At 51.1% G+C, this 68,463-nt stretch overlaps 2 protein-coding genes and 1 long non-coding RNA gene across 3 annotated transcripts in view; 1 reads left to right on the top strand and 2 right to left on the bottom strand.

The window, feature by feature from the left end:
• Positions 1 to 4,542, bottom strand: part of LOC114070755 — a 6,354-nt gene extending 1,812 nt beyond the window's left edge. The window contains exon 1 of the long non-coding RNA XR_003573962.1: positions 91 to 4,542. This is a non-coding gene — a long non-coding RNA (uncharacterized LOC114070755). The remainder of the gene's footprint in view (positions 1 to 90) is intronic.
• Positions 1 to 4,929, bottom strand: part of LOC114070752 (out at first protein homolog) — a 9,462-nt gene extending 4,533 nt beyond the window's left edge. The window contains exon 1 of the mRNA XM_027908320.1: positions 4,677 to 4,929. Within this exon, the coding sequence (XP_027764121.1) occupies positions 4,677 to 4,904 (228 nt within the window). The 5' untranslated portion in view covers positions 4,905 to 4,929. The remainder of the gene's footprint in view (positions 1 to 4,676) is intronic.
• A 27,812-nt stretch (positions 4,930 to 32,741) lies between these two features.
• On the top strand, positions 32,742 to 52,210 carry TRIM29 (tripartite motif containing 29). Its single transcript, XM_027908322.1, has 9 exons — positions 32,742 to 33,596; positions 40,458 to 40,553; positions 41,747 to 41,980; positions 42,320 to 42,518; positions 44,717 to 44,800; positions 47,533 to 47,592; positions 48,705 to 48,806; positions 49,825 to 49,901; positions 51,039 to 52,210. The coding sequence occupies exons 1-9, from the start codon at positions 32,742 to 32,744 to the stop codon at positions 51,099 to 51,101; spliced, it is 1,770 nt and encodes a 589-aa protein (XP_027764123.1). The 3' UTR covers positions 51,102 to 52,210.
• The last annotated feature ends 16,253 nt before the right edge of the window (positions 52,211 to 68,463 follow it).

A 68,463-nucleotide genomic window follows, 5' to 3' on the forward strand; every position in this document is an offset into this window, starting at 1 on the left:
CTGGGAAAAGGCAGGAACGGGCCGTGCTGCCAGCACTGAAACAGCCAGTGAGCCAAGAACAGCTTTAATAAAGCTGTGTTGTTCAAGGACCTGGCTCCTGTGGCACGAGTCCTTCTGAGGAGACAAATCCCACCTTTCCCCGGCTCCAAGCAAACCCAAAGTGATCCTTGCTGGGGATGTCCATGTTCTGAGAGACATGTACCCTGCAGTGGCCACCCTGTGCTGAGCAAGAAGTCAAGCTCTTCTCTTCCCCCAGCCTGTCCCAAAGCCTTGCTTGGCTTTCCTCAACCTCCCAGCTCTCCCTGCCCTGGTTATGGCTCAGGTGGAGCAAGAACCAAAGCATGTCACTCAAAAAAACATCTCACCTGGAAAGAGCCACCGAAGTTTCTCCTCCTCAGCGAGCACCTTTCCCCCCTCAGCCACCTCCCCTCTTTCCCGGCAGCAGGAGCAGAGTGAATCAGTGCCAAGGTGGGTACCCAGCCAAGGCAACACAAACAGCACCCTTAACCTCTGGGTTTCTGCAAAATTTCCCAGCAGGGAACAAGTCCCAGCAGAGCGTTGTGGGGACTCTCCGGGTGAACTCACCGCGGGGGCGTCGGGAATCCTCAGCCCTGACCTGCAGGGACAATTCATCTCCTATTTGGATTTGAGTGGCAAACTCTTGGTGTAACAGGGGGCAGCCAGTTCAGTGGCACTGCAGGCAACCACAGCCTGGGCCCTCCTGGCAAGGGGGGAGCAGCTCCTCGTTCCTAAAGGGAGGAAAACAGCGCTCCGAGCTCCCAACATCCCTGTGCCTACCCAAGGGACCTGCAGCAAAGACTGGCCTGCAAGGAGGAGCGGGGAAACCATCCAGCTTCTCCCCTCCTCATGCTGTCCTCAGCCAGCTCCTCCAGGGACTGTCATCTGGGGGGTGAGAACAACCCAAAACCCGTCTTTGGGGTTCACCCAGCAGGGACTCACGAGCCTGTGTGGTCCAGATCCCTCCACTTGGAGTGGAGCAAACCAGTTCCCAGGGAAATTAATTATTTCAATGCCTTCCTCCCTGCAACCCATTCAGCTTTCCTGCCAAAATTTTTTCCCCCCTCTCAAGGCCTTCAGTGCTGCTGTGGGACCCACTTTTGCCTCTGCTGTCACGTGGCTGCTCCGGGAAGGGGGACAGGCAGAGGGGATGTGCTGCAGGGGACACAGGATGACACCAGCCCTCCTGGGCCCAAATTCTGTGCCCTGTCAGCAGCCTTTGCTGTGGTCAGGGCCCCAGGGAACAGCCACAGCTGGCCAGAATTCCACATGCTTGGACAGCACACTGCAGTGTGTTCCTGCATCCACACTGGGGGTCCAGCTGAGTGGGTGGGGATCATGTTTTTTAACTCCTCTCTTACTAGAATGAAGTCACTTTGGTGTGTTGCCTCATATTCAGGGGGAATCAAAGATGTGCTGGGAAAGAGGGGGAAAAGAAAAAAGAGCACCTTTTCACAGCCATAAGATTCTACAGGTCAGAGTAACAAACATCACCGTGTTTTAACGAGCCCACCCCATCCCTCCTGCCCTGAATGACCCTCCCTTTCTATTTTTGGCACCTCTCCAGAGAACAGTCTGCTTTCCCAATCACACAGATACAATCTTGGACAGATGCTTTCCTGTGTCACCTGGTCATTTGTCAACAAACACAATGGCCCCTGGTCAGAAGGAAATTCTGAAAACACCACACCAAAATATACCACACAACGTCAGCCTTGTCAGCAAGGACCCTCCTGGATGGACTGGCAGGGCAAGTGTTAAAAAAAAACATTACCCAGACTTGCTCCCTTGTGTTTCCAACTCAACTTTTCCAGCAGTCAAAGGGGAAAAGAAACTTTTCTGCGTCTCTGTGCTGACCTTGAAATAAAACCACCCACTTTGTTCTCAGGACGTTTTTAACGGCGGGCAAGATCATGCTCTTCAGATTAGACACAACATTTAGGGTTGCTGTCCCCCTTCACTGTTTTATTACTTTCCCCCCCCCCTGCTATGCAGGAAAATAAGTGTTTTCATCCCATTCTTGCAAATGTGATATAAATGATCACTGTTACACTGCCCAGTAAACAGCAAGTCCCAGGTTGGACTCTCACTGATCAATTTAGTGCTGCACTAAAGAACAAAAAACCTGGTGTGCTCTGAGGACACAGCTCCTCCAGGTTCAGCTCTGGAGGAGAGGCAGGGGTGGAAGAGAAATGAAAATCCCAGCTCTGTGGAAGCCTCAGGTGCTGCTCAAGTCCCACCAGTGTCAGAGGAAAGCAATGAACAGTGATCTCATTTAGCTCCTTTCTTCTCCAGCCCCTGGTCTGGCAACCACAAATTGCCAGCAGAGAGGAGGGGAAAAAAAAAAAAAAAAAAAAAAAAAACCTGCCTTTTGGACTAACCCCCTGCAGTTTGAGCCAGGGAAGTGGAAAAATCATTTGTGGAAAAACCCCAGCATCCTGGCCACAGCACAGCCACGCAATCTGGCTTGGGGCAGCAGGGCAACAACCCCAGCTGCTTCTGTGAACACTCAGAACCAACCCCACGACCTTCACTGGAGAGAAGTTGTGTAATTTTGGAGAGATGAGCAGAGAGGGAACTGCCTGGGTGCAGAGGGGGGAGCCTGGCCAGGCTGCTGCCTGCTCACCCCATTACTCACTGCACAGCCAGCTCCCCGCTCCTTTATGATTTCCTGGCTTTTCTCAGCTATTTTTTTTCCAGCAAAGCCACGAAGCAGAGAGAGCCAGTTCCCAACTGCTGTAAAACTGAAGAGGAGGAAGGCGCTCCTGCCAGTCCAAGGCTTGCAAAGCCTTCCAGGGACCATGTGAATGTCTCCAGCAGGAGCTGAGGGGATGCATGGAGCTGAGGATTTAACAGACTGCAGCCAGATACCTTCAGAGAACCTGAACCCAGAAGCAGCTCGACTATAATAAGGATGAGAGCCAGAGAGGAGATAACACACCCTCTGCTGGGTTTGTGGATGAGATCTGAGCTCTCCAGAAGAGCTGGAGCAAGTGAAAAATGCTGGAAAAAAATAAATAAATCAACACCTCAAGACACCAGCAGTCCCCAGGTCACACCCCAGGCTCTCCAAGGGCCTACCTAGAGGATCTGCAATGAGTTTGGATTTCCATTGCCTGGGAATACACTGGAGTGTACAAGTTTGTAATCTGCAGGCTTGAGAGTCCTCCCTCCCTCCCTTAAATTTCCCTGCTGGGCCATGACTTCTTGCAATGTTTTAATATTGTTTTTTTTTAAGAGGAGCCATGGGGCTGCTTCCCTGCACATGTGCTGGAGTACTTGGAGTGTGGCATTGCTTCCAAAATCTCCATGGCTTCTGCTGCCATCTCAGAGAGAGGTGGGCTTGCCCCTGCACCCCCCCCCCCCCCCAGATGGAAGAGGGGACCCCAGGAGCTTGCAAGGAGCACAGCTGAAAGGGGAAGAGGCACCAGAGCAACCCCTGGCAGAAGGCTCCAAGGTTCACAGCAGGTTGGGACACAACACCTTTCTATCTCATGGGCCCGAGCTTCCTCCTGCTGCAAAGCAAAGTCCACCTGAGCAAACAGACTGAAAGGGGGGGTTGGAACAAGATAACACAGCCCTGGCACCCACAAAGCCATGCCACCCACACAGCTGCAAGAGGCTCTTCTCTGAGCAATAGGAAGTTCTCTGTGTCCAGCCGGGCTTGGAATGCTCCACGCTGGCCAAGGAGCCACTGGGAAGTGTGGGATTTTGGGCTCCAGCTCAGCCAGCATCACCTCCCTGCAGAGAGGCCACCTCTGGCACTCTGGGCTGGTGGAGGGAGAGGGTGTTGTCAGTCCCACAGACAGCTGTCAGGCAAACACTTCCCACCCCACACATACACGCTCCCAGAGACAGCAGGAGCCCACCTAAGGAACTACCTGTACCCCACGGCATCGTGGAGAGAGACACCCCAGAGATACAGCAGAGCACAAACACCCCCATCCCGGAGTCAGGAACCCGAGATTTCCCTTTGCAGACTCTCCTGCCCTGACCCTGCTCCGTGCCCGGCTGTGCCGAGCCTGCCACGCAAAACTATGCAGAACCGTGCAAAGCTGTGCCGTGCACAGCGAGACACGGGGCTGCGGGGTTAGCAGCCGGCTGCAGGGGAACTGCCACCCATCCCACCGGGACCTTTCACCACCTACTTCCACCACGGAGGCAGCCCGGGTCACGGGTGTGACACCAGTGGGGACAGCGAGCCTGGTTCACCGGCTCGTGTGCTCTGCGGAGACCTCAAACAAAGACCCCAACCGGGCGTGAGGATGGACGGAGTTTCCCCTACACGTGCCTGTCCTGCCAGCTCCCCGCTCTTTGCCTGCCCGGATCCTTCCCCAGCACATCGCCCCATGGTCATCCTGGCTCCTTCTCAGTGTGGGAGCCTGCCCGATGAAACATTTCTGGCCCTTGGACCCTCAGGTTCCGAGTCCATCCCAGCCTGGAGGGAGAAAGGGGAAGGACCGCTCATCCCACAAAAAGCACTCGCAGAGCCGTGACCCGCGCGGTGCCAGGGGCCAGCGCTCCCATCCCTCTGCCTCTCATCTCCTCCGGGAATCCCCGAGGGAGCCCCGGACCGGCCGGCCGGCGGGCGGGCACGGGCGCTCCGCTGCATCCCTACCCCGCGGTACCCCGCGGGGATGCTCCCCTCGGCCCCGTACCTGTCTGAAATCAGCCGTGAGCGTGACGAGCGCCCCGTCCGCCGCCCGCAGCTCCAGGCTGACGCAGTCGGCCCCGCTGTCGGCCTGCAGGCTCTCCTCGGTCACCTGCCCGCCGGGCAGCCGCACCCGCACCCGCAGCTCTGCCCGCGCCGCGGGGCCGGGCAGCGGGGCCAGCGCCAGCCACAGCAGCGCGGGCAGCGCCGGGAGCCGGCGCCGCGGGCCCCGCATCCCCCCCGCGCCCACGGGCTCCGGGCAGGGCGGGCGTGGGGCGGGGGCGCGCAAGGCGGCGGGGGAAAGGCGGCCCCGCCGCGCCCCCGGCCCCGCGGGGGTGGCTCCGAGCGCCGCCCGCTCGCCCTTCTCATCCAGCGATCGCTCCCTCCCTCCGTCCGTCCGTCCGTCCCTCCCCCGGCCCTGCCCCCCCCCCCCCCCCCCCCCCCCCCCCCCCCCCCCCCCCCCCCCCCCCCCCCCCCCCCCCCCCCCCCCCCCCCCCCCCCCCCCCCCCCCCCCCCCCCCCCCCCCCCCCCCCCCCCCCCCTCCACCCGCCCGGACCCGGGACGGCCCCGCCGAGCAGCGCCCGCCCCGTCGTTAAAGGAACAGCGCCGGGACCGGCGGGGATGCAGCGAGAGAGCATCGTCCGGGCCCGGCCCCGGCCCCAGACACGCGGGGCCGTTCTGCGGAGTCCCGTCCTTGTACACGCGGGGCCGTTCTGCGGAGTCCCCTCCCCGCACACGCGGATCCATCGTGCGGGAATCCTGGCCCCGCACACACAGATCCATTGTCCAGCCCCATTCCCGCTCCCTCCGGTCCGTCGGGAGGATGGAGAGGGGGGGGTCTGGTCTGCTCCTGCCCCCTCCAGGGCTCTCCCACACGCCCGCTGTGTTTTTATTTTCCTCGGGTACCCAGCTGGCCACAAACTGCAGCTGGGAGGGAGGTGAGAGGGCAGCGTTTCCACAAAGCCCATCTCTCTCACCTGTGCACGTCACAGAACGGTTCGGGTTTAAAGGGACCTTAAAGATGATCATCTCCACCTTCCCTCAGAGCTCCATCCAGCCTGGCCCTGAACACCCCCAGCCGTGTTTTAGCCACAACCAAATACTCCCAGTGCCCTCTGAGCGGGTGGTTGTTGCAAATCAAACGCCACTGGCAGGATTGCTCAGGCTCTGACGGTGCCACAGGTCTGGTGTGAGCCACGCTGGATGCATCCCTGCGCCTGAGGATGCAACACAGCCCCCACTGGAGTTGCCCTCACAGGCCTGTGGGCCTGGATCATTTCAGACTCCACACTCAAAATGCTTCCAACCTGCCCTCCACCCCACCCCGTTCTGTGATCACTTCCAGATGGGCAGATGCTGCTGAAGGGCCCCTTTGATTTCAAAAGGTCTCTCTGCAAACACAAAGGTCACTGTGGCAGCAGGATCAGGGCCTCGGAGAAAGAGGTTTGCAGGAGAAGCACAGAAATAAATAGAAACAACCATTTAAAGCCACGCTTCCAGGCAGAGAGATCGCTCTTGTCCAAATAGTGCTTTTTTGTGTGACCTCGCACAAGTTTTAGCCCTAAATTTTCACAGCTTCCCTCCAGCAAATTGGCTCCTTGAAGTGCTTTTCAGGACAATAGCAGCGCTCAAAATAAGAGAAGAAAAAGTTAAGAGGTGCAAACGGGGGGGGGAGAAAAAGCAGTGGCTCAGCTGGGATACAAAAAGAGAGGGAGGGCCCACAAGGTAGGAACCCCCAGGAAGGCAGATCCTCATGACAAAGGCTGCGAAGGAGAAGGCCCCACTCACAGGGAATTTATTCAGAGGAGATTATGCAAAAAGACAGGAGGGGCTGGAAGGAAGAGTGCCACGAGGGCAGTGGGCACAAAGAACCCTGGGAGGACTTCCAGTCCAAAGGCCCAGATTTGGAATTTGGGAATTACTGAAGAGCAGGTACAGCTCAAAGACTTGGGGACAGCGACTGAAGCAATAAATACTTCACTGGTGTCAATCAGCCTCTTCTGTCTTCGCTGTTTGCTCTTAATGCTTGGAGCCTCTTTTCTGAACTACAGCAGAGGTGAAACACGCCTTACACTCAGTGCACCCGTGGCAGGATCAGTTGCCTTTAATTTTCCTGAATGTTAATGATCTGGGCCAAGATTTTCTGGTATGTGAGCACATTGCAGTCTTCTACTGGGAGGAAACTTCCATTAAAATACCTCAGCCACGACTGAGAACAAGGTTAAGGGAAAAAATATGCTGTTAAAAGAAAACACTCCTCGCTGTGCTTTGTTGTGAAGTTCCAGTGCGTGGGAGCAGGGAATTACAATCTGACACAGGGTTTGCCTTGGTGCCTCTGTCATCCCTGGGGAAAACCACTAATATTTGGCCAAGCTACAAATCTTCATTCCCTGTTCCTCACCTCAAAACTTCATTTACAGCAGCTCAGTGTCACACGGGTGCCTCGGAAAACCAGGAAGGGATTGATGTCCGCTAAAGCTGGACTCAAAGCCTTGCTGTAAGAGAAAAATAGAAGCAGAGGGTGTGAGAAGTGCTGTAGCATCCTCTCAAGGCTCTGTGGGTAAACTTTTTGCAAGAGCCCTGCCTCCCTTTCATGCAAATCTACCAGGCAAACAAAAATGTTTGTAGCCACCTCGTCCACCCACTTGTTGTTGCGTGCCTGCCTTCAGGGATGAGGAATAAACACCTGCAGCATCTTCCCCCTTCCCCCATTCCAGGAATACGTCTGACCTGTGTTGTGTCAGCCCTCCCACCCCCAAAAATAAAATAATAATAAAATCCTTTCCCCTCTTAACCCAAAACCTGCTGCAACTCTCCCTTACACATCTCTCTACGATGTTTCCTGCCCTGAACACAGGAGTTTTTAACAGCAAGGAGAGTGAAGGTGCTGTTTCACCCCGACGTGAGTAATCAGTCAATACTCCAGAGGCCATTAGCATCCAAAGTTTCCCCTCCCGTGGAGGAGAGAGAGAGCAATAATTACTGCTACTTTCTCAGCAACTTACAGTAAGACTCTACGGCCAGTTTGCTTATTACGAGCATGAAACCAAAGCGTTTTAAACACCACAACAACAGCACCACGGGCACATCAAAGGGGCGAGGGTGTTTGTTGTGAACGAGCTGCTTATTTCTAAGAAACAACCTGTGGAGCTCAGCGGGGAGCTGGGCTGTGGGAGGCTGAAGAGCAGGTCTCTGGGAACTGCTCTGCTGCCTTGGAGGGGCAGAACACACCCCTCCCACCCTCTGCCCTGCCTGGACAGGGTGCCTGGAGGGCTGCAAGGGGCTTCCACGCATCTGCAGCACCACAGCTCTTCCAGATCTCGGGTGCTCTCGGTCCCACGCAGCTCTGCTGCTGCAGGAACACGCCGGCGTGGTTCCCCTCAGACCGCTGAGTCAACAACCACGGCGCTTCCCAGGAAGCTGCAGGTCCTCCAGATTGTCTCTGCTTCTTCAAAAAAAGGCCTTGTTTTGCCAATTCGGGTTGCCTCTGCCTCTGGCACCGTGGAGTCTGTGAAGGGGAATCCAGTGCGGGAAGCTCTGGCTCTTGGGGAAGGGACACATCCAGGCAGGGACACTCTCTGAAAGTCTGTGCCATTCCCAGCTGCTGGGGCCCTAAAAGCAACAACAAGCCTTAAATGTCCAGCCTCAGCCCTCCCCCTGCAAGGGGGTTGATTGGGCTGTGCCTGAGGAACTGAACCTGTTGGGTCAAGGCAAGAGGGTTACACTCACTCATAACAGATCAGGATTGCCCCCAAACTTCCATGGGAAGAGCAAGATCCTGACCCTGCTGCTGCTGGGAAGCAGGATGGAACTGGAAGGAGGTAGAACAGGGGCTTGAGGGGCCTTCCCTGCCCTCCTGGGGCGATGGGTTTCTCCAGGAGCCACAGGCAGCTTTCCTGCTGTGCTTTCCAGCAGGGAAAACGCTGCAGGTCGCTCATCCCAGGGGCTAGAGAGCTGAGCAGAACCCCAGGAAACATCCCATCCTTGCAGCCTCAGGTCACTGAGCCAGGCAAGGCTTCTCCTTCCAGCACTCTGCCTGAGAGCTCACCCACGTGGAGTTCAGGGCAGGAATGTGAAGCCAAGGGGGAGCAACACCAGGCTGTTGGTTGTGCTCTGAAACACCCCCCAGATCAGCCAAGCACAAGCTTTTACTCCCTGCCCAGTCCCCCAGCCTCTCATTTGATTTCCACTGGTGCTAATCCCAACTAAAGTTGGTGTAACTGGGGTCAGGGATCAGCCCCAAATGTTCTGCCTTGATCTCTTTAATCTTCCATCCTTCATTTTCCTGCCAAACTCTACTTTTAAAGCTACATGAAAGAATCATCAGTGCTTTTTGAAGGGTTCAATCAGGGCAACTATTTTGGGGATCTGAACACATAAAAACCTGCTATTTACTATTGTTCCCAGCACTACAGAACTAAAAGAGCTCTGGGAGAGTTAATTGGATTTTTTTTTTCCTTACCCTCTCAGTCCCCCATCTCGTAGACTAAATCCCAGCTATTACCAGCAATATTACCACCAAGGACCCATGGCTTGATCTGAAGCTCTGGGAAAGGATTTGTGTTGTGGTGTTCAGTTGAGATCTTACTGTTACAGAAAGGAATCAGGCTTCAAGTCATTTTTCATTAATTAAAAGCGATTCAGCCATCCCTTTTGAGTGTTCCCTGCTGCCCCTCCTGAATGCCCTCCTTTCCTTGGCAATTACATAAACCAAGGCTTCTGAATGGTGGTCAAAAAACAGCTTTGCTGTCTTAAAACAATGCCCAGCAATTTCTAGCTCTGACCTGGTTACCACCCTATTCTCTGTCCTGGGCAATTAAAAGGTTGAGCAGCACAGCAGCCTGGGTGTAATTAGATGAACAGGCCCCAGTGGCAGAGCACTGGGAAGCTGACTGAGTGCTCAGCCCCCAAAAGCTGCTGCAGATGCTTGTCCAGAGATGCTGATGTCCTGATTAGAGCCACATTAATTGGGATTCCATGCTCATTTAAGCAGGGGCTGGATGCAGCTGCAGGGAGGATGAGGAAGGCAGAGGAAGGGGGGAGGACAGCACTTGGAATGTTTCTTGGGGAGTGCAGGAGGGGTTGTGCCCCTTTGCTGCTGGATAAATCAATGAGGAGAGACTCAAGAGCCTCTTCCTGCCGTGGTTGGAAGAGGGAAAAGCCACAAAAATAACAACCCTGAAGCCAGGGATACCAAAGAGAGAAACCCTAAATCGTGGGAGCTGGTGGAGACCACCCAGCCCCCAGTCAAGATCTGGGCTGCCCTTCCTTGGAAAGGCCACAAGAGCTGCAAGGACGATATGGAGAGATCTGGACTGCCAGGAGACACTCCAGAGTTCACACTGCTGGCGAAGATTTGGGAACTTAATAGGAAATGGCTGGAAAAATCTGTCTCGTGGCCAACACTGTCCTGAGATGAGTAAGAGCTGCTCTGTGGAGCAGGTTCAGGGGCTGAGCACTGGGAGGGAAATCTTGGTGCTCCGTGTTTTCTCCTGCTCCAGCCTTTTTCTGTCCCTCTCACACAACTGCTGCTGCTTCCCTTAACATCTGGATTCAACTAGCAAACAGAAGGCATTCTGTAACACATTCCTGGCCTCCCTCCCTGCTTCATGTCCTGTTCTCAGAGGGAATAAACACAAAGAGAGGGAGGTCAGAGAGAGAAGAAGAAGGACAGGGCAGGAGGAAGGTGTTAGTAGGTGAAAAGCCTTTTCCTTTTCATTTCCTGAACTCAGCTCTTGGCCTGTGGGACATGGGGTTCCCAAATGCTGTAGAAATACAGGAATCCCATTAAAATCCACTGAAAAAGTCTTCCAAAACTCTCCCTCCATCCCTGGAAGTGTTCAAGGCCAGGTTGGATGGGGCTTGGAGCAACCTGGGCTGGTGGAAGGTGTGGAAAGTGGCAGGGGGTGGAACTGGATGAGTTTTAGGGTCCCTCCCAACCCAAACCATTCTGGGATTCCATGAAAAGCTGTTCTCAAGCAGTCACAGTGAACAGAGGGAAAACCTTCCTGCCATTTCCAGGGATGGAAAGCACGTGGAAGCCTCTGTACTGCTGATGGGATGCTCTTGGGTTGGCAGGTACCTCACACAGCCAAGCCCAAGGCCCCCCAACAGCACAGCTTTGGGAGTGGTGTCTCATAAGCTGGGAACACAGTAAAGCCCTGGTTGTATTTTGGGGATGAAGAGATTCAGGAGGTTAATTAATGTTAGTCCATCAGCTCAGGCCCTCAGTGGATCTGGAGGTAAAACTGGGAAAGGTCTGGGAGCAGCAATGTCCTGCCCTCCAGCTGAGCCCCGAATCCCACATTCCCAGGAAAGCAACCAAGTCTCCTGCTGTGAACATCTGAAACAACAGCCCTCAGGGACAGCTTCTGATGTAGGAAAGGATCTTTAATGTCTCTTCCAACACAAACTGTGCTGTGACTCTGTGAATCAAAGTGGTATCTCACCAACTGTCCTTCCCCTCATGGAGAATCCAGTTGGTGAGATGTTCTCCACCACGGCCCTGCTGCTGCTGCTGACTTGGAAGGGGTTGATTTAAATCAAATTCCTGTGGAAATTACAGGGGGAAAAAACCCCAGGTGGTGAGTTCTTGCTTCGTGTTTCTAATTGCGAGGCTGATCAAAGACTAGATAAAGCACCATCCGTGTGGAGCTGAGCAAGATCCTTTAAAACAAAAAGGATGTGAATTTTCCATGCAAGACAAGCTGAGTATAAGAGATATTATAAATCTAGGTGAAGCCCTCAAATTCTAAAAGGATATAAATCTAATTAAAGTGATATAAATCCAGCAGGAGAAATACACTGTAAATCCAGCCAAAGTGATATCCATCCAAGGAAAAGCAATACAAACGCACTGGAAACCCCATAAATAAAATCAAAGCAATATATAAGACGTAACAGAGGCAACCTGACCCCTAAATCAAGGGATATAAATACAAGAGGGCGATCTACAGCTAATTAAAGTGATTTACGAAATGGACGTGTCTGAAAGAATCACGGCCCCGCAGAAGAAGGGTGAGTGGAACGTGGTGAGGGTAACGAGTGGGGAACCACAGCCCCGGGTCCTGGGAGCTCTGGGGATGCTCAGCTGAGCGGGTATTCGTGGGGATGAGAGTAATCCCGGCACAGCTGAGCTCATTCATCCCACTGGATCCCACTGGCACAGCAGTGGGGGCTGGGGGAGGCAGCCCCTGCTCGAGGGGGGACCCTCGGAGCAGTCAGGAGGGGGTTGGGGGCAATGCAAGCCCGAAGCAAAAGGTCAGGAACAACCCAGGCAGGATTTTCCAGGTGTTGGGGCCCCTCGGGAGCAGTGGGAGGGTGAACTGTGGGGTGGGTGGTGGCTTTTCCCCCTCCCCTGACTTCCAGAGGCGTCCAGCTCCCTGCAGACAAGGGGACAAGAGCAGAGTCAGCCCTGCATGAAATTCCTCCCCCAGGGAGGGGCTCATTCCCATCCCAAACTTTCCTATAAATGCTGAAACAACAAGAAAAAAAAAAGAAAAATGAAGTATTTGGGGATTTGTTTTTCCACCTCCCCTCCTTCACCTCCCATGTTTAAAGGCAGAACTGTTCCAAATCTGCTGTGTTTGCAGACAAGAGACAGTGGGGGCTATTTTTGTCTTCAAACTGGAAAAAATCTCCTTGGTAGTTTCCATTTTCACCCACTTGCACATAAAATAAATCCTTAAGGATCCTTCGGTTTTCATGTAATGATTGACCCAATAATTGGAACGATTGACCTAATATGGCCACAATACAAATAATTTATAAGGCTGTTTGTCTTTTGGGGGAAAATCCATTTCAGAAAACAGCCAGATCTGCTCAAAATTCTGCCTTCCTTTAGCTAAAAGAAAGGCTGTACATTCTGAATAATAAAACATCCTCGCTTCAGCTTTACAACCGTGCTTTCCCCTTGCAGTCTTACTCCAAAGCAAAGTGCCATATGTTTTATACTTACGATTCCAACATTTTCCTGTGCTTGAAAGTCATTTGGCACTTGAGCATCTGCAGTGGTCTGATTTTTTTTTTTTTTTTTCTTTTTCCCAGAGTAAAGGAAAATATCTGTTTTGTGGAAACGTACTGGAAAGCATCAACCCCCACCCCCCAAATCCCCAACCCCAACAATTTATGTTAGAAATCAGCCTGGAGGGAAATGCAAATATTTTTCTTGCAGATTAAGCTGGAAATATTTCCTCTGCTTTCCTGAGACATGTAGTGCATGATTCAGCAGCGTGCTGGACTTAAAAATCCACTGAATCAAACAGCTTAAAAAAAAAAACCACCCTTAATCAACTAAAATTTCTATTTTAATGTCTAAAGATCTGTTTACTTTGTGGACAGAGGGACACTTGTGGACATCATTCCCTGTCAATGTGGGTTTAAAACTCATTAGAAATAGTTTTGTAAAGTCATATTATACCATATTATATTATATTCTTCTCATAATGGTGGGGATCAGCAGGTTAAGCAGCTGGGGGTGACCAGGACAGTGACCAAACAAGCTCTTTGTAGCCCATCTCTGGTTTAAGGTTCCTCCAACCAAACCCCACAGAAGCCATTTCCTGGAACCAAGGACTGGGCAGACCATCAGCATCACCTAAAATCCGAGCCTGATTTAGCCCAGGCTGGAGGGAACGAGACACTTGGAATTCCTGAATGAGCTGGAAATTGGGAAATAGTTCTGGTGACACACACAGAGCTACAGGTGACACACCAAATCCACACTGGCACATGGATGCCTCCTGCTTTCCCTTGGCTGCCAATAACCCTGCCAGTAATTTGGGAACAGCAAAAAGCCTCAGCTGCAGTCTGTGGTGATGGCATAAATCGCACAGGTCACCAGAGTTATCCTTCTGGCCTCGAGCTGTTGTACTTTTACTCCGAGAAGGGTTTTCTCTCTGCCTGGAATGAGATGGGAGGGGCAGTTTTGGTCCCGGTGGGCATTTGGGGGGCAGGATCTGGCGCTGAGGATTCACACAGGACAAACAGAAGCCAGATCGAGCCCCGGGGCTGAGCAGGGATTCACCACCAGGCTGTTTCTCACCCTGCTCTTGGCTGAGGTGGCTGCAGTGGGTACTGCACACAGATGTGAGACAGTCCTGCCGAGCCAGTCAGCAAACAGAAGCCCTGAAGGCATGAAACACTCACTGGGCTGTCACTAAAGCCTTTCTGGTGGCTACAGGAGGACAAGTGCTGTCCAGACCAGCCTGAGGCACAGTGAAAGCACCTCAGGTCCAGCTCACAGAGCAGCTTCTGCACCGAGCACAGCTCTTGACTAACACTTGCTGCAAATCTTCACTGGGCGCTGCCAACAAGCCATCAAACTAGAGAGGAGGGAATCAAATCCCTCCTGTGCCCGTTCCTGCAGTCCCTCCTGCTGCTCCCAAACCCTGCTGCAGCTCCCAAACCTTGCTACAGCTTCCAAACCCTGCTGCTGCTCCCAAACCCTGCTGCAGTTCCCTGGTGTTGTTATCTCAACGTGTGGCTCCTGGAAACAGTCCACTCTCCCTCATCTCTATCTTCCCAGCTCAAGGTCCTCCTGCCTGCTGTCCCCGGGGGCAGGGAGATGGAGACAGGCCAAGGGACAATCTGTTCCTCATTGAGGTCATCCTGCTCTCGCTGCTGATGTGGCGTTTGGGGGATGGAGCAAAAGAGAATGAAATAAATAATCTCTTCCCCTTCTGGCCTCAATTCCAGCACTGCTGGGGGACTGATAAAGCTGGAGAAGCACAAAGGCAGCAAAGGAAACCAAACTCTTCCAGGTGACCCTTTACACACCCCCTGTCCTGCTCCCAGACCAGGGGTGAAAAACCCCAGCAATTCACCAGCTGGGCACAGCACCAGCACTGCAGAGGAATATTTTCTATATCCCTGGTCAGCCATTCCAATTTTTTTCTGGTTTTTCTCTCTCTCCCAGTTATTTCAGAGAAGGGGCTTCCCCCAGCCCTGCTCCCCAAGGCCCCCCATGCTGGGAAATTCTCCTCCCCTCCCAGCCCAGCAGAGCTGCTGTGTCATTTTGATGACCCAGCTCAAAGTTTCTCGGATTCTGGTGAAAAATCGCAGCTGGCCGAGAGTTTGCTGTTGCTTTGCTTCCCTTCACTCGCCCTCCCCCCATTAAGGAGGTGGGAAAAGCAGGAATGCAAGAGCTGAAAAGCTTTTAGAGCTGGGAAATATTTTCTTCTCTCCAGCACATCAAAAGCAAGATCCTTCTGCCTTCCCCATCTGTGGCACGTGAGAGAAATCAGCAGCACTTTGTGAGAAGCTAACCCCCCCCCAAAAAAAAAGGATACCCAAATCCCTCATCAAAGAACTGGGCTCTGAATTCTGAACACCCCAAAGGCTGGAGAGGTTTGGCTCGAGCTGCTTACTCTGGAGTTTGGGATGTGCCTTTCAGTCACACTGAGGAGTGAAAGCAGTGTGTGCTATCAGCCAGTGATTGAGGGAAGCAGAAGAGCATGAAAGAAGGCAGCGAGGGGGCACAGGAGCTGGAGCAAGACAAAGCCACCAGCGGGAAGCCCCTTTTGTGAGCCCAAGGCACCGTGGCACGAAGCTCAGAGCTTGGCTGAGGACGAGACAAAGATGGTCCTGCCTGTGGCTGCCCTGCCAATTGCTTCCAGGCTGGGCAGCCTGCGAGTGGAGAGTGCCAGGCCTGAGAGAACCCGTCCTGCTGTTCGTGGGGCGCTGCTGGAAGGAAACCCGCGGCCCAGAATTAATTGAGCGGCTCCTCGCGCTGCAGGGAGAAATCACATTATGTTCCCTTCACAGCTCGCGGGCCAGGATGGCAGGGAAACACGAATTCCTGACTGAGATGGAGCCACAAAAGGGTCAGGGCAGTGCTTGTCTGTGTTAGCAAGGAAAGAGATGCCTTTTGCTGGAGATAAGAGGCACTAAGCACAGCAGGAAGGAGGGAGGGACTCTGTGCTCTGCTTGCTCCCAGCAGAGGCAGGAGAGCGGAGCTCAAGAGGCCCACGAGGGTTGCACAGAGGGGGACTGATGCCAGGCAGGCTCGTGGCACCATTAGCAGCAAACCTGGGTTGTGGGAGAGAAATCTCCCCTTCCTTCCTTCCTTCCTTCTTTCTCAGGGGCATTGTGGAAAAGAAATCTCCCCTTCCTTCTGAGACACCCCTTGTAGCTGCCCCTGGGTCTGGGGGGTTTCCCTGGCTGCTCCCCTGGGAAAACAGCAGCCCAGCTGCAGCAGGAGGTGAGGAATGACCCCAGTTCTCCAGTTCCAGGAAACCATCCCTCCCATTTATGATTCACAGGCTGGGACGTGCATGTAGGGTCTTGCGTGCTAATCCCAGCCCGGGATGGAGCTGGGGGAGGTGGGAAGTGGTGTGTGTGTGTGTGTGTGGTGGTGGTGGGGGATGAATTCCCCTGGGATGAGGAGCTCCAGACAGCTGAGTCAGCGGGGGGTCAGCAGGGCAGAGCCAGACAGGCTTTGATTCTCCCAGCAACTGGTGCTCAGCTGGTGCCTTCCCACCACCCAGCTCAGGAACCACGTGTACAACGGGAGCTGCTTTATCCCTTCACTCCTAACCTTCCCTGGAGCCTTTCCCCACCATCACGTGGCTGAGCGTGGCTCCGTTTCAAGGGACAAAGTGCAGGAGTTTCTCATTAACAAGGGAATGAGAAATGCCTGCTGTGATCCAGCTGCAGCACCTCCCTTGGAGGAGGAGGAGGAGGAGGGAAAAAGCACCGTGGGGAGAAGAAAGAGGTAAAAAAAAAAGAGAGGAAATCAAACAGGCACAACTGAGCCAGGAGCTCTGAGCCTTGTGGTGTTGCCCCTTCTGAACCCTTGCACCCTCTGACCCCAGAGTGTCGTGGGGGAAAGGGCCTTGTCCTGCTCCCCAAGACTTTTGGGGGACCAGTGTAACATCCAGTAGAACCTCTCTGCACACTCAAAATCCATCTGAGGCTTCCTGCCCTGCCCAGACACCTCCAGCCCATCCCAGGATGTCAGGAGTGGGGAGCAGGAAGGGCACTGCCTTCCCAGGGTATTTAGGAGCAGGGACCTGGATGAAGAGGAGGGGCAGGAGAAAGGGAAGTGGTTGCTGCACTGCTTACATCACCCCCTGAAGAAGCTGAGATTTGATTTCCCTGAGGCAGCTCCCAAATAATTCACCCGACATTCCAAGGAAAAGGGCCTGTCTTTTTTTTTTTTTTTTCTGCCCCCCACCTACAGACTTGGCTGCAAAAGCAGCCTCTCACTCTACAAGAGGAAAAAAAAAAAACCCATATTGTTGGTGAGAGCCCAGTGCTGCCAAACAGACTGACCCACGTGGGCCAGGGCTGGGATTGAGGCAGGGAGGGAATCAAGTGGCTCTTTATCTGGTGCCCGGGCTGGGGGTGATGCACAGGCAGCAGAACTGCAAAGGTCAAGTTTCATAACAGCCCAAAGAGAGGGATCTTCCTCCTGGGGGGACTAGAGGAGGGATTAGGAATTAGGAATCCTCTGAGAGGATGGGGGAGCCACCCAGCCAACATCCCTGGGCAGCAGCGCATTCCCAAGCCCTGGAGGTGAAGGAGCAGACAGGGCAGGGATGGAGGTGGCTGTGGGAGAGATGGGGAGACAGAACGGGTCAGAAGGGAAAACCCTGAGTTTGGATAAAGCTGGAGCTCTGCTTTCCTTCCACTGCTTTGGCTCAGCACCAGAGAAACCCAATCCCAGGGAAAATGTTTGTCTGGGATTGTTTGTGGAGAAGAGAAACAAGCGGCTTTCCTTTCACCCCACCACACAAGCCACTCACTGGCACTTTATGCACCAAGATCTACACTGAGTGAGGACCTGCCAGCATCTGCTGCAGCTTCCTCCATCCTCCCCTGAGGAAGTTCTAGCAGCATCATCCCTGCCTTGTCCTTCCAGCCTCTTCTTTCCCCCAGGAAGGGCTGCTGGTGTTGGCCAGGGTGCCATCCCCTTCCCTTCCCACCTCCTGGTAGAACCTCTTGTTGAGGGTGAAGGGCAGGTTGCAGGAGACAAAGCCCCGATCCTATTGCCATGGAGATGTTAATTCAAGCCGAGTTCAAAGGAAATTGTTCCAGCTAAAGCTAACAAGCCTGGCAGGAAAGCCCTGCTGTCAGTTGAAAGGGGCCAGCTCCTCGTAAAAGGGGGGAAGGAGGTGGGGTCAGAAAGAAGGGGCCCCGCTCAAAACACGAGCTCCAAACAGACACGGTCCTGTTCCCTGCCTTGGAGCAGAGCCTCCCCCGCCACCACAGCCACCAGCTGGGAGGCAAAGCAGCAGAAGATGCCAGGCAGCATTAAATGCCCCGTGTCAGAGCCAGGGCAGGGCAGAGAAGGGCAGGACAGTGCCCTTACTTGGCACAGAAGTCACTCGGGGTTTTTTAAAACAGGCGCTGCAGTGTCGGGTTTTGGTGGAAGTGTTGCATTTGGTGTAATGATTAATCCTGGACTGTTGGCTGGTATAAAAACTGGCGTGCACAGGTGTGGTTGATTGCTTTGTCTCTGAGAGCTGGGGGCGAGCACTCACAGCCCATCTCTGAGGATGGGCAATGACCTGGGCGTCATTTGGCGTTGCTGGAGGGCATTGAGGGTCCATGAGGGTCCATGAGGGTCCAGGTGTGCTCTGCCCACAGAACACATCAAGGATTGACTCGTGGGGGTGCAGGAAAGGCAGAGGCCACGGTCTGGGGTGGACAGGAGCGAGTGCAGAGCTGCAAGGTCAATAAACACCTATGAAAGAGATGATGAAGCAATCAGCTGCCAACCCCCTCCCCTGCCCCGCAGGGGCACTTTGAACATCTCCCCTGAGTCAGAGCAGGAGCAGACCTGCTTGGTGCAAGATCTGGAGAGTTATGAGCAGCCCAGCTTCGCGCTGGAGACATTAAACTGTGGTTAGGGAAAAAAAAAAAAAAAGAACAAAAACCCCGAAGTCAGGACAGACTCTTCCAACCCAGCGAGGAGATCTTCCCATCTGCTCCTCCGGTGCCAAGAGGAGACGCAGGCGCTGGAGTTGAGCTGCTCCTGCCAGCCAGGGCAGGGAGAGGAAGAGAGGAAGCTTTTATCTGGAGCAGGCAGCCCTGGAGAGAGAAACTGCTGCCTGGCAGAGGCAGGCCCCTAGGGAGCTCTGTGCAGTCCCTGCCACTGCCATGGACCGAGGTGCCTGCAGGGCTTGCTGGAAACTTTGAGCATCACAGTTCCCCTCCCATTCCACCCTTTCCCTCCTCTCCATCTCCAGTGCCTCCCTTGCTGCTCCCCTGCAGCCCCTTCCCTCTCCTGCAGGCTCAGCACTGCTGCCAGGGCAGATTCAGGGAGCAGGAGGGAAGCGCTGACAGCCAGTGAGTGCTGCGGCTTTCACATCCCGCTGCTCTAGCAAGGCTTGGGCCATCTCCCACCTCTTCCTTTGCTTTCATCTTCCCCTGCTTCCAGGCTGTAGCTTAGCTCGGGGCTGCAGCTGCTGCAGCACCAGGAGAAATTTGCTAGAGGACAGCAGAGAGATTTCTCACAAACCAGGGCAAAACCGTTTTCTCTCCGGTTTAACTTTTTCTCTCCCCTCGCATCGCGCCTTCCCCTTTTCCCTGCCACCTCTCTCAGACTCCTGCCCTTGCCAGCTGGATCCTCTCCCCACTGTGTCACTGCTGGGAGCACGAGGGGCTCCCTCCTGGAGCACAGACTGACTTTTGGCCTCCTCAGCAACGTGTCTGAGCAAGAGGAGGGAAGGTAAGGGAAAGGGGAAGGACAGACTCGGGTTACTGGGAGCTGTTGGGGCAGAGAGAGAGAGTGTGTATGTGTGTGTGTGTGTGTGTGTGTGTGTGCAGTGAAGCAGAGGAGACCTGGATATGCCGGGCTTGGAAATGGCAGCAGAGATGTTTGGCATCTCCCTGACCTCGGAATCTCAGAGGTGGAGTCACAACTCCACGTCCCCCATGGAGTAGGACACAGAAACAGGGCTCTGACCTGCTGCAGTGCTCCCAGGATAAATCACATCAAACCAGCTCGAGCTTCATCCTAAAGCAAGCCAGAGAGTTGCTCCCTCTTCCCCCAGGCTCTATCTACAAGTTGAATTATTTTAGAAAGTAAAACCAACTTGCTAGGGAAACAACTCGTCCCTCCTTGGTGTCCACAACCAGTTTCGTTTCCCATTTATGTGTCATATTTTCACTTCTCTTCCTGCAAAATTTGCTCTGGCTGTGTGAGAGTGGGCAGGCCCTGGCACAGGTTGCCCAGAGAAGCTGTGGCTGCCCCTGGATCCCTGGAAGTGTCCAAGGCCAGGTTGGGCTTGGAGCAACCTGGGCTGGTGGGAGGTGTCCCTGCCCATGGCAGGGGTGTGGGATGAGATGACCTTTAAGGTCCCTTCCAACCCAACCCATCCTGTGCAGCATTTCTGTAGCCATTTACAATAATTTCTCCCCCCTCCATCCCCTTTCTAGTTGCATTCCTTGAATGAGGTGCTGTGGTGATAGCGCTGAGATGACACAGAGCTGTCAAAAACCCTGCTGAAGGGCCCGTGGATTCCTCCACTCTTTAGAACCAGAGGGAAGCAGGTATTCCCCTACATCCCCCCTCACACCAGAAAGCAAGCTCTGGGTTTTGTTTCTACCAGGAACTTGGCACTTTCCCTGGGAGACCTCTGCCTTCACTTGCCCTGCATTCAGCCCTTTTCCCTGCTGATGATTAAGCCCTTCTGAGGCAATATTTAGAGCTGCCTTAATCTCTACCCCATGCTGATTGCAGAGCATCACCAATTCTTCCTTCCTTCCTTGCCTTTTTTTTTTTTTTTTTTTTTTTTTTTTTTTTTTTTTTTTTTTTTTTTTTTTTTTTTTTTTTTTTTTTTTTTTTTTTTTTTTTTTTTTTTTTTTTTTTTTTTTTTTTTTTTTTTTTTTTTTTTGTTCTGCACCTGAAGAACTCGGGGCTGGTTATTTTAGTGCCCATTGCAAGGTTAGTCAGCCTGGCTTTTGACAGCTCTGAGTCCTCCACACAGCAGCCTTTAAACTGTTCTCTGCTGATCTGGCCCATTTCCCCATCCCTTGCAGGCATTCTGATGACTGTTAGCATCCTTTTGAGGTGGTTATTCATCCAGCTAGAGCTGGAAACCTCCCTTGGAAGGTGTCCTCACCCCCCACCTCTCAAGCATTTTGAACTCTGCTTGTTGTTTTCTTGTTTTTTTTTCCTCAGAAAAATCGCAATTGCAATTGCTTCTCTGAGCTCCTGAGTCCAACTTTCATTCCTGTGGATTCCTCTTAACCAGCGAGGATTCTGCCCATTTGAAACCAAGGACCTTTTTTTTGCAGGTTTTGTTTGTCTTTCCATTTGGTTTTAATTCAATCAGCAGTTAATCTCTGAGGCCAGGGTTGCTTTCTCAGTACAGTGCCCTCATTGCTTATCAACAGCCAGGCCAAGGCAATGCCTTTCCTCACTGGTTCAGTGCAAACTGGTGAAGAAATTTGCCCTCTCTCTCGTGCCAGAATATATTCCCTGCTGTTATTAGTGTCAGGCTAAATAAGGGACTCACTTCCTGAGTAAAAACCCACTTTTTCAGTCTGTACCAGGTGAATAATTTTGCAGGACTCTCTGTCCAGGTGCCAGTGTGACCCTGGGAATGCACAGCACAGCACCCTTACAGTGCCAGGACCAGCCCAGCTTTCTTTCCTCACTCATCTTAAGCCTTGTAGATCCTTTTTGCAGCGTGTCAAGACTTGGAGGATTCTCACTATAGAGCTCTGTATTGCCCCTTCTGCTCTAGACATCTTCAGGGAATTGTAATTATTTCAGATGTGGTCTCAGAGCAGGGTTTCCAGCTCTCCTGCACCTCATCAGAGACACATTGCATCTCATGGTGTAAAACATCCTCTGCCTGGAAAGCAGGACAGGCTGCAAATGCTGATAAAATGCAGTTCCCTCAACCATTGAAACAAGGATTCAGCCCAGAATAGACAAGGTTTTACCTTCTCTCTCACTTCTAATTCCTCCAGCTCCAAAAAACAGACTTAAAACCCAAGGGACTATGCTTAGGTGTAGTTTCTGTTCAATTTTCCTCTCAGTCACCATAACAGCAGCTGCTGGATAAGTACCAAGAGCTGATGTGGACACAGGGCAGTAGCACAAAGCATCCAGTGCACCAGCACCTTGTTTTAATGTGTCACGAGCATCATTTACAGCGCTGCAAGAAACAAACCAAAGCCATCCATGCACAAAGGGGATTTGCTAAAAAAACCCTTCCCTTTTGCCTCCTGATGTTTCTCCCTGAGCTTTAAAGCTTTCCTGCAGCCTGCTCAGGTGGGCAGCAGGCCAGGCTGCTCAGTGATACTGTTTGCTTAGCTTAGCTCTGGCTCCCGTCAGGAGCAGCCTTGCTGGCTGAACACGCTGTTTGGGACCATATGTGGTGTTATTTACACGGGGAAGGGGGGGAAAAAAAAATGTATCTTTGTGAAATACGAGGCGAGAGGGAAGAGGGAGAGGGGTGGGAATGTGCCCGTGTGGGACAGACACCCCAGCCCAGCCCAGGGAGGAATTAGCACAGAGAAGGACACAGCTCCTCAGACACCCTGGGAGGGTCTGCAACAAACCTGGTAAAGGGAGAAGGGGCTGGACAGGCCCTCTGGAATGGCTGCATGGAAGCTCTGCTACCAGCTGGGGGACTAATTCGCTTTGTGTTCATTTTACCTCTCTCCCCATCCTCTTTCTCTGTGGGAATAGGAGGGGAAGGTGGCCACGGGCTCTGCTCCAGCCAGGGCCACTCAGGGGAGAGGGGACATCAGACAAAGCTGAACGGGCTGGGCCTGAGCTAAAACACCGAAGAAGAGCACAGGAAGCTCTTGAACTCCCCAGCAGGTCCTGGCCTGTCTCCATCATCACCTCTGGGAGGCAGAGCAGCCTGAGGACTGCTCTAAATCCGTGGCAGGCAATGAATGAAAGCAGAGAGATGGGCTGAAGACACGAGGTGTTCTGACACCCCCTCTTAGCACAGCAGCTCTCTGCTCCCTCACTGGTGCCCAGCAACCCCCCAGGTTTGGGATCCCAGCACGGACAATCCCTTCCCAGCACAGCCCGTGTCAGTACCCAGCTGACAGATGAGAGATGCTGTGCCACTGGAGGTGCCATCCTTCGGAATAAGACATAAACCCAACTCCCTGACAGCTTGGACTAGAAAAAAAAAAACAACAAAAAACTCCCTTGGCAGCTCCTGCCGGTGTTATCTTCCTCCCTCAGCCAAATTCCAGGTGAGGAACTGAACAAAGCAGCAGCGATGAGCTGCCAGTATTTTAATGAGCAGTTCCCACAGACACCTTCCTGCCTCTGCCTGTGATGAAACTCCCGAGCAGGTGCACGTGTGAGCTCCCAGAAAGGAGCTGTATTTACCTCTCACTTGTTCAAACAGCAGCAGGTACAAAAAGCCCTCTCTCATAACCATCACTCAAAGCGGGGAAGTGGCTTATTTGGCAAGGAAATTGTCGTCAAGAGCAGTTTGCTGGGGATGTTTACACGGTGTTTCTGAGGGTATAATGAGTGTGCTGATAAGATAGTGAAGGAACTGGTGACTCCAGCGAGGAGGGAGTAGGATGCTGGGAAGCTGCTGGCTGTGTTCTGCAAGGTGTTTGGGAATTACCCTGCTGGTTCCCTGCAGAGGTAACAGAACTTACTCCTGGAGCATTTCTTTCAGGCTGTTTAGGGAGAAGGTCTTTCCAGGACAGAGAAACAGGACGGGGAGAGCTGGGATTTCCTCCTCCCTCCTGGAATGCCCCACATTAACTGGGAACGGATGGGTGGGTTTACAGCACGGAAAACACCCCAGATTCCATCCTGGGGGTGATGGGGGGGAGAAAAACATGATCCTGGAAATCCCAGCTGTGCTTTGGGGCTGATTCAACAGCTCTCCTGCTCCCCAGGGCTGTGCTTCAGTGGCAGTGGATTTACCTTTCTGGCAAGGCACAGGAAAAGCAGGAATATTATACCCAGGAAAACTCCGGTGCTGTCCTGTGCCCTGACCTCGCCATGGGCATGGGGACGGCTCTTCCTCCCAGGGACACCAGGGATGGACCCGTCCCTCCGGGATGCAGCCCTGGGCAGGTTCAGGCATCCCCCTCACCACCAAAGATTGGGATGGAGATAACACCACCCCCTCTCCCCCCCTGCACAGCCCCGGGCGCCCCATCCGACCCCAGCCGGCACGGGCAGGTGGAGGGGGACGGACCCGTCACGCCCCGGAGGGATTTTCCAACACGCCCAGATTTTTTGGGGGCCCCGACACCCGTGTGCGGGCCACGGAGGACACCTAGTGGCTGGCAAACCGTGCGGGGTGCCCTGTCCCGCAACGCTCCGTCTGGCTGGGCACAGCTCTCCATCCTCAGCTCCCCTCTCCATCTCCATCTCCATCTCCATCTCCATCTCCCCTCTCCATCCCCCGCGCTTGCACACAGGGGGCACAGGATGGGACGAGGCTTCCAAGTGTGGCAGAGGGAAGGAAGAATTTGGGTGGCTGGTAACTAGCCCGGGGGGTCCTCTCCCCCACCACTGGGATGCTCAGAGGGTCCTGCTCTCTAATAAAGTCACTCAGAGCGCACTGGGAGGGACATCCCCACTCACTGCTCCCTTTTCCCCCACTGCACAGGCAGGATGTGAAACCCCTGAAAACTCCAGGAAAAACTGAGCACTGAATCCTCAGATGAGACACATGGAAACCTTCCAGCCATGCCCAGCATTATCCCTCCCAAACCCCCTTTTACCAACCAGCTGCTCTCGGCTGGTGCTGAGCAGGGTGCCCTCCCCTCTTGTGTGTGTCCACACCTACACACTGCCCTCCCTCCCCTTCCCACTGCCCTGCAGAGGCTCAGCCACGTGGCTGAGGGCAATCCTGGGTGGCAATGAGCCCCCCTGCCATGGGGAAGTGCCCTCAGAGGGCAGGATCACCGAGGGCACAGGAGGATGGGAGGCAAAGCCGAGCGCGCCCTTCCCTGTCCCAGGAGGGAGCTGCAGCTTCCTCACCCAAATCTTCCTCCACTCCACCCCCTTGGCTCCCTTCCCTGGGTGCCAGCCAGCCCCGTGACGCTCCATTAGGCTGTGCTGGGACTTGATGGAGCCTCAAACTTCGGTGCAATTAATGTAATGAAGCCCAAGTGAGCAGTGCACGCCAGGCTCCCAGCGCAGCAGCAGCAGCAGCTCCCTGCCTTGCCCAAGCTCCAGGTGCTCCCTGCCCGTGCACAGCAACATCCCTTCCCCACTCCTTGGCACTCCTGCATGGCTCAGAGCTGCCTGGGAATCTCCCCCACGGTTCTACCCTCTTTCCCAACCGTGCCACCTACAAGGAGGCCGAATCCTGCCTGGCTGCTGGAGGAGCAGGCTCTGCCAGGAGGGAGCGAGGTGGGGAGGCAGGAATGGGGGAGGCAGCTTTTGGGCCCTCTGGGTGCTGGGCCCTTTCCAAAGCTCACATGCTGCTGCAAAGGACTTCTCCAGCCTGATGGGCCACCCTGCCCTGCAGGGCCAGCAGGCAGGGGTGGTGGCAGGGCTGCCAGGAGGATGCCTGGCCTCGGGATGTGCCCCTTGCCCTGCTCCCAGTGTCCAGACTGCTCCCCTGCACCTTATTACGGGCACTTAACTCACCACACACAGCTCCTACTGTGGTGACAGAGCTGCCACCAAGTCCAGAAAGCCCTGCCCTGAGGGGGCAGGTGACAGGATGGCCAGGCAAGGATGCAGGTGCCACCAAGGAGCTCATTACCTCCCCATACCTTTGAGTTAGGTCCTGCTGTGGGGGTTCCTTGAGCTGTAAAGCCCTTCAGAGGTTGGTTTTGCCGGGTGGGAAGCAGGGAATGGCTTCTTCTGCCACCAGACCACGTAGGAATGAAGCAAAGAACCCCCCAGTGCAGTTGGCAGGACGATGGGGGCTGGTCACAGGGAGGATTTGGGGGTGCAGGGGATGCTCTGGGCTGTCCTGGTGCATCTGAGGGGCTGGGGCAGAGAGAGCTGGGGGAGCTTTCTGAGAGGTGGAGTCTGAGCTCTGCCATTTGAACAATGGTCTTGGAAGAAGACACAAACAGGTGCTGAAGGCCCATGAGCTCAGTGCCACTGACGTCAGAGCTGCTGTGATCTGCCTGTCCCCACGTCCTTTCCAAGGCAAACATCAGACATTTTCCATCAGACACTGCTTTCCTTGGGTGCCAAATCCCACTCCCGTTTCTGCAAGCCAGGGCTGGTGTCCACATGCTCCTGTGGAATTGCAGATCCCTTCCCAAGCTTTAGACACTGGGAAGCCCTGCCAGGAGCAGGTAAGGGACCTGGGAAGATGAGCTGTGTCCAGGACTACCTGCTCCCACTCCATCTGAATGCCAATCTACCCTGTTCCTGGAGAAAGGCAGCCTTGCTGGCCTTCCCTGCAGCCTGCTGATCCAGTTGTTTTCCCCTGGAAAAGGGGATGGCATGACACAGTTGTTTTTCCCAGGCAGCTGCCACCACCCTAAAGCCAGGGGGTGGGTTTGGGCTGCAGAGGGATAATGCTGACCAAGGGCAGGCAAGCCTAGACAAGGCAGTGCTGCTGTTGCTGCTGCTGAGTAAGTGGTGGATGCTAAAACCTTCCCCCAGGTCTGTCCTGACCCTCAACCTGCCTTGGCTTCTGTCACGTTATCCTGAATTTACTGCCATGACTAAGTGAGGTTCAGACCCCGGGTTGACTCCCTTATCTGGATTTTATATTTCTCTCCCAGAATTGTTCTGATTTCTTTTTTTCCCTCCTTCTCCCTTCTTTTCCCAGTGTTCTCCCCCTTGGTCTCTCCCCCTTCACCTCTGTCTCATATTTCTTTTGCTGTCCTATTTTTTTTCCCATTCTGTGTTTACAGTGGAAGGGGAGAGGGGAATAAATCAAGGGACACACGTGCCTACACACACACACACACACAGGAGATGGATATTTGTCTTGCTCAGTCACAGGGTGAATAAGCTCCCTTGTTCCAACATGTTTTCAGATTTAACTTCCCAGGGGCTTTTCAGAATGAGAATTCCTCTGAGCAGCCACACACGAGGGCTGAGCTCACAGCCGTTTGCTCTGTGTGGTGGCCTCATTCCTCAGGCTTTTTCTCCCCCCTCTGGATTTCCAGGAACCCAACAATGACAGGGAGCCCACCCAGAGCCTCCCCTTGAAGCCTCCCTGTGGGCAGGGCGGCCCAGCCAGGCCAGGCTCAGCTCCTCAGATGGCTCCTGGTGTGACAAAGCAGGGGCAAAGCCTCTCTTGGGGGTGTTTTCTGCCCCCTCTGCAGGGCAGAAGATACAAGAAGCAGGATCTTGGCTGCTGAGGTTCTCCCACACCTGTGGGACGCTGCCCTGGGTGGGTGATGGTTCCCTCCCTTTGAGCCTGGCTCAGGGCTCTGGGATGCAACTGTCACCTGTCCTGCTCTCCCTCGCTCCATGCTGGGCTGCTGGTGACCCTGGAGGCCTTGGGAGGGACAGAGCCACACTTACAAGGAGTGTTTCTCCATGCACAGTGTTCTCCTGCCCTTGCCAGACCACTGCCTGGAGGGCTGCTTGGCTTGCCATTGCCAAACCCAGAGGATTTCAGAGGATTTCAGGGGTTGTACTAATAGCTGTCTGCCCTTTTGCTTCTCTCCCTGCCTGTCCTTGTTCTGCCCCTCTTCACCCATCCGTGTTTCCCCAATTTTTCTGCAGGCTGGGCACTGTGAGTCACACACATCCCATCGGCTCCAATCCCAGACCTCACCTGGGATTTGGATTCTGGGAAGGCAGAGGCTGCGCTGAGAGGGAAGCTGGGGAGCTGCTGCTGCCCTGGGAGAGCACAGAGGCTTGGAGAGGGAAAACAGGGAACTGTGGGAGCTCAGAGAAGGAGACCAAGGAGGAATAAGTGATGCTGTTCCTTCTAAAAGCCCCTTATCACCCAACCACACAACCACACAGCTTCCTCCACGTTCCCAAGGAGCCAAAGAGAATATGCCATCCTACAGCAGATGGTAAAAAGCCTCCACTGGGCCTTGCCAGCCCAGCTAAGGAATATTCTTTGCTGATCCCAAATTTGGAGATTGTGTGCTAGTGCTGAGCAGACACCTGAGAGGTGCAACCAGCCCCACCCAACTTCCCCATCTCAGGCTGGGCCGAGTGCGTGAAAAGGAGGTGGGAAAGAAAACAAAAACTGAAAACCAATGACACAGAAACCAAGTTAATCATCAAAGTGGGGGGCTGGGGGGGGGGAATCCTTCCTGACCTATACAGGACAACCAGCAGCAGCCTTGAAACACAGGCTTAATTAATTAATTAAAGCCAACATGAATGTGGTGCAACAAGCCTTGTGAGCACACTGGAGGCATGCAGGATCCTCTGTACAGTTATGCAACGTGTTGATGACTGCAGCAAGCTCACCCTGAATCCTGGACTCTGGTGTCCAAGACTGTTTCAAAGGCCATCCCTGAACTTCGACCCTGTGATGCTTTTCTAATTTCTAGCCTGCGTTTTTCAACGGCCAGGTTGACCCTGTTTGATGTGACAAAAGCATCGTCCTTTAACTCAGAGCTCCCCTCTTCAGCTGCACACCCATTTAATGCTGAGCTGTCGTTTTCCTCCTTCGGCCTTCTCAGAGCTGAAGACTCAGCAGAACCACTAGAAAGGGGTCCTCCCCCAGGCAGCAAATACCCTCCAGTTGTCCTGCCCCACGCCCTCTCCCTCCTGCAGTGAGTCACCTCACTGAGTATCGCTGTTACAACACGGCCTTTTATGTCCTGCCTGTAACTTGTTCCAATAATTAAGATTCCCCAAGGTCCAGCTCATAGCCTGCAGGCCTGATTTAAGCCCTGGGAAGCTCGTCCTTGGCCAGCTTGGTACCCTGGAGGAGCTATCTGAATGCTCACGCTGCCCTAAAAGCCCGAGTCGTCGTAGCTGGAGTCAAATCCTGCCCAGGGCCTGAGCAGAGCTGAGCCCTCGGTTCAGCACCTGCCTAAATGCGATAAAGTGCATCCCCCCCCCAAAATATGATCCTCCTGGTTGAGTTCTCCTTCCCTTCATCACCTGCTGGGAGACACTGGGGCCTTCCAGTGCCTTAAGGGGGCTTATAAGAGGGAGGGAGAGGGATTTTTTACGTGGGCGGATAACGACAGGACAGTGGTTTTCAACTGGAAGAGAGTAGGTTTAGTGGGGATGTCAAGAAGAAATCATTCCCTGTGAGGGTGGGGAGGCCCTGGCATAGGTTTGCCCGGAGAAGCTGTGGCTGCCCCATCCCTGGAAGTGTCCAAGGCCAGGTTGGAGCAACCTGGGCTGTAGTGGAAAGGTGGAAAGTCTCCCTGCCCATGGCATTTGTGGAACAGGATGGTCTGTAAGGTCTCTTCCAACCCAACTCATCCCATGATTCAATGAAATCCCAGCTCAGAGTGTCTGCAGAGCTGCTCTCAGCACAGCTGCAGCAATGGGGTCGTTTCCCCCGTGCCCTTCTCTGCCAGGAGAGCCCCACTGACCCACCTGGACGCACTGCTGACCGAATCTGCTGCCTGTGAGAGCAGCACGAAGCCCTGAACTCGTTCTGCCTGCTCTGCTGTCACCCTGGGAGCTGCTTAATGCATTGGGCATTGCTCAATGGGCTCCACATGCCTGGCAGATTGATTCCTGGGCTCTCCTGGAGCAGAAACAACCCAGCTGCACCTCAGCCTCGCATCTCCTGGCCCTGCTTTTATTTTCTATAAAGGTGGAAGAAATGAGAAAGGGCTGAAGGAATGTAGGATGTGAAAGCAGAGTGGATTAGTGGGTAGAGCACAGGTAATTAGCAGACAGGTTCCCTGCTCCCAGTTTGGTTGGAGTTGTTGTGAGAACTGGGGCCAGTGAATCATGGGCTGGTTGAGCTAATTCTCCATGACTCTCCATGACTTCATCAGTCGCTGGTGTTTGAAATTCTCCTCTGGAGCCTGTCTAAAGGAGTGCCCTGGGGTTGGCTTAACTGTTTCTATTCTACTTAGCTTGAAATGGACCCAATTTTTTCACTTTTTCATCCTGGGGATATTTGGTTTTTAGGCACCAGCCCACGAGGATTTTTGTGCAGCACATTCCACTTCATTCAGTACAAGCAACAAACACCCAAACTTTCTGCTACAATGGGGAAAAAAACGATGTTCAAAACAAGAGCAGCATCATCATAGACTATTAAATATTAAATATTTTTTAAAAAATATCAAGGATTTAGAGGGGTCACAATGATGAAAAGTAAGAGAATGAAACAGCCATTTCAGGGTGGGGGGGGTAAATCTGCTGAAAAATCTGTTGTTTCCCCAGTACGTGCCTCAGTTTCCCTAATTGCCACATGGGGTTAGCAACCCAGACCTATTTTGCAAAGGTGTTGTCAAGTTTAATTTGTGAACCTTTGAAAAGCTGCTGTGAGTTTTAGAGATGAAAGGCCCTGCAGATGCCAGGGGTGGGTGTGTGCTCTGAGTCACAGGCACAGACAAGGGCCCATCACACACAGCCCTGCAGAGGAGACTGTTGTCCTGTGCAGGGAATGTGGGGAGAACTAGCTCAAAAATCACTTATACAAGTGTGAACTCATGCTAGAGAAATCAGGAGCCACCCTCTGGGAGGTGCAAAGATAAAGAGACAGCCAGGCTGGGCTGGACTTTGGCTCCTAAATTGCTCTGGAAAACGTGAGACCCCACCTGGAACAGTGTGTACAGATCAGGGGCCCCCCAACACAAGGAGGATGGGGAATTGTTGGAGCAAGTCCAACAAAGGAGGCCACAGAGGTGATAAAGGGGCCTGGAGACAGGATGGGGCTGGAGAAGAGGAGGTTGTGTGGACACCTCGGAGCACCTTCCAGCGTCTTGAAGGGGCTACAGGGAAACTGGAGAGGGACTGAAGGGACAGGACAAGGAGGAATGGCTTCAAACTGAAAGAGGGGAAATTGAGGATGAAGATAATCCTTCCTGGTGAGGGTGGGCAGGCCCTGGCACAGGTTGCCCAGAGAAGCTGTGGCTGCTCCATCCCTGGAAGTGTCCAAGGCCAGGTTGGACGGGGCTTGGAGCAACCTGCTCCGGTAGAAAGTGTCCCGTGGAGCAAAATACGGTCTTTGAGGTCCTTTCCAACCTGAAGCATTCTGTGAATTTATGATTTACTCTGCGTTTGTGTCAAGATCTAAAAATTCAGCCCTTATTCTTCTCACTGCCTTACCTTGTCCAACATCTCAACAAAGCAGCAGGAAAACGAGAGAAACCAAGGCCACCTTCTTCCACATTAGACCTCTTCATGCAGATGTTTTTTGTTCCTTAGGTATTAAATGCTGGCTGGAAAAGCTCTGCTGAGTCTCCTCTGTACACGTGAGAACAGGCACCTCCACCCTCCAGTATTTTTAATTACTTGGAGATCTGCAGGACTGTTGATGTTATAAAGAACAGCTCAGCCCAGACAGCCAGGGGGGAAGAAATACATGCACGTCAGTCAGATTTTTCTTTTATGAAATTGGTTTTCTAAAAAATAGCATTGCCCTTTCCTACTTGTGACTCATGAAAGACTGTGGCCCTGTTAATAAAACAATGTCCATTCGAAATCACTGCAAAAGGTGTGGCCTTTCCCAACAACCATTATCCCCCAAAAAATCATGTATACTGAGCCATTTCTCATAGACAGAGTGCCATAATGACATGCAGGCAGTCGGGGGGCAGGATCTCTAAGCCAGGAAAAATCTATGAGCCAAAAAAAAAAATAAAATCTATAAAATTTATATATAAAATATAAAAATCTGGACTTTTCCTCCACTGCTTCAATCACTTCCAGCAGGGGTTTCATTACAGATGTTTAATGAGACATTATTACAGCTAAAAAATCACATTCTCCAGCAACGCCACCGTTGCATTCTGTGCAAACTAAGTTAAGCCCAGATCTTTGGCATGGTTAATTTACACCCTGGGCAATAATCTCAGAGAAATCTCACTGAAATCCAGGGCATAATCCGAAATTCTGTGATACGAGATCAACCTCCTCCTTTTGAAGCTGCCAGAATTCACCAGTGCTTATAAAGAGCCTTTTCCCTCTGAAATCTGTGATTCCAACAAGGGAGCATTTCCCAGGAATACAGCAAGTGAAGCCAGATCTATTTTTAAAACTTAAACCTTTCAGTTCTTTTTTTTTTTTATTTCTTTTTTTTTCCTTGCAAGAAATATTTTGGCCGTGTAGCTGCAACATAGTTCCTCTTCCAGGTGTGTTCCAGGTGTGTCTCTGAGCTCAGCGTGGACATTTATGGGAAGAGCTACATGGGATCCACCTGAACCCTTATCTCCCAACACACAAATGGGGGTTTTTGTTTTACTGGGCATATTTTGGACGTTGCACGGAAGAGCAGGACCAACCTGTTTTTTCTTGAGGCCAGCTGTGTTGTTCTGATGGATTTCCAGGTCTAGGTGGATGGATGGACCTTGCACAAACCCAAACTAAAGATAATAGGGTCTCTTAAAGCCAGTACTAACCATATTTCCCCTGCCTGTCCTGCTGAGCGCAGTGAGCCCTCGGGGGAGCCCCGCTGAGGAACGCTTCATTCTGGGCGTTCGTTTTAATTACAGCCCTAATTATTTTTGGTGCATGTGGATGACCCAGTTAACAAACCCATCCTGGGCATCTCGTGGGGCTCTCCACCCCTGCCCCTCTCTGCGAGGAGGGAACCTCAGCTCCTGGCAACAAGGGAGCAGGATTATTTCTGAAACAAGCGGTCGGACTGGTTGCCACATCTTAATGAAAATGATTTCTTTCTTTCTTTTTTTTTTTTTTTTTTTTTTTTTTTTTTTTTTTTTTTTTGCGAAAGGCATTTTCTATGTATATAAACAGCCCTTCCTCCCAAACCTGGTTAGACAAGAATGTTCCTGGGTGTGGACTGCCTTGTATAATTAACTGCACAGCTGTAGCTTCTGATCCCTCAACGTCTGCTCCTTTCTTCCCCCCTCTTGCATCTCCCCAGCACAATCCAGGCGCTCTCCTCCTCCTCCTCCTCCCCGAGGGAGCTCCAGGTGCGTCACTTTGGGCAGAAGGGTTCCTGCATTCCACAGCCATTCCCTGCTGAGACAACGACAGGAGCAGGAGGAACCCGCTTTGGAGGGGGGCTGAGAGGCAGGAGCTGGGGGAAACCAGTGAGCACAGAGGCCACCTTGCCCTGCTTAGACCATGGAAACGGGGACAACAGCGAGGACAAACGGCACCACCGGGAAGGCCGAGGATGTGAAGAGCCCAACCACCCCCAAGAAAGAAGAGGAGGCGAAGAAGGCGACGAGCCCTGGCGGGGGTGAGAAAGAAGCTATAAAAGGCACGGGCGGTGCTGCGCTGGAGACGGGGCAAATCAAGAGCTCCCTCTTCTCTGGGAGTGACTGGAAGAGGCCCATCATTCAGTTTGTGGAGTCATCCGACGAGAAGAGGTCAACCTACTTCAGCATGGACTCGGCTGACTCCAAGAAGATGCAGTATGCCAGCGGACAGATAGGAGACCTGAGGAGGCCAGCCCTCTCCTTCCCAGAGAAAGGCGACCTCAGGAAGTCCCTCTTCTCCTTGGATTCCAAAAAGAGCTTCCTGCCCAGCGATGGGGAGGGGAGGAAGTCCCTGTTCTCTGCGGGGCAGATGGGGGACCTGAAGAAGTCTTCTCTGCCTCTGGTGGAGACGGGGGACCTGAGAAGACCCTTCAACAAGCCGGACAGAGCAGCTGGCTCACGGCCCAGGGTGAAGCTCGAGGATGTTCTGTGCGACTCCTGCATCGACAACAAGCAAAAGGCTGTGAAGTCCTGCCTGGTGTGCCAGGCTTCCTTCTGTGAGCTGCACCTCAAGCCCCACCTGGAGGGAGCAGCTTTCCGGGACCACCAGCTCCTGGACCCCATCAGGGACTTCGAAGCAAGAAAATGCCCTGTGCATGGGAAGACCATGGAGCTGTTCTGTCAGACGGACCAGATGTGCATCTGCTACCTCTGCATGTTCCAAGAGCACAAGAACCACAGCACGGTGACGGTGGAGATCGAGAAAGCGGGGAAAGAGGTAATTCTCTCTTTGTTTCGTGCTCCCATCGGTCTGTAGATGTCGATGTGACACCCCAGCCTTTGCTCTCCATTCTGCAGTCTCTGCTCAGGTCACGTCTGTGTGCAGTCCTGGGGTTGCAGGGGTGGTGGATGGGAAGTGTTTAGCAGAGGACTGGTATTGCCTGGGTGCTGCTGTGATGGGGACTGTTGTTCTCCTGATGGCTGGTTGCAGCACCACAACGCTGGTGGTGTGTTGCAGACTGGATTTGGGGGATGGAGAGTGTTGTTTCCACCCCTGGTTGCACACCTGACTTTAAGCAGAAGCTGAATCAAAGCCCTAGGAAAACCCAGTCTGGAGTTTTGATGGTGTTTGTGTAGTTTTACCCACAGCCAGAAAGGTGGGCATCAGGTTCCTCCAGGTGGTCAGATCAGCTGCTAAAGTTACTGGTAGGTTCTGGGTGACTGTTGAAAATTGCCATCTCAGCTCCTTCGAGTGAGATTATGGTTATTTTACTTATCTGTTACGGATATAATAATGAACAGTGTCAAGCCACACCTATGGGAAGAGGCTTTTGAAGCTTAGATGAAGAAAAAAGCCCTGGTGCAAGCACAAAACATGATCATTTCCCCTGGAGTGCTGCTACAATGGGTTTAGAGGATGGACATCTAAGGAGATGTAGACAAGGCTCACTAATGAAATGCCTTTCACCTTTGTTTGCTCAAAGCCTCGTGCTGTTTGCTTTCTGGGTGGGTGGATGATTATTCCACAAGATCAGGGTCTCACCAGGTTCACTGCTTGCACATCCCCGTGGTAAAAGCATGTCCTGGCCTAGAAACCCTCCAAACAGACAAGGCAGGAGAGATGGCAGAAAGGATGACGTGAAAATGGCAAATAATTTGCCTGGAGTCCCACGGTCAGTGCGTGGCAGACACTGGAAGGGCACTAAGACCTGCTAAATCCTATTCTTAGGCACAGCCCAAGCCAGTGCTCTGATGTGGTGAGCAGGCAAATACAGGTACCTGCTGTTAGAAATTCTGGAGTTACCCTCAACTGGAAGAACAGTTGAACTCTTTCTAAGGAGCTGGGAAGATTTATCTCACAAGGCTGAAGGAGCATCTTATGCTGAGCTTATCTCTGTCTCCCCGTTTGGTCTTTCCTTGCCATGTCATCTTCAACCTGCAGCTTTGCCGAAACCAGACAAAGCTTCTTCCATGCCCCAGCCAGCCTTTCTTCAATTCCTGCAGGGCTTGCCAGCCTGCTGTTTGTTCCATAATTGCTTCTTCTTGTGGTTTTGATGTCAGCTCTGAACATCTCACGGCCCTGACACGAAGCTGTGTCTGGTGTCTGCCAGGGTGTCCGATCCCTCTGAGCTGTTTCTGCTGGAATGAGCTCAACAGTTGCTTCCTGAGGAAGCAAAGCCAGCCAGATCTTCTTCCTGTGGCTGGATGGATCTGCAACACCTTGCTTTTAAAGACTGAGCAGATTTACCTATGATTGAAATGATCTTTGATTTCTCTCTCCGAGTTCTTGGAGTTCTTGTGCCACTCCTTAAGCTCCACGCTTTAGTTCCTGCACTGTCCCTGTGCTGATCCTGCTGCTGCTGAGCCTGAAGGATTTAGGGCTTTATCAATCTGAATCACACACATGTGCAAGTTTCTCCTGAGGACGAGTTCTGTCCTGTTGTAACTTGAGCGAGTGTTCGCTCAGACAAAAACAATTAACAGAAGAGCTGTTGCTTACAAATGTTTATTCCTAGCCCTGGTTTTATTCACCATAGGTGGAGCCTCAGCAAGAACCACAAAGAGGAATGAGCGTTTCCAACCCTTTGTGTGTACCACCCCCCCATTATCAAGCCTTGCAAATCAGAGCTGGAATGTGACCACAAATTGGAATAGTGACCACTTTGAGGGCCTTTGTGGAAGGGAGAAGCAAAAAAAAACCCCACAGCAGGTCATCCCTATCCCTGCCCCCGTTTTCACAGCTCGGAATCCAAGCAGCTCCAGGGTAGCTTTGCTGCCTCCAAATTTGCTGACTGTGCCACTGGACTGGTGACCAGAATACAGAGAGACCCTTTCCCACTGTGGGGGATGCCAAGGATTAACTGGTTCGCCTGCAAGGATTCCCCAGTCCCTGGCTGTTCTGTGACTCCAAAACTGCAGAGGATTCCAGGAGCACTGGTGTTTATATGGGGGTGCTTGCAATTAAGCCTGACTGTCACTCTGGGTGCTCAGCAATTTGGTGGCACAAAACTGTCACATAATCAGGTGGTTTAGGTGCATCTGTCCTTTTGCACCAGTGGAAGGCACAGGGACTCAGCCAGAGCCATTTGTTCTGAGTTTCCACCCAGTGCTATTTGCATATTTTACCCAGCAAACCTTTAATGCCTTCCCCAGATCCACTTGGCATTAGTTTCCTGCTGCAGATTTAAAGGAAAAGTAAGCCCTGCACCAGAATCAGTGCAAGAAACAGCCAAGGAAAAGCCTGTGAGGCTGGGGAATAACCACTCACGCTTGAGAAGTGAGAATTGTCTACAGCAGCTTGTACACTCAAATAAAACCCCGTGGCCAGCTTGATTTATCAGCAGAACCAGAGCCCCCCTTGCAGACAGCATCCTTCATTTTGAAAGGGGATCCTTCACTCCAAACCTGTTTTACAGGCCTGTTCTCAAAAACGAGACAACTTCACCTCTGCCTGCTGGTGCCAGAGCCGTAAATAACCTGCCATTACCTCCCCCAGCAGCAGCCTCGGTGCCCAGAGTGGCAGGTCAGCTCTGCTGAGAGGCACTTTGATTTTAGTTTGCTTTATTTCTCTGAGTCTTCACCTTTAATGAAAGGTTCACGTTGTACCTCAGGTACAGGGGGCTGCTGGGCAGGGATGGGAGCTGGGTGTTCCTGGGCTCCAAGAATTCACAGAGGCTGAGCCAGGCTTTGAATTCAACCATCCCCAGGGATGGATCCGGAGGGATTTCCATCCCCTCTGCCTTGCTTTCACTGACCAGGGAGCAAACAGGGGTGTATCAGTATGGCAGCGTTCGTGGAATGTCACGGGATCAGCATGGGATGTCAGCATTCCACTGATGCAGTGTGGCTGTGAGACCTCATCTACAGCGGTTGTGGGTCACCTGTGGACACGGATGTTCCTTCCCCAGAGGTGGTGCAGTCACTGCAGGAGGCTCTTCCTAGCTGGAAAGCTGGAAAAGTGACCTGCTGCAAGCTGGGATTGGAGTAGATTTGCCTGTTTGCCAGCTTTCTGCATTAATGCCTCTACACTGAGGGCAGAATCCAGGGAAAATCCACCAGTTTGCAATACTCCAATCCACCAATCTGGAATTCTCTTCCAGCCCTGCAGAGAGCCTTTTCTGGGCTCAGCTCCCACAGTGGCATTTTTTGCAGGATGCTGGCAGAGGCTCCCAGAGATTTTTAGCCCACTGAGGGGCAAAATGCAGTTGTAAAACCAGCAGAACTGATACCTCCTCCAACAGATTCCTGACTCCTCAGCCGTGTCCCTTCCAACACTGGCCCTGCACCGGGACAACTCGTTTGAACAGCACTTCTCCAGCTTCATTACTGGGTTGGGATGTTGCTGCCAGTAATTAGCACAGCTCTCCCAGGCTGGTGACACAGGGGTGTTCCCTGATTCAGCCACTGGGTTCCCAGAGCATTAAGGGCATGATGATGCTTGCACTGCTGCCTTGCAGAAACGAGTTGCATCATGATGCAAGACTCATAATCTCAGGTCCTCTCCACAGCTCAAGGGCTGGGTACAGTTGTGGATGTTTAGTTGGACACTCTGAACTTTCACTTAGGCCACTTGGCTGGCCTAATTAACTCAGACTCCAGCAGGGGATCCAATCTAAGCTCAAAGACTCTCAGTGCTATCATTTCTCAACTTGCTCTGCTCAGACTGAATGGTCCACGCTTGTATTTCCTAGATCTTCTTCACTGTTACTGTTATTTCTGCACTGCAGGGACTCCCCCTGCCATGGGTGGTGTTTCTGTGTTATCTGTCACTGGCATCTTCTGAACCCCAATGCATTTGTTTTGGATGGTCCCTCACAAGAGAATCGGGGTTTGTTGCCCCTGGAAAATGTGAGAAATACCAAGAAAGCTGGGAGAGAAGTTTCCTCACAGAAGATGAAGTTGAGGTGACTGTGCCCAGTACCTGTAATTATACATGTATGTGATATACTGGACAGCTGAACCAGCCTTTCAGCCAGTCCCAGGCTGAACAGGGTCCTAAAAACATCATGAAATCATGATGTGGTCCCTCTCCAGGGCACCCTTATGAATCCTTACACCCATGTCACAGTTGTTGTACTATTCCAGAATCTCCTTGGACCTCCTTTGAACACTCCTTTCTATGATTTGGAGGGGGTTTTTTTTGGTTGTATTTTTTAATGTCTGTAGTATCACACAACCACACCTCCCTTCACCTCCCCTGCCCTTGCTGGTGTCTGTGCCAGTGTTTCCTTTTGCCATCAGAAGGGATGTTTTAACCCCTGCCAAACCTGGATGAGTGTGGTATTTGCATTCTGGCGATTGGAGCTATCTCTGTAATTTCCATTTGCAAGTCATAAATCTCTCACTCTAAATTGTTGTGTGGGTCTGCCCTTAAATAGTTGTTGCATCCCATCCCAGAGGCACCCAAACTATCTTTCTGGGCCAAGGGATGTTACAACTACAGCAAGCTTAGTATCACTTTCGAGCAAGTAATAGTTTCCAAAATTCCTTGGAGACCCATCTTAATTAAAAAGGACTATAAAAGTATCATGTTGTTATCACTGCCTTCCAGCCATCACCTGACTTTTTTGTTTTCCCTGTTATCTTTCTCTTCAAATCCCCTGTGTTTGGGAGTGTCTGTGTGGCTGTGAAAGGTCTGCTCTCCTCCAAAAAAATCCCTCAGAGTCTTGCCAGAAGAATATCCTGATATTTAGGGATGAGGAGGGAAATGATTGCTCAGGAGATGTGTGTTTTGAACTGCTTTGCTAACAATGGATACCATCTGCATGTAGCTCTGTGGCTCGAGAAAACAACTTGCATTTTAGTGTGATTTCTCACATTGGTTAATGGAGTGCAATAGGAAAAAAATGATCTAAAAATGCCTTTAATCTTGTTGCATTTTCCTGCTGTGCAAAGAGTGTTGATGCAGAGGACATTCTCACATGGATTCCTCCAAGTCACTCTATTGAAAATGTGGAAACTATTGGATCAAACTCATGTCTTTACTCTTTTGATCAGTAACAGAGAAAATTTTCTCATCTTGAAGCCTGTGTGGTTGCCTGATGAACCTGTACCACAAAACCCTTTCATTTGTACCCTGAAAAAAGATGAGATTCAGCTCATGACCCCATTCCATTCACTCCTGAAGGCTGTCAGGGTGTTTGGATCATATTCAAAGGGCCAGAGCTCTCTTAACTCCCAACAACGAGGACAGTGACAGTGTGAGGAGGCAGCTTCTCTGGCCCTGAGACACTTTTGAGTGCATTTCCCTTTTTGGTTCCCCCTTTTCTCGTGTTTTACAAGGCAGCAAAGCAACTGTGGAGTTGCTCTCCCTCTGTAAATGGAGATTGTCTAAACTGGAGCAGCAGGAGTCAATGGCTGTGCCTGATTCCAGCTCAGGGGGATGCTCAGACTCTGCTCTCCATCTGCCCTGATGGGCTGCTCTCCTGGTCTGGGCTGCTGGACAGCTTGTTGCCTGCTCTCCATCCTGAATGGAGAACTGGGAAGTTTTTAACTCCCGCTCTGAGGGTGCCTGTGATCAATAAGGACCCAGATTTTCATGCTGTGTTACGTTCCTGGACAGACAGCTGGGCGAGGTGCGTGGGAGCGGATTTATCCATCCAGTATCTCCCTTGCCTCTAATTGTTGCTCTCAGTACGAGTGGTTTTGGGGTCATGCAACCCTTTGCCAGCAGATCCCACAGGAGCAGCAGGTCTGCAGGACTGGTTGCAGAACACGGGTCATTTTTTGCCAACTGTGTAGTTCCTCAAGAGCTGTGGGGTGAGTGTCCCACAGCCAGATTGCCTGTAGTCATAGCTGTGCACACATGAAACACAGGAACACCTTGAAATGCGTCAACAAAGGCTTTGTCATGATGTGCTGGTGGTGAGTGTGAAGGGCCCAGGGAGGGGCTGCCCGGAGTTAACGGCACAGGGCAGTCCTGACAGCCCGGCCCTGGGCTCATCCTTCAGCTCCAGTCCCATGGGCTGCCCTGCAAGTGTCTGCTCTCAGCAAACCTGGGAAGCCACTGCACAGCCAAATGCAAATGAACCCCAGTGAAGTTGCTGATCTAAGCCAAGCAGGTTGACTACACCTCATCCCTCCTCCTTTTGTGCGCTTTTTTTCTTTTCTTTTTTTTTTTCTTTTATTTTTTTTTTCCAAGCATCCCCCAGCTTCATCATAACATGAAAGCCTCTCAATTCAGAGCAAATTAATCCACAATCCTGTCCAAACAGAATTCCTGCCGGAGGCATCATCCTCTTGTTGCAACACTCGTCAAACGTCATTCCGTAATTAGATGAAAACTGTTATTGCTGCAGAAGGCACACCCTGGGACGGGCCCTGCCCTGCACACACAGCTGAATTTTGAAACAGGCCTCTTCCCCCTCCAGCTCATGACTCTCATGTGATTAAAGGAGGCACGGTGGAAGGTGGGTGCCGGTGCTGAGGGAGCCGGCTCTCCTGACCCAGCCAGCGGCTCTGGGATGCTGTCCAGTGGCAGCACATGATCTCCATCTCAAGCGGTGCCAGCAGCCCGTGCCTCGCAGCCACTCCTGCTCGGGGCCAGGCGCAGCAGTGGGAGCACAGGGCTGCTTTGAAGTGGGCCACCCTCAGCCCCAGCTCATGAGACTCCCTCCTTCCCTCCCTCTCTCTCTCCCAGGCCGAGCTCTCGCTGCAGAAGGAGCAGCTGCAGCTGAAGATCATCGAGGTGGAGGATGAAGTGGACAAGTGGCAGAAGGAGAGGGACCGGATCAAGGTGTGTGTGAGACGTTAAGGCCTCTTATTGCTTTCTCTTCCACTCTCCCACATCCTCCTTTCCTTAATTTCCCTGCCACCCCCAGCTCTGACTCACTCCATCCCTCGCCCATCGCTCTCCCAAGCTCTCTCCTGCCAATCCTTGGCGACAGAGCTCCTCCTGGAGCCACCTTGCGACACGTCCCGGGGGAGATCAAGGAGAGGCAGCGCAGCCTTGTTACAAAACCACCCCAGGCACCTCCCTGCTCTGGGTGCCTGATGGCTCTTCTGTCCCCAGTAGCCAGGCAGAGTCAGAAACAAAGGTGTGCTGCTCCTCTTCCCACCAGACCACACGCAGGAATAACCCTCAGAAGGGCTCTGGGTAACCCAAACCGAGATAAGGCAGCACTTCCACCACCAAACACCTTATTTATAGTGGAACAGCTTATTTCCATACTGATATAAGGCTCCTTTATAATTCTTTCACCGTGGTAGGGGTTGGAATGTAGCAATGGCATTATTTTCTTTTTTTCATTTATGCCCTAACTGAATAGAGCAGTGAAAACACTATTTGGAGACGCCCCAGAAAATTTGCATAATATTAATAGACAAAGCCATTCTTCTCCCTTTCATGTGGTGCACACACAGTGGCTCACCAGTCCTGCTTTTCATCTGCTTTATTATTATTATTATTATTATTACTATTATTATTATTATTGGAAACCTGACCTAGAAATTTTAAGTCTGAATAGAGTTACATCCACAGTCTTTCTGAGGAATATTTCAGAGGGACCTCGAGGTCAGGTTTGTAAAAAGTGTTTCAGCACCTTTCATCCTTTGAAATGGGAGGAATGTGATGTTCAAATTGTTGAGGAGCCAGAAGCGTGATTTAGAAGGTTAAACAGTGTTTTTAAATATCACCTAAGAGTGCAGTTTATGAATTGGAATAAAAGATCTGCTCTTACAGTCAGGAAGACATCATGCCCTTTGGAGTGCATACACATAATCATTGCAGGGACAACTATTACTTCTCTTGGCACAACTTCTCTGGTGCTAAAACTTGCATACCTGCAGTCTCCATACTCTAAACGCTGAGAGTCCTTGGACAAACCCCCCTCTGTATCCCTCTGTTTGCAAAGTTGCTCCCTGAAAAGTTGAATATTTTCTTTCTCCCGTGTCTTTTCCTGCTCCTCCCCTCTCTGAACTGCCCCTCAGAATTACACCACCAACGAGAAAGCCACGGTGGACCAGCATTTCAAGGAGCTGATCCGTGACCTGGAGAGGCAGAGGGATGAGGTGAAGGCTGCCCTGGACCAGAGGGAAAAGATTGCATCAGAGAACGTGAAAGAAATCGTGGATGAGCTGGAGGAGAGGGCAAAGCTGCTGCGGGAGGACAAGGAGAACAGGGAGCAGATCCACCAGATCAGTGACTCCGTGCTCTTCCTGCAGGTAACTAAGACTCCATTGTGATTTGCTCTTTTCCCACTGAAGACAGGATTTGCCCTGAGGACAAATCCCAAGTGAGTTTAACACGTGTTCACCTTCTCCAGTTCAGTGCACACCCACGTCAGGAGCTTGCCTTGGCATTTGAAGCTGTTTCTGCTCGGGGAGGTGAAGAATGAACTTGGACATGCAGGTTGTTTTACAGATGGCTACAACTCATGGACAGAGCATTTGTCTGCCCCTCTTCAGCTCTCACACTACTTGGAGCCTAAGATTAGCCTGGGATTTGCCCTCCATCTCTCATGTTCCTCAGTAACCTCCGCTCCCTTCTTTTTATTTTGGCAGGAATTTGGGGCTCTGATGAGGAATTACGTGCCCCCTCCCTCTCTCCCAACCTACAGCGTGCTGCTGGAAGGGGAGAGCATGAGCCCATCCATGGGGCTCCTCAGGGATGACCTGCTCAACGTCTGCATGAGGCACGTGGAGAAGATCTGCAAGGCAGACCTGGGCCGCAACTTCATCGAGAGGAACCACATGGAGAACGGTAAAACAGCCCAGAAATCCCCCCCTTTTCTCCTTCCCCTGTCACTGAAAATGTGCTGTTTGAAAAGGCTGGTTTTCCAACTGGAAATGTCTCCAGTTTGGGGTTCAGTTTAGCTGCAGCTGGAACTGGGATAAAACTCCCTCTGTTCCTGCCTGCCCTGAGCCAGGGGGCTCAAGGGACACCCAGGGCCAAATGGTCCCCACACCTCAGTGCTTCTCGAGGACAGCTGATGTTTCTCAGGTGAATAAATGGTCATTGGCACAGCAGGGCAATGGATCTTCCAAGGTTACAACCCATTTCCTTTCAGTGGTTCCCAGTTAGCTCTGAATAAAGGATTTATCTTGCATCAGGCTCACACCTAAGATTAGGAGGACCAAGAGCAACCAAGGTTCACTTCCCCACAAACAGCCTTTGTAACCTTGGGCATGTTGCTTAATCCCATGAAATGACCTCTTGCCCCAAGAATGACAGGGATGGGAGTCAACAGTTATCTCACCAGGCTGCTGGAGGATATAATCTATTAGTAATTGAGGAACCCCAGATACCAGAACAATAAAGGTCAAGAAGCTGGATGTGTAATGTGAGGGTAAATTGCACCCTGCTTTTCAAGAGGGTGTGTGGCTCAAAAAGATGCAGGAATAACCTCAAATCCAGTTCATCCAAATCTGCTGCAAACCTGCAAGATCCCTGTTAATTCACTCAAGCTCACAGCACTTAACATTCCTCCTGAGTTAGTGCACTACACTGTCTAGTGCCACCATCTTCCATGAGACATGAATTAGATGGACCAGATACTTCTGGATCAGAGAACCAACCCTGCAGAGAAGTACAGAGACCACGCTCCAAGTGCTCCTGATGCACAGCTAGATTTTAAAACTCCCCTCTGCCCTTAAAATGAACATTATTTACCTTTCAACAGTTAACACTGCAGCAGTCCTGGTTATATTCTTAATACTCCACATGCTGAGAAATTTGGCTCTAACTTAATAAAAGTAGAGGACAAGCAGCTCAGACCCAAAAATCCCTTCTGTACGTTTTTCTTCCTTTTTTTTTTTTTTTTTTTTTTTTCACCTGAAACATTTTGCAGAATTTCCACCTGCTGAGCTGCTGGTTTTTGCCAGTCCTGAGGCAAATCCGTTTTGGCTTTGGCCACTTGTGCAACCCAACAGTTCTGGTAGCTCAGGATAAAGACTGAGCACTCCTTGATACTTGATCACTTTTAATTGGGGGTCTCCTCCTTTTACTGATGCCACTGGTACTTGAAATCCGTGGAATTCAAGTGCCAAAACATTTCTGAGCTGGGCAACTGAACCCTGCCAGAAACCCGGGTACTTCCAGAGGCTTTACCAGGGATTTAATGGGCACAGCTTGGAGTCTGCCTAATGAAAAGAACAATGGTATCCACTCAGTTGGGAAATGTTATTTAAGGTGAGTCTCAGGAACTTCAGAGCTCTCCCTTTTCCAAGCTACAGTTACACATGAAAGAGGGCAGCACTCTGCACCCAGTGACTGCAAGGAAATAGCTCCACAATTGCTTAATGGATTTAATTAACTCGGACTCCCCCTGAGTCACTGCAACAAATTCATTTGCTACTGGCTTGATGTTCTGGTGTAAAAACCTTCCCAGGAAGAAATACTATATTAATGGAATGAAACCTGCTTAATAGCAGACTCCAAAGGGAATCCACTTTCTTTTAGTTGTCATAACAGGTACCTACGTAGCAGAGTGGCAAGGAGACAAATAATCAGGAAGCATCCAGGGAGTTTAAATAACACAGAAATAAACCGGAGAAATAAAATAAAAGTTTGTTCAGTGACTGAAGAATCAAAGAATGGAACTATTTAAACATGGGAACCAAATTTGTCTTCCTTGCAGAGAACAATAGGTTTGTATAGGCCTCCAAAGAATGTGTTTTTATGAGCAAGTGTTCTGATAAAACATCATTTCCTGTGGATCAGTGTCAGAAAACCAAACCCAGGCTGTGAAAGAGCTGTTAAAAGTGCAGATTTCATCCACTTTGCATGAGGCTTGAACCGACCACCCTTGTCCAAGAGTCTGGAGCTGTTTGCTGCTTTATTTTAGCATCTTCCTCCAAAAACTGGAGGAGCCACTGAGCCCTCCCAGTTATCCCCTTCCCCCTCCTGCCCTCCCTCTCAGGGCCACTCAACTTCCCCCTCTCTCTGCTCTGCTTCTCCAGGTGACCACCGGTTCATGATGAACAACTACGAGTGGAACCAGCCTGACAACTTGAAGAGGTTTTCCATGTTCCTGTCTCCCAAAGGTATGGCACCCTACATACAGGTGGCCAGGCTTCCTCCAGACACAGCTTAGGGAAGGATCCTCATTGATAACGAGTCCCAAAATTTGCTTTCCCTCCATCCCACTGCGTGTTTATGCCGAGTCTTCTCTCCAGCTTACAGAGCTCTGGGAAGGTTTTGCCTTTTCATCTCAAACAGGGCAGAAAAAGAGAAGAGCTGGAGTGGCTGAACTCCTTCAAAGAGTGTAGTTTGTGAATGTATGGTTTTAAGATGTCTCACTGGGTTAAAGTCAGTGCTATTCTCCACCCAAAGCTTATCTCACTGTGCCATCAAGTGTGAAAGCTGCTCTAGGCTTGCTCTACATTAGGATTTTACTTTCACCAGCAAACATGCTTTTTCCTTGCAGGAAAAGGGCAGAAGAAGTGAGAAATGTGTCCTAAAAAAAAAAACAGGAGGCTGGAGTTCCTTTCTGAGCTCTGACAGCAAGAGCCCTGGTGATTTGCTCATGTCCCAGTTGTTGCATGACCACTACAGGATGAGCCTTGGGAGGAGATGAGTGTTCTCAACACTCCAAAATGACTTCCAAAATGACAGTTGCCATTTGTAAATTAGCTCCAGGACCCTGCAGAGCGAGGAGCTGAGGGTGCTGAAAGCCCAGGCAAGGCACTGCCTTGGAGAAAACGAAAGGGCAGGAAGGGTAGCACGAAATAAGCCACCGAATTTCAGCCCTGCCAGCCTTTGCCAGAGGCTTCCAGCTGCAGAGCCAGCTGGTGGGCAGGGATGTGCCCCAGCAATCAGCAGTGGCACTGCCCTGAGGGTGTATTCCTGCTCTGTGCTGGGGTTTCCTGGGGACAGCCCAGCTCCCAACACTGAGCCCTTTGTCTGGAGCTCCCCTTTGCCCTTCTCCTCAGCTCCCTGCCCACGCCTGGCGGCTCTGGCAGCCCTGCCTGGCGCCCAGGGGGTGAGGGGGGTTGTTTGGAGCAGATGCCAGGGGCAGGGCTGGCATTCCCAGGCTTCAGCAGGGCTGTTTCACACAGCTCAGGGGGCAGGGGGGCATTTTGCCAGAGGTTGGTTTTGCATGGAGCCTGTCTCCAAACACCTCCCCAGATGGTTAGTGCTGCTCTGCTGCCCCAGCTGTCTCAGGGCTTGACAGACTTTTACAAGGCTTTTCAGCCTTGAGGGATGTTTGAAAATTAATTCTAGAACTGCACAAGCTGAACCCAATCTCTACTCGAAAATGGGAAGCTTTGAGTTCAGGAAGCTCCCTGGCTGCCTGCTGGGATCCAGCATCCCAACCTCTTGAAGAGCCAGGAAGAATCACCAGGGACTGCGAAATCCAGGGTTTCTCCTTTAGTGCTGTCTGCCCTGAGCACTGGGAGGGCTGTTCAGTGGCCCCTCAAATACTGGGGGAGCGTTTATTCCACCTACACATCAGAGAGCACAGCCTGTGCTGCCTCCCACGTTCCTCATTCCGTGTTTTCTACCAACAAAGTCACTTTGTCCAGAACAACTAAAGCTCGTGGTTGCACTCACAGCCTCTGCTCAAATGGGGGTTGGACAGCACTGGGTTCTCCAGCAGGGTCAGGGCTCCAGCATGACAGAAAGGATCCAGCTGCTGCAGCCACACACGGGGAATTTGGGAGCAGAATGAATCAGTAGGCAAAGCAGGAGATGTGACCCACTTATCTGGCTGGCCCAGGACTGCCTGATGAATAATGCAACACAACCATCATCATTTAACTCTCTGGAGCTTTCTGTGCTCTCCCCACGTGTCATGTCCAGGTCCAGCACCACGGCTGATTGCATCTTTTCTAAGGAATTCTGTAAAATGGGAGGAGAAAAAGAGGACCACCCCTTTGCACTGTGTCATGTGCACAGAATCCTTGAGGATCTCATGAGAGATTAGTAACACACCCTTTTTTCTGGCTTGGTTTGGGTCACTGCAAGCTCTGCCTGAGGCCACAGTGGAAAATTTTCTGGGCTGAGGAATGCTGCCCAAGTAGTGCTCTGAGACATAAAACGTTTCAAAAGATGGAGGGACAATTTTTTTTTCAACTGCTCGATGCTCCTTTCTGTCCTCTCCCACTAAGCTTTCTTATCCTGATGCTGCAAACAGTTTGGCCAAAGCCAGGAGGAGGTTGGAAAGATCATCTCGTGCCTTTGGAAGCCTTTGGGTGAAGAGCAGGAGGGACTCAGGCGCCCAAGAGAGGGAGAGAGAACTGTGTAAATAGAAGCAGGGTTCATCCAGAGCAGCAGCCCACAGGATGGCAGCATAGCAGCTCCAAGTGTTCACCTTGGCTTTGCTTTACTGGGAGCCCAGTGCCTCACAAAAGGGCTGCAACAGCACCAGGGTGAAGCCCTGGAGCACATGCCTGTCCCAGTGCTGAGACAGCCCGTGCTCCTGAGGGAAATGTTCCTCTCCTTGCATCTCCCGAGCTCTAAATCCAAGCTCTGCATGCAGATCCCTCTGCAGAACAGTCCTGTTGAGTAGACAGACCTGAGTTGGCAATTTTCTGCAGCTCAAGGCAGCTCTGAGGCAGGGAGAGCTTTGTTCTCTACATGAGAAGTCTGTTCACCATTCCCTAGAACCCAGGGAAAAAAAGGCCAGCCTTTCCTGTGCTCCCTGCGCCCAGATTTCTGCTCTGGGGTTGCTCCCAAATCGGTGGGGACCTGTTTCCTAGAGCAATGCCAGGCCCAGACCTTGGAGCCAGCTCACCAGGAGCCGACTGCTGAACTGGATGCTCTTGTTTTACAGCCAATTTCAACCCACGATCATGGGAATTTTCCTCCTTCCAAGCGACCGAGGAAACACTTGGTACGGGTAATTCCCACTTCACTTTGAGAGGATCTAACCCCCCGTGCCACAGCTTTCTGGCTGCCTAACCAACCTCTCCTGCTTCCCCTCTCAGCTGTCCTGTCACCTGTCAGTCACTGTCTCCCAGAGCTGGCTGATCAGCACTGTCTGCACACACCCAACCCAGGGGGAGGCATCCCTGGCTCTCCTTGTTCAGACGGTGAAAGGAGGTGGAAAACACAGGAGCCACAAAATCCCCCACCCATAACACTCTGTTTGGAGGCTGTGGCAGGACCAGGAGAGGACTCCAAATACTCCCAGCCAGTCTCAGAAGCACGAGGCTGCTCCTCTCCATCCCACAAACACCTCTTGCTGGGTTCCTAAGTTCTCAGGGACTGAGAGGACGCACAGCATCCAGCAGGGCTGGGGAATGGGGTGCTTTGAGCACCGAGAACCAGCAGCAGGGAGCCTTTTCTTCCCAGATCCCCATCTTCCCTTTCCTCACCTGTGTTTTCTTCCTTTGATTTGTTCATGCTCAGGGGGTCCAGCCTTTCCCTTCACTCAAGAGGCAGCCACGGCCACCCTACCTGGGGTTGCTCTGGTGACTCACAGGCACACCCAAGTCATTCCTGCTTGCCATGCCACAGGCAGGGCTGTCTCCCTCTCATCTCTCTGCTCTCAGATTCATTCTGGCAGCCAGGGCCTGACTCTGAGGAGGCCAAGAGGGAAAGCCGTGCTTTAATTTCCATGGGCTTTGAATAAAGCCTCAAACCGCTGGGAGGCAAGGGAGCCTGGGCAGCCGTGGAGTCATTACTCCTGTCTCTGGAGATGCCCTTTACCTGCCAGGAAGCTGCTGCTCTTCAGCCACACCTGCACTCTGGGTCTCTCCAGAGAAAGGCTCTTCCCTGCCTGGGGCACTGGGATCAGCCCACACTCACACACCGTGCACACCAGGCTGACTGATCTCATCTGCCCTTTCTCCCCCAGAGAAGAGGGACAAAGCCTCTCGTTCCCACCCACCCCCCAGGCCAGGCGGAGGCAGCTTTACAGGGGGGTTGTGTTGAAAACGCTCGGGCTGCTCCACTGCAGCCTGTGGGACACCATGGAATAACACAACCTCTTCTATCTTCCAGTAGGCAATGGTACTAAGCTGCCTTTTCAGTTCTCCTCGGTGGGACAGAATCCGCCCGGTGACTTCAGCAAACAGTCTGATGGGAGCCTCTTCACTAAGACCGGTACTAGGAATTGAGTATTCCCCCTTCCTCCTGCCCCTTTTTGAGCTGATAACACACTTCATCCTGTTCTTTGCTCCTCCAGAGAAGGCCTGGAGCAATCCTGACTTAGATACCCGCACGTGCTTTCATGAGCAACTCTGCTGAACCAGGGCAACGGGAGTTTATTAAGCAGTGTTAGCAACTGTTAATGAAGTTTTATCTAGTGAAGAGGTGAAGGGATTTAAAATTTCGTTTGTGATGGGTAGAGACAAATTTTAGATGAGGAAGATACCAGGGAATGATGTCCATGGCCATTTGCCCCTCCAGCCTCACCAGTGTCCTCCTGAAAGATTTAAGAGACACTGAGCACAACCTTAAAAAAAAAAAAAAAAAAAAGTATGCAGTAGCTGCCTGTCCTCTTTCACCTGAACCAGAATCCCACATTCACCACCTCATCCTCCTCTTTTCATGAGTTCAAGGGCACCAGCACCTGCCAAGGAGAGTCAGGTCTGACTAATTTGCAGATGGAGATGGTGGGGAAAGGCCACTGTCTGATACCCTGAAACAGGCTGTGACACAGCAGGGCTGGTGTTATTTTTGAGTCAGAACGGAGCTGGTGTGGTAGAAGGGGGTTAGGCCTTATCACACCGCCAGAGGTGCTGTCATGAACCCCAGGCCTCAGCTCTTTGCGCTAATTAAACAGCCCAGGGTGCCCTTTGCAAGAGTCAGAATGCTGAGTTTGGGATTTGGCCTGAACTTAATTGGTCTGATTGCATTCATTCCACCTCCCTGCATTCCTCAGACGTTTTAATTAGCCAGACCTCCTTTACTCCCTTCTCCTAACTGGCTGGGTGGTGGAGTTGGACTCTGTCTGATGGCTGTTGTGTCCCACCCCAGCAATGGCTGCGTTTCCATGTTTAAGCGATGCGATACTAATGATGTGGCACTTCCAGTCCTGCTGCTCGTCCTGACGCTGGCCAGGGGACACGGGGGTGGTGGCAGGGACTGATCTATAACAGGCTGTTTTATGTTGTCACAGCTTACCCTTCCATAGTGAGACATCAGTCTGCAAAGGTGACGCCACAGACATGGAAATCCACTAAACAGTCTGTATTGGTAAGAAATATCTCCTCGGTGTGAAAGCTTGTGCACATCTCCAGCAGGAGAGCTGCCTCTTCCAGGGACAGCTGAGGATAGGGATGGGCCCTTTGGAAATGGGAGAGGAAAAGCTCCAAGCCAGCAGCTCCTGTTAGGGATGCAGACTAAACCCCCACCACCTCCACAGCTCTGGGCTGGGGGGATAATCAATACTGCAAAGATTTGGCCCTGCACAAATACTATAAGCACATTCCCACACACTCACCAGTTTTTTCTGTCTCCCTTCCTTGCTGATGCTCACACTTGTGATGACTATTTTATTTTTATAACCTCCATTCACCAGGTAGCTCTGAACCCAACAATTGAGCTGATAAATATAAGCATTTAAAAGTACCAAGATAGAAATGCGTGCTCTGGACTGCAGTGTCTCTGCAGGAGCTTTCATGGTCTATTGGGCCAATAATCTAGCTTTTAAAATAACCTTAAATGTGTATTTAAGTAATATACATTCTAAAAGGTCTGTAAATATGAATTTTCACAAAGGAGCATTCAGTCTAAGGAGGAATGTCTTTTTAACCCCCAGGAAGTTCTTTTAAACCAAGCCCCCCCCACCCTTTCCATATCTTAATTATATTGGAAATTAAAGCCATAAAATGAAAAGAATTTCAACAAAAGGGAACACTGAGCAGGAGGTGTGGGGCACTGAGCAGCAAGATGAGCTGGGTTTGCTCTGCCCATCCTTCCTGCTGTTCCTCTTATTAAACTGGTGCTGCACAAGAAAGGGCCAGTGTGTTTCTGTGAGGTGTCTCCCACACTCTGCACGTGAGATCTGGGCAGTGGATCAAACCTAAGCCAGGCTGGGCATTACAAAACCCAAACTGTTCCTGATTTCCACGCTCTCTGCTCCAGCGGTGTGAGCATTTTCTCACCTGGGCTGCAGGTTCTGCCTTGGCCAGTGCAGCCAGTGACCACTATAAATAAACAAAATGAATTGGCTGTTGTGTTTGCAACCCTCCAGAGGCTGCACAACACACCTTTGCCACGTGTTGCTTGTTGTGATGGTGCAGATAGGAGCGAAGAGCCAGGGTGAGAAGGTGTAGGTGGCCAGAAAGAGGAGGTGGGTCAAACTCACGTGCCCCAAATTCTCCATTGCAGTCACATTACCGCCCCTTTTACGTCAACAAAGGCAATGGAGCCACTTCCAACGAGGCACCTTGATCCCTGAAGATTTAGGGAAGAGCTGGCAGCACTTGGAGTGAAGACTCAGCTGCGGATTTTCATGGATGTACCTGCTACTATATTAACCTTACTGCTCTAATCTCTGCCAGGGAGAGGGAAGGTGCAGCAGGGAATAACCTTTGCTAGAGAAAACAAGGACTCTTTTTTTTTTTTTTTTCCCCCAAATCACCCAATTGCCTTGAAAGCTCCGCAGGCCTTAACAACGTAACCCCCTCCTTCTGCCGTCCCCTCGTCGTCCCCTGCCTGTTCCCCTCGCTGCTCTGCCTCTCCTGGGAAGCATGCATGCTTGGGTAGCACCCCCTGCCAAACAAACTTGCGTCCCCCCTTTGTCCTGAGTGGGTTTTTAGGAGCTGTTCCAATCCTGGTGAAGGTCCCAAGCTTGGGGTGCTCTGCCCAGAACGGAGAGGTCCCAGCCAGCCCCTGGGAGCAGTGACAGGCTAAAAGCTCTTTTTGTGCCTCTTCTATACCCTGTCACCCACCCTCTTTTGGGGACACCCAGCTTGGGGGCAGGTCCAGCACTGCCACCTCCCTGGATCCCTGCAGGTCCCACCACGCTTCCCCAGGGTCCTCCACCAGCTCAGCTCTGCTCCTTGCCTGCCAAAAAGCCACGACAGGACCTCTGCAGAGCTGCTGCAGCCCAAGGCCTGCTGCTGGTGGAGGGCAGAGAGCCTTTCCATCCCATTAAAGTGCCCCTCCAGCCACCTTTTCAAATTAAGAAATAAAAAAGAAAATCCATCCCGCTAATACAAGATTGATTAGACGCCATAGGTGTTGGGTGCTTTTCTGTTTTCTAGTGGTTTTTCTTAATTCCCCTAAACCAAAATTGATTTATATACTGTAGTTCAGGTTGGTTTTTTTTTATTTTTTCCCTGCAGTGGGCAATGAGAATTAGCCCTGTAGCTCTTTGCTCAGGATAATATTTTTTATTTGTCCCCTGGACAGATGAGTCACATCAGCACCCAGCCTGCAAAGCAGCCAGGGCTGGTTAAGCGTTCCATCATCTCCCTGAGATGATTTTTCCCTCTCCATGGACAAGCTGAGGGGTTGTGTCCATGCTGTGCAAAAGCCTCCCCTGGTCAGTCAGTGGGAGCAGGTGGCCCATGGCAGGGTCAGGGCCCTCCAACCTTGAGAACCAAAACCTAACAGCTACTTTTCATGGCTTGCTCTGCCCCTTTCCTGCCCCCCAAATGCCTCCAGCACCTTGCTGAGAGAGGTCCCACCTGTCATTCCCCGAAGATTATCTTCTGGCTAAAACCTGTGCAAAGATCCTGCTTTTCAATGCAACACCTCCTACAAAACTTCTGAGGCTGAACGTTGGTTGCTCCAGAGTACTTGAAATGTCACTTTATTTTATTTTTTTGCCTTAATGACCAGAGGGGGGAGGGGCTGGTGTGGTAGGGCAGGATGTGAAGAAAGGGAAACTATGGGATAGAGTTGCTTGGGAAAGCCCTGAAGGGTTTGAGTACGTGTGTGAAAGGAGAAAACGAGCCCCCTCCAGGTCTCACTGGTTTGCCCCCTGAGCAGGTTCCAGTAATCACTTGGGTTCCAGTAAAAGCCTCCACCACCTCCTCTTCATGTTCCAAAATGCGTCTGTGATCCCTCCTCCTCCTCCTCCTCCTCCAAAACTGGGATGTTAAAATCCCCCCTTCCTCCCAGTGCCAGCTGGGCACTGCCCCCTGTGACCAGCCTGAGGACACAACCATCCCTTTCCTGCTGCTGTCCCCTGCCCTGCCCCACCTCTGCAGCCCCCACAGCCTCTTTGCTCCCCGTCCCCTCCTCCAAATCCTCACAGACCCTGCACACACAGCTTTTCCCAGCCCGTGGAGCTGCTCCTGGGAGGTTGCCATGCCCCCCCCCCCCTCCCCACCCTTCCAGCCCTGCTGGTGTCCCCCCTTGCCCTGCCAGAGGAGCACAGTGGCACCTCTTCAGTCCCGGGGGATCTGTCACAGAGGCTTCAGGTGTGTTGTGCATGAACTGTTTTTGTCGTGTTTGTCTCGATCAGCAAAGCAAGAGGAATTCCAGCTCCTCAGACAGGACACGGCTGCGCTGATGTAAATGAGGCCCTTCCCGTGTGCAACACACACACACACACTGCAGAAATAAAGGAGAGAGCTCCATGTCTGATCAAAACTACCTGAGGTCTGGCTTTGGTGTCTGTGTGTTTTAACCTCAGTGAGGTTAAAGTCTCCGAAAAATATTCTTTTTTTCCAGCTTTTTCGCTGCTTTATGGATGTTTTAAGTCGAGGTCAGAGAAAATTCTGATGGTCAAAGCTGATGAATGCACTTCTAATGCAATACCTTGAGGCTACTCTGCCCAGCTAGGTTGGTTCCCAAACACTGGTGCCACTCAAGTCCCTTCCTGCAAAGGCATTTCGGGAAACCCCTCAGCCTGGGGCTCTTCCCTGCCAGAGTTACACCTCAGTGATTCCCACTGGAGAAAAACACCTGTTCACATAGGCACTGGCCAAAATCAGACTGTGAAGGGACTGTTTTGCCCCATCATAGACCCAGATCTCCCCGTGAGGTTGGTTCTGGGCACCATTGGGACCCTCCACCCGCTTAAACCCCCTGGAGACCTCTGGTTCTGCACAGCTCAAACGTCTTGCCCACATTATGTCTTCTCCTGCCTCACAGGGAGAGAGTAAAACCCTTTTGGGCTGCTAAAGATGCAGGTTCAAGGCCAGACACACCCTGACAGCTGCTTAAAAGAGCAGTTGTTCGTATCAACCTGTGGGGACAAGAACAAAAGCAGGCAAGGATTATCCATTTACCCCAGACAGACCAAGGCAGGGTGCTTTCCAGAGGATGACTGGCATAATCTATCTCCCAGGTATTAGATACCAGTTTTTCCCCAGACTCGTTCCTGAAGAGCAAGGATGCCACCAATTCACTTGAGCAGCCAGTAAATCCTTCTTGTTTACCCCACATGGGAGTTGGCACAGAGGAGAGCTCAGCTCTTCCCCATCAATTCCACTCGCTGCCTCCATTACTGTTATTACTGTGATTAAAAAGCAATCAGAAGGGAAATCTTCTTCCTGTCCTGAAACTGCTGCAGAACATCTCAGTTCCACCATTTAAGCATGAGAAGAGCAAGTTACAAGCACACCCCCCCGCACTCCTGGACTGTTTGACACCAGAAAATAATATTGGAGCTCATCCCCCGAGCAGTCAGAGGCAGTGAGCAGTGTGGGGATGGAGTAATGAACCTCAGAGCTGCAGGGCTGCCTTGTGCCTGCTCGGGGGATCCAGGCAGAGCAGCTCCAGACACGCTGGAATGATCTTCACAGCCTGCTCTGAGCTCAGCATCACTGCACTCCCGGCTCAGAGGGACGGGATGGCTCCTCTCCCTCTGCTCAGGCAGAACGGGGAGGGGGTTGGATCTTGCTCAGGCATCGGCTCTTCATCCCAGGAACATCCCTGAGAGAGGGGAGACAAACCCTGGCACAGGTTGCCCAGAGAAGCCATGGATGCCCCATCCCTAAAAACATCCAAGGGTGGGTTGGTTTGGGCTCTGAGCAACCTGCTCTGGCTGTGGGGCTGGTGCCAGGGCAGGAGGTGGCTCTGGGGCTGCTCCCAGGGTCTATCCCAGGGCAGGAGGAGGCTCTGTGGACAATGCCAGGGTCTATCCCAGGGCAGGAGGAGGTTCCCAGGTCGGTCCTGCCGGCAGGTGTCAGCGCTCCGCCGCTCCATCGCTGCCGGGGCTGTTCCCATGAATTTTCATCAATCGCCGCCCATCTGACCGCAACCACCGCCTTTTGCCCTCAGAAATGAGCGACACCGACTGTCACACCGCTAACAGCGACTGCTATCCTCAATCCTTCCGTATTTATAATCCCAGGCTCCCAAACTGGAACGGTGCCCAAGGGAAGTGCCAGTAACACGGGGACAGACCCTCTCCTTGGGTGTGAATTCCCTGCAATATCCAGCTAAAAATCAAGGCAGCCACCTCCAAAATATTCCCCTCTAAGAATCTGTTCAGCTCACTCACTTGACTTCTGTCACCAGAGCAACACAGGCCACCGTTTTATCTTTGCACCTATTAACTATAAAGTTTTAAAATGAACAGTTCTTCGGGGGCATAAACAAGAATTACAAAATCTAATTGCTTGTGAACCTTTAAATTTTGGCAATATATTATAATGACATAAATTTGCCACTCTCTTGCACAAAGATAACACAGAGATGAAGTGTTTGAATTTGCTAATTAGCAGGCATAAAATACAGGGACGTGTTCTTAATGAAACTATTGGGATGTTCAATCAAAGACTATGATAGCTCCTGAATTTTTATTGCCAAGAATCTGATCTTTAGACTTTTAGCTTGTCAGCCCTTGATATGGCTCCTTATAGGTTAATATTTCCCTTAACCTGGGGAAAAAAAAAAAAAAAAAAAAAAAAGCCCAGCATTTAAAGCAGATAAAACGTGCATGGGTAGCTGTGGTAATTAATTTGCACATTTTAGTGCTTTTAAACTACTAATCTTACACACCTCCAGCAACCACATATCTGGTCCTGGAACAGTGGCCACGGGCTGTTGGGCAAAGCTTCTTATGTATGGGAGTAATGAAGGATAAACGTTTTGTCCTTTCAGTTCCTTGTTATTGCTGGATCTTCAGTGTTTTCTAAACAGGAGTTTTCAGCCCTTTCTCCCTGAGAAGGCAGGTGAGTGTGGCCTTCAGTCCCTCAGCGGCACACAGAGAGGCACAGACCAAAGGGAGCAGCTTCCCTGGCACTGCTGACCCTGAATCCTGGGCTCCTGGCTGTGTTTCAGGGAGGATTTAAAGCAGATTCTGACTTGGATAAGCTCTAGGAAGAGCTTGCTGAGTGCTAAATGCCCCCAGGTCCCGCTGAAATTGGGGTGGGCTCTCCCAAGGCACCAGGAGGATGTCAGGAGCTGCTCACCAGCTCCTGTGCCCACATCAGCTCACACTGATCACATCAAACAGCTCAGCACCAGAGCTGCCTCTAAACTGCTTTTTAAGCTCTGCAGCTCATGTGCCACGGGACAGCTGCCTTGGTTTTACAGGGACACTCACAGGAGGTGTTTCTGTGGGATCCTACAGAGAAACCCATCTTGAACCCCACAGCAGGAGTGCCCAGGTCCTGCCTCTCCCTGCTCCAGCAGTTTGACAGACCCCCATTACCTTTTCACATGCCATTTGGCTGCTGTCAGAAGCAAGAAAGCTTCTTAACAGGGAAACCTTTAAAGGCCACAGCCTGCCCATGTGTGCTCTTTACGTGGAGCTTCCTTCAAAGAAAAGATTTACTTCCCATTTTCTCCTCCTGCTCGGGACCTCCAGGGGACGATAGTTCCACAGCCGTGCTCTCCTGCCTGCTTATGGATTCTGGGAGTACTTTCCCACTGCAAATCCTGGAGGATTTAATATCCACTCTGTAATCTACTGGCACCAACAGGCATTATCTAACTAAACCTTAAATTGAAAATGCTAGTCTTTTCATTTTCCCCGAGCCGTTGTGAGAAAGGCAGGCTCTCGTAGTCCGGTGTAATTTAGTCTCCCTCTAATTAAAATACACCAGTCAGCTCGCCCTGGCACCACACTCGGCTGGCTGATGCTGTGAGTGTCAAAGGCATGTCAGGACGTGTGTGGAGCTGGCAGGTGGGACAGCAGTGCCCCAGCTCTGCAGCCTGACTCTGCTTTATCACTCACCTCCATCCTGCCTCCCCATGAAGCAGGAGCAGCACAGGCTGGATTCTATCCTCTGTTTTACTCTCATCACTCAAGTTTTGGCTCTGCTGGTGCCTAGTGTTGTCACTGAGGGCATCCAGCTCCTTGTCCCAACCCATTCCCAAATCTCAGCGTCAAGGAAACTGTTCAGCGTTTGTTTCTGTAAGCAGTGGGAACTGATCCCTGTCCCCAAAGCCATCCTCAGTTCCCAGGCATCAGATGGCAACCAGAGTGGCTCCCTGGCTGGGCCAGCAACCACACAGCACTGGGCTGGCAGTGGTGACCAGCAACACTCATTTACAGTTCTCAATTTGAGTAGGAAAAGGTGAAAAGCCTCAGTCCCCATCAAGGCTGTTGTAGGTATCAGGTTTCCACATGGCTGGGGTATAGATCCTGCTCTGCAATAATCAATCCCACTGACACACAGCAAATGGGAAATGGAGGCTTTGCAGGGGGGAATCAGTCAGGAGGTACAAGAACAAAGGCAGCGTTGGAGTGAACTGCAGAGCAAGCCCAGCTGGTTCAGGAGCCCATCTGACAGTACCAGCTCCGTGGAACACACCAGGAGACAGCTGTGGGGTAAAATCCCTTTGGGGAGAGCTATTTCCTGGTGACCCCATCAGTCAGTGCTTAGCTTATGTCCCTAATTAATTCCACTTTTAGCATTTTTAAATCCTGTTCAGTGCACACCTGATGTGGCTCCCTGTTAGCAGAACAGCTGAGCATCAGCACCTCTGGTGCATTTATCTTCCCAACACTTCCAGCAAAGGTGAATCCCCGTTTTACAGCCACGGGGAACAGAAGCAGAGAGAAGGTGAGATCTGCTTAAGGTCAGAAGGGCAGCTTGTGGTCTAACCTCCAGCCAGGAGAGGATTATTTCCCTCCAGTATGTCTAATCCCATTTTGAATCCCACTTGTCCCTCAGCTCAGGTCTGTGGGCAAAGAGCTCTGCAGGGTAAAGCTTTGGGAACATTTTAGCACATTTGAGAACCACTTGGCACATTGAAGGTGTTATCAGTGCAGGGAACACAGGGGCCACAGCACAGCTCCCCCTCCCAGCTGGAAGTGCCTGAAGGCATCGTGGAATCGTGGAATGGTTTGGGTTGGAAAGGACCTTACAGATCAGCCAGTTCCACCCCCCTGCCGTGCAGAGACACCTTCCACTGACCCAGGTTGGAAAGGATGGAAAGATGGAATAACACACCTGATAAAAGAAGTAGAGGAACCTAAGCAGAATAATGTATTTTTGGGGGGGAAAAAAAATAGTATGAGAAAATGAAAGTTTTCCCATCTGAGACACTTATTATTTGATATACTTTAAAGGAAAATAATTTCAGGGAGAAGTAATGACTGAATATTCCCAAATCCATTTGCTTCTGCTAAAAGAACAGCTGCATGGGAAGGAGAGGGAAATAACCAAGAACAAAAATGTCATCCCAGCACACTCTCATGTTCAGTAGGCATAAGGGACTTTTGCCCTTCATAACTAACATAATAACTTGGTGTTTTCATTCCCCAGAGAAATTATTAATCCCTGTTTGAACCTCTCTAGATGCTCCACTTCCATCACTTCCAACACAGCAAGTTTGACTGAAATATGGAGAATTAAAAAAGGGACAGAGGACTGGCTTAGACTAAGGAAATATGTGAATGAGGTGTTCAAGGCCAGGCTGGATGGATCTCTGAAGGTGTCCCTGCTGATCTTTAAGGTCCCTTCCAACCCCAACCATTCTGAGATCTCTTTGGGTACAAATGAAAATGCTGTCAGAGCCAGCACAGCAGTTCTGGGCACCCCTCTGTGTTACCACAGCCCCAAACTGCTCAGTTTGCAGCAAGACCTGCCAGGATATTCCAAACTGCACCAGCCAGGTAGGAGTTCAAAGCTGTATTGTGGTGCTTTGTTATTACAGCTGTCAGGGAACATCTGCTGACAGAGTTATGGCCAGTCAGCTCAGTCATGCTAATTATTAGGAGGGTTTTTTTTAGGGCAATATCTTTTCATTTCCTAGATAAGAGTGTGCACAGTCACAGTTGCTTGGCTAATGAGTGGTAATTTGTTAAAGGAGCAATTATTTCATTAAGCACTCCACACTTTTCCCCGGCAAAGGGGAGGAAGGGTCCAGACTCTCCAGCTCCCAGGACACTTCTGTCACTTGTGGTGAGGAAGAATTTATCTTTTGGTGCCCATTGCAGGTGACTAAAACACGACAAGGAGGAGTCCCTGTGCCAGCCAGGCAGCAGCACAAACTGAGGCCCATAAACTGAGGAGCTTCTGGGCTGACAAAACGTGGTGACCACACGTCTGGGTGACCCTTTTTTTTTCCACCCTGCCCTCAGCATCTCCCAGAAATGTTTGGAAGAGCCCAGCCCCAGCCAGGAGTGAGGCTCCCTCTCCAAGACAACTGCATATCAAGTAGGAATCACACAAGCCCTCTTGATAAGCAGCAGGCAGCCCTGCTCCTGCCAGCTAAAGGGATTAATGGAAACGCACACAGACACAGCTGGGCAAAATCAAAACACTGAGCAGAGACTGAATTATGCCACTTGATGGTAAAATGTCTTCGAGCCTCCCAGTCCACCCACTGACCCAGTGCAGCCTGTGGTTCACCCCACCCACAGCAAACAACCTGTGAGACCAAAAAGGGAGAAACCTCCACGGGCTGTGGAGGTGAAATGAAAATAAATGTGGGCGTTCAAAAGGGCTGGAGCAAATTTCGTGTGGCCAGAAGGAAAAGCCCCTGAGGGTTAAGTGCCTGTGGGTTTCCTCTTCCCCCTATAAAAACCAGGGAGTCTTGAGAGAGAAAAAAGGTGGTTCTGTCATAGCTTCCCCCACACTGAGGTCCCTGCACAGTGGAGGGGAGATGGGCAGTGGTGCAGCTGCAATCACAGTGTTTTAAAAACGAAATTCAGGCCCAGGGATTGCCTCCCTGGCCATGCCTCATTTTCACCCTGTGCACATCTCATTTGTCTCGTTTCTCACGAAGTTCTGTGTGGAATGAAGGGGAAATGTGGCTGTCCTGGCTGATGCCCCAGCAGCAGTTCCCCAGAGCCTGTGGTGCTGTGGGCCAGGAGAAGGATCCCAGCAGGCAACCAGCTGGGTGTGTGTGAGGAAGCAGACTTGGGACTGCTGGAAATGCTTTGGGTTGGCTCTGCCCCACAGCCGGATCTCATCTGCAACCAGCAAGCCAAGCGTGGGCTGGGCTGCAGTCACGCTGCAAACACCACCAGCCTGACTCACCTCACGGGAATTTCCCCAGCAGGCAGGAGCTCATCCTGCTGTCCCTGAACGCACAGAGACCTCGGGATGACCAAGAAAAGGTCATGTAATTGTGTCAAACCACCCTCCTTCCGGCCACTAATCCAGGCCAGGTTGTGAACTGCTTAAGCTCCACGTGACTGAAGCTGCTTCCCAGGGTTTCCTAAAGGTACCTGAGCACTCAAAGGGAACACCCTTCATCCTCCAGGGACAAGGATGATGTTATCACACCGGAACCTTTGTGGTTTCAAAGCAAAGAACCCCAGAAACGCTCCTAAATTAGAGGACTTAGCGGGAGATGGGTTTTCCCCTGGAAGAAACGATGAGCCATTTCCTCCTCTGAGCAGCCCTGAGAGGGATCCGAGGAGTTGGAGAGCAGGGAGATGAGACAAGCAATGACCAGATGCTGAGAGACTTTGTGAGGAACTCGGAACCCCAAAACAGAGGCTGCTTACCAGCTTCCCAAACTAGAAGTGAAGCTTCTGCATTTTAATATTGTCAGTCCCATATGCCTTTAAACCCCATTAGACTAAGCTCAACATGGAAAAACTTTGGTAAACTAACACTGGTCAGCATAATTATGGCTAGATTGTGGCTTCTGGGTGGAATCTCCTTTTGATTTCATGAATATTAATTGGTAAGAACTGTACCACATGGTTCTGGGGCTCCAAAGCTGTCATTGTTCTTTCCTCTCGCTTAGAATTTCACTGGAGGGATGCAGTTCAGCTGCTGAGAATTTTCCTGTCTGGAAGCAGGTCCCTGGTGGGCTGGAAAGACAGAGCTGGGGCTCAGGCAGTGCAGAAACTCAGTGGTGCCAAGTCTGTGTTTCCTCTTTAAGGATAACTCCGTGTTTCGTGGCAGAAGGGAAAGATGCTTTCTATTTAAAGCAGGTGGGTTAAGAGTTCAGGAAAGGAGGATGAGAAGAGATCATGGGAGGAAAGGTTCTTGGAGATGCAGGGATTTGGGAGTGGAGATGGGCTGGCACTTGGCAGACAAGATATTAAAGGGCAATTTGTACTAAGAACTGCTCTGACCCATCTTAAATCAGTTCTTTGGAGCCTCCCCTGAGGTACCAGAGTAATTTCCTTCAGCTTTTACTCAAAGGCCAGACTCTCCTCTAGGCAACTTCTTTTTCACAGGTTGTTTTGGTGATCTTAAATGGCAATTGCATTACCAGTAAGACCAGTTTCCTTTATTTCTGCCAGTCAGGGCAGTACAAACTCTGTTACCTGCCACAGAACACAAGTCCCTGCCCGGGGCTGTTGTTTCAGCAGCTTTTAAAGCCCCAAGTCCCACTTAAACCTGATGCAATGGGCACATCCCCAGCTGGGCTGAGGCTCCCACCCCTCCTGCAGCGACTCAAAGAGCCTGTTTGGCCTCAGCTCAGGGGGCAGAGCAGGATGTTCCCTGTCCTGGCTCACCCTGAGCACATTTCTAGGGGGGTCACTGCTCCAGAAGTGCCTCTGTGGGTCTGCTCTGGAAGTCTTTCCAGGTGCCACGTCTCCACCAGCAAATGCTCTGCATTTCTGTGGCATCCTGAGCGTGTCTGTGTCTCTAAAAACCCAGCACTGGCGCCCACAGTCCTTGGGGACACAGGATGAGCACGTGTCCCTCTCGTCTATTATTCCTTGCTCCATTTTCTGCAGGCAGCCCTCATTAAACTGTTCTTTCCAGGCATTTCTAGCTCTAACGAAAAAATCCCAGCGTGTCTCGCTGCCTGTTTTCTGCAGTGTGGGGTTGGGAGCTCCCTGGCTGGATCCATTCATCTTTTATATCTTTCAGGCATTAACTAGTCCCACTATGTCCATGTCAGGTGCACAGTGTGCAGAGAGATCAGACTGCTGATCATCTTTGAAACCTCTTTTTTTTTTTTTTCCCCCCTCTCACATCCCTCTTAATTGAGTGATGCTTACCTTGCCCTCCCCCTTTTCAGCGTATTTGAAAAAACAAAACCACTGGTTTGATTTGCATGTAATTCCCTCCCCACCCCTCTCCTAAGAGACCACAGAGATAAACCTCCCAGTCCCAGCAGCAAATCAAGAAATCCTGCAGTACAAATAACTAAAAATATCTTTTACAATAGTCGTCTTGGTATTTACATATTTGCTCCCAGTGTCCCCATCTAATTAGACTCTGAATCCCATATTCACTTATGCTGGCAGAGAGCTGCATTGTTTTCCTGTTTTGGGTCTGTGACTGACTGGAGGGCTGTGGTATAATCCCATTTATGCCTTTGGAGGAGGATGAGGCAGAAGCAGAGAGGGCTGAATGCTCAAGTGAGGAGAAAGCTCTTTGCCAAGGCTGTTGGTAATGCAGCTGATACTGTGGATTCTCTGTGCAGGGCTCAAATTTGGGGTAAAGACCAACCCCCTCATAAAATATAGCAGACAAATGTAAGAGAGAAAAAAAAAATGCCTGGAGAAGCCCTTAAAATAAACCTGAGCTTTCTTCTCTGTAAAGCCAAGCAACTATCTGAATATCTATCCCAGCATCAGGGTCAGGCTTATTGTTGTTGCACCTGCTCAGATTATAACAAAAAAAAAAAAAACCAAAACCAAACTAACCGCATACTTTTTCATGTTAGGTGATTTGGTTTTGACTAAGGGCAAAGGGATGAGAAACAGCCAGGGAAGAAGCTGTGAGAATACAGCAGGAAAATGGAACAACCTGAAAGGATGTGAATTGGGCAATTTTCTTCTCCCTCGCTGCCTCTGTTTCCCTGCCACGGGAGGGGAGGATGACAACACCTCCACCTGAGGGACAGGACCGAGCTTGCTTCAGCAGTGTGTGCAAAATCTGCCTGCTATTCTTGCCTAAAAGGGGCTCCTGAGAGGTGTGGAGCCTTCCTGAGACACCTCTCTGAAAGTCTCTCTTAACCCACAGCAGAACCAAAGCTGCAATTCGGTGATCTCTGCAAAAGGGCTGTTGTCAGAAAACACTCAGCAGAGAAACCCTCTCTGTTGCTGCTTTTCCTACCATCTCAAGGCTCACTTTCTGCCCCACCAGCCTCTCTGTGTTGTGCTGTCCCTGACCAGGGGAGGGATGGGATGGAATGGAAAGATTCTTCCTCAAAATGCATTTGCTGCATTTTCTCTGCGCCTGGAATTATCTGCCCCATTCTATACCTTGCCTAGGAAAATTGGGATCTTGCTGACCCCTAAACAAGGAAAGGAGTCTCACAGCATAAGAACCCTCAAATACTTTGGGATTATCAGGGCTTCAAGGAACACAAAGCCATGAAACACTAACCCGCCTCCACACTCCTCTCCCACTGAGGGGAATTGTAAAGGAGGCAGCAGCATCAATTATTGATCCCAAATAGAATTAATAAAGAAAGAACATTTACTACAGCTGATAAAATGTTCCATGTGAGATCTTTATCCTCAGGCCAGCAGCAGAAACAAGACAACAGCAGGGAGCTCCTTTTGTGCCAAACAAGATTTGAGTCCTTGTCTCTCACAAGGAATTCTGAGGACGTGGAGAGACTTTCCATCAAGAAATCAAACTCACAAACATGGAATATCCTCAGCTGGGAGGGACCCACAAGGACCATCATCAAATCTGGCTCCTGGCTTTCCCCTTGCCACAGGACTGGAACAGCAAAGCTCCTGGGGTGTTATTACTATTCAAGGCTGCACTGTGTTTGGTGTTTCTCATTTTCAGGTTAAAGATGATTTCTCATTTAGCTCCTTCCCAAGGCAAAGATCCTCCAGAGACTCCACTCACTGTGGACATCTCTGACGACGACACAATTTCCCCCCCCCCATCCCCTCGGTGGGCACGCATTACCACACCCATAAATATTGTCAGGGTGCATAAATCTCCATAAATTAGCACCCTCAACATCTAGTAAAACTCTAATCAGCAGAAAAGAACAGATTGAAGATAAAGGACTAGATCAGATCGCATCAAGTCCGTGCAATTCTCTGAGTTCTGCTGAAGTTATTCTGATTACACCTGATTCTCCCATTGCCTCGAGTCAGGATGTTTTATGACCTAGTTGCATTTATTTGTACCCACAAACTAACCTGCATTATAAATTATAGCAAAAGGAGGGGATATTTTTCTCCTTCTTCCAGAAAGCTTTACATTCATCAAAGTTAATTGTAATCGGCCTTTAGCTCCCATAAATAATCAGTTATAGTGCTGAGACACAGCATAAATCCACCCAAATTATGCTAACAAGGAGGATTTGGGAAAAGTTTAATCAAAGTTTTGATGTGGAATCGCAATCAGCAGAAAACTGCCGTATTTTAAAGGTCCCCAGTCACCTCAAACCTCCTAAAACCAGGAAAGAGTGGAAGGTTCAAGGGCTGGGTGGTGGAAATCAAATTATCACAGCAGTACCCACGTGTCTTGCTGGTGCCCAAACAATGGAGATGAGGGCATTTAGGAACAGGAAAACAAGGGTTTGGGTATCTCTTCTGGATGTGGTTTCTCACAACCTTCCTGTTGCACAGCAAAGAGCAGCAGCAGACACCTTGTTTGGGCTCTTCCCCAAACACCAGCTCAGCTCCAATCCATCACTCCCAAGAGCTCCATTTTTTCCCAGCAGGTCCCATTCACTCCTCTGAAATTTTGAATGGAATGTGGGTGCCCCACAAAGCCAGGGTGGTCTCCTCCCTCCCCTCTGCATGTCATGGGGCAGAAATGGGATCTTTTAGGACTCTCAGAAAGGCCCCTATTCCTCCAGTCCTTGTTGGCTGGGTGATAAAGAAATGCCAGTGCATCCTCCTGCTGCCAGGGTTGCTCCAGGAACTGCCCACATAGACAAATTCCTGCAGAGTGGATGATGGGACTTGTAATTTCATGTCTTGCATTGTCAGGGAGTCACAGCAAACTCAATTAAAAGTTGAGACCAGAAGAGAGAGACATGAAAAAAAAAAAAAATAAGAGAAGAAAGAGAGAGATGTGTGTGTCCATGTATATATATATAGATATGTCTGGGACAAAATGATGGCTGAAGCATCCCTGTACCTCAGCAATAGGAAGTGTCTGCTTTTGATGAAAAACGGGACATTCAGATCGTGCTGAGAAAAAGCAGGAGCAGGACCGGGAAGGAATCCAGCTGACAAATTACCCTGAGGAAAGATCCTTCCAGGCAACGAGCCCCAGCTCTGATTGAGTGGACTTGTTAATAAAAATACACTGGGGAAAAAAAAAATAAAAAAAAAAAGAAATAGAGAATCCTCTCAGATAAGATTTGAGTCCTGCCTTAAATCCACGGCTCCATTTGTGAGGTGCTCTGTCCTTGCAGGCTCAGCAGGACAGCAGAAGAAAAGGAGAGAGAGAGAGAGAGAAGTGAAAACAGCCTGGAGAGCGTGGTGTCCCTCCCCAGGTGTGACACAGAGTGGTGAAGCCACCACAGTTTTAAAACATCTGCCCACTCCAGTCACTTTAGGAGTGCACTTTGTTTTGCTGGCAGTGAAAGCTGGAGCAGCTCCTCAGCTGCCCCGCTCCTTTTTGCCCGTCCCATTTTCCCTGTCTGTCCCACGGGCAATTTTGGCAGCAAAACCAGTGACCAAAACCAGTGGGATGAGAAAAAACCACGATGGAAATACAGGCGCGTTTCCAAACGCTCCCAAAGCCCTTTTCGGATTTTGAGGCCATTTTTCAGCCTCTCACACGCTGTCAACTCCTGCTCCCAGGGCTCATTTGCCACCTGAGACCCACTTGCACGTGGCTTCCCAAAAGTTTAGTGTAGCAGGGATGAGGGGGAAGGAGCTGGAGAGCCTCAGTGTTGGGGGAAAAAGGTTTGCTTCCTTCAGTTCCTTTGCAATCCTTCATCCAGCACCGCTGGGCCGATCCTGTGCCAGCTCCCAGTGCTCCCATCGCCCTGAAACCTCAAATTCCCGGCTTTTCTGACTCCCAAAAACTTCCCACCCCACCTGTCCTTGCTTCACTTGGCTGCTTGGGCTGCTTTTTTCTGCACATGAGCACGGTGAGAGCACCACTGGAGGGCCCCACAAGTTGTCTGAAGGAGTCTATCCTATATTTGCCACCCCCTGGAGTTAAAATATAATGAGCTCTATAAATAATAAATAAATCAGCGATTCTTTTTCATGTCTTTAGAAAGGCTATTCTCTAAGGCTACACAGCTTTTAGAATTTTTAATGGGAGTGCAAGGGTGGGTTTGGGGGGGGAGCTAGAGAGTTTTTCTTCCTGATTTTAAAGATAAACACATGATTCATGGAGGTGAAGCTTTAAGGAAAGGAGGGGGGAAAAAAGAAAATCAAGGAAATGTGATGAAATCATCTCTTTCAGTTCATTGCAAAGACAGAGGAGAAAAGTGGACTGAGTTTTGCTTGGAACCTCCAAAGAGAAACATTTACTCCCACCAGGCAAACAGATCAAGCTTTTTTGCTGCATCTCTACATGGCAGTTTGAACAGCTCCTCTCCGTGTAACACAGTGTTTGAAAACATGAGCTCAGTGTCTGACACATCTCCAAAAAAAAAAAGGGAGACACTAAATGGGGGAGAGGAGACTGATTTGTGCTTATTATCTTGGGCCTTGGGAGTCTTTCTGTGTTGGGAAAACGATGCAAACTTCCTTCAGGGTCCTTCAGCTCAGTGTGCAGGGCAATGGGTATTAATAATACAAATCCCCCCAGATCTGAGAGGTGAATACACCAGGTCAATTCAACCCAAATATCCTTGATGGAACCAGCATATCTGAGTGGAGGAACAGCAAAAAAAAAAAAAAAAATCCAATATCACCCCCCTAGGTCCTGTCTCAGCAAAGCTTGCTCTGCTTGCTTCCTTCCTAATGAGGCATTTTACATTGCTGAGGAGAGAATTCCCTGGTGGAACAGAAGCACCAGGGTGGGATTTGCTGAAATTTATACACAGTAAGATGAAGGCAGGCACACAGAGAGGGGAGAAAAGGTGGAGGAACGGATGGGAATCAAGCTGACTTGCACTCAGTGTTTGCAGTGTCCCTATTTCCATCAGCCCCCCCAGAGAACAAACCAAACCAACACAGACCTGGGGGGGTTATTTATAAGAATTTCTGTTCAGCTACCCCTGGCCCAGCAGAGATTTTTTTCTTTTTTGCTTTTGTTTTTCCCTGAGAATCAGAACTAATCCTGCAGGATAATATTAATGTAATCAATATGATTATGCCCATGAGAGAATGTCAGCCACTGTGAAACAGCACAGCCAAAGGGATGCAGTAACCAAGAACAAAACCAAGGACAGGAGCTTATTTTTGGATTTGTTTTGTTCTTCTGTCATTTTCTATCCACTTTCCCCCTGTACTATGTAAAACAGAAAGGGATAGAGCGGAATTCTTGGGAATTACTAAAGAAAGGCAGTCTTTGGTTAAGGGTAAATACTACAGAGAAACTCTGGCTTGAAAATCTGCTCTTCAGGCAGTTGGAAAAAAACATACCTGAAGTTCTGATTTCCCTGCTGAACCCCAGTAAGTGGTGCCCAAGCTGCCTGTCAGTCACTGGTAGGGTGTCTAATTACCTGTACATCACCTAATTACCTCTCTAATTACCTGCACCACTCTGACAGGAGATTATCAAGCCAAGCCTGTTGCTGCTTGGCTGGCTGGGCAGAGCAGAACCTGAGTGTGGCTGTCCCAGGACATCCTTTCCCCGTGGAATTTGATGAGCACAGAGCAGAGGCTTCACCTCCCAGCGTTTCTTTGCACTTGAAAAGTCTTGGGGCAGGCACAGAACCAGCAGAGCACCTGAGATCCCAAAAACACTTCCCCACAAAACTCTAATTAGGTGATTTTTTTTTTTTTTCTGGAGTGCTCCCACAAGCCATACCTGGATGGGAACTCGAATCCGAGGCTTTATTTGTGGAATGAGTCATTTCCTGCCAATTTGGGAAAACCTGGGGTTTGCTTTGAAGGCGTGGGGGGGTTTTCTGTCTTGAGTGCTGCAGAATGCAGAGCTGGCAGAGGGGGGGAATTGTCTCCAATAGAGCTGTGTCTGCATTTTGGGTTGCTAGGCAAGGTTCTTTCAGCCTGAGCGTGGCTCTGGGAGCAGCTGCAACGCTGAGGAAACTTCTGCTAAAGTTCCCTTTTTTTTTTTTTTGGAGGTCAGCATCTCCCAGTCTGCACCACCACCAGCCTGTGCCTTCATTTTCTTCAATCTCCCATTCCTGTTTCGTCTAAAAGCTCTGAGATGGTCCCCAGGGGCCATACAAGGGAACAGAAATGGAGTGAAGATTAAAATGCTGATCTAGAGCTGCTAATGCCCCTCAGGAGTTACACAAACATCCACTTGGAACGGGGCCCATCTGGATAACAGCGAGAAATGTTCAAGAGCAAACCTTGAAGGTTACTCAACACACCAGCCTCTTCTGGGTTGTACATCCTCTTTACTTTCACCCCTGGCCTGGAGACCTCTTTAAGTCTCTGGCAGTGGTCACAGGTGAAAGCTGC

Source organism: Empidonax traillii, unplaced genomic scaffold, assembly GCF_003031625.1.
Source record: "Empidonax traillii isolate 1590-97213 ecotype Southwest subspecies unplaced genomic scaffold, ASM303162v1 scaffold1678:size223582, whole genome shotgun sequence".
Lineage (NCBI taxonomy): Eukaryota > Metazoa > Chordata > Aves > Passeriformes > Tyrannidae > Empidonax > Empidonax traillii.

Coding starts and splice junctions, on each gene's coding strand:
- TRIM29 (XM_027908322.1), top strand. CDS start 32,742: ATGGAAACGGGGACAACAGCGAGGACAAACGGCACCACCGGGAAGGCC. Junction 40,554..41,746: donor AGGAGAGGGACCGGATCAAG/GTGTGTGTGAGA, acceptor ACTGCCCCTCAG/AATTACACCACCAACGAGAA. Junction 48,807..49,824: donor GAGCCTCTTCACTAAGACCG/GTACTAGGAATT, acceptor ATGTTGTCACAG/CTTACCCTTCCATAGTGAGA.